This window comes from Anas acuta, chromosome 1 (assembly GCF_963932015.1).
Source record: "Anas acuta chromosome 1, bAnaAcu1.1, whole genome shotgun sequence".
In the NCBI taxonomy this organism is placed as follows: domain Eukaryota; kingdom Metazoa; phylum Chordata; class Aves; order Anseriformes; family Anatidae; genus Anas; species Anas acuta.
The window spans coordinates 151,383,907-151,439,301 of NC_088979.1; the positions used below are offsets into that span (position 1 = coordinate 151,383,907).

At 52.9% G+C, this 55,395-nt stretch overlaps 3 protein-coding genes and 1 long non-coding RNA gene across 11 annotated transcripts; 3 read left to right on the forward strand and 1 right to left on the reverse strand.

Annotated features, from left to right (window-relative positions):
* Positions 1 to 7,779: 7,779 nt before the first annotated feature.
* Positions 7,780 to 32,533, forward strand: MGAT3 (beta-1,4-mannosyl-glycoprotein 4-beta-N-acetylglucosaminyltransferase). 8 transcript variants are annotated; one of them, XM_068666608.1, is made up of 3 exons: positions 11,363 to 11,528; positions 18,025 to 18,091; positions 27,129 to 32,533. In XM_068666608.1, exon 3 carries the CDS (start codon positions 27,130 to 27,132, stop codon positions 28,633 to 28,635), a length of 1,506 nt encoding a protein of 501 aa, XP_068522709.1. In that variant the 5' UTR covers positions 11,363 to 11,528; positions 18,025 to 18,091; position 27,129; the 3' UTR covers positions 28,636 to 32,533. The 8 variants fall into 8 exon arrangements, with proteins under 8 accessions (XP_068522717.1, XP_068522709.1, XP_068522671.1 ...); XM_068666616.1 differs by lacking the exons at positions 11,363 to 11,528; positions 18,025 to 18,091 and adding an exon at positions 7,780 to 7,936; XM_068666570.1 differs by lacking the exon at positions 18,025 to 18,091 and having other exon boundaries at positions 11,367 to 11,528.
* A 2,196-nt stretch (positions 32,534 to 34,729) lies between these two features.
* Positions 34,730 to 41,078, reverse strand: LOC137847963 (uncharacterized). The gene is made up of 3 exons (XR_011091130.1): positions 40,887 to 41,078; positions 38,310 to 39,229; positions 34,730 to 37,725 (listed from the first exon to the last, which is right to left on the reverse strand). It is a non-coding gene; the product is annotated as an uncharacterized lncRNA (long non-coding RNA).
* MIURF (mitochondrial elongation factor 1 upstream open reading frame) lies at positions 40,200 to 40,536 on the forward strand. The gene has a single exon (XM_068666686.1). The coding sequence runs from the start codon at positions 40,311 to 40,313 to the stop codon at positions 40,521 to 40,523; it is 213 nt and encodes a 70-aa protein (XP_068522787.1). The 5' UTR covers positions 40,200 to 40,310; the 3' UTR covers positions 40,524 to 40,536.
* Positions 40,543 to 49,209, forward strand: MIEF1 (mitochondrial elongation factor 1). The gene is made up of 5 exons (XM_068666647.1): positions 40,543 to 40,681; positions 41,706 to 41,854; positions 41,969 to 42,149; positions 44,000 to 44,262; positions 45,320 to 49,209. The coding sequence occupies exons 2-5, from the start codon at positions 41,711 to 41,713 to the stop codon at positions 46,124 to 46,126; spliced, it is 1,395 nt and encodes a 464-aa protein (XP_068522748.1). The 5' UTR covers positions 40,543 to 40,681; positions 41,706 to 41,710; the 3' UTR covers positions 46,127 to 49,209.
* Positions 49,210 to 55,395: the final 6,186 nt, after the last annotated feature.

Genomic DNA, 55,395 nt, shown 5'->3' on the forward strand with positions numbered 1-55,395 from the left:
CACCGGGGATGGGTTAGGTATTTTAAATCCTCTCGTTCGCTCTGTGAGCGTAGGAATGCTATTCGGAGTATTCTGGCGAAAACTCAACGCGAGCGCTTATATTCTGCCAACTCCAATCCCCTCCTGGAGTTTCAAATGGATGCGATATTTATCTTCACTTCCCGGCTTAACTATTGTGTGTTGTTGCTGTAGGTTGCTAAACAACTGCTGTCTCATCGGGGGCTGTCTGTTGCTCGTGAATAAAGTGATCCCCATGCGCACCCGAACCGTAAAGCTACTTGGAGTCCTTGCATAAGAACCCCAAGGTACGTGTAAGCTGTTAATATTTATTACGTGGAGCTGAGAACAACGAGTGAAGATGGAGGGATTAGAGGAACCGAGAGCAGGCTGCCGAACGGGCAGGCGGGATGGAAGAGAAAACAGATGCCCGGGAGGAAGGAGCGCAGGAAGCGCGAGGGCTCCTGCACGCAGGATTAGACGCCAGCGGAGCATGGAAAGCAAAAGGCTGGGAAGGCTTCGGAGAGCCGGGGTGGGGAGGGCAGATGCAGCACTGCGGCTTCTTGCTCGGAGGTGAATTTCTCCCTCTCTGCTTCCCCCAAATCGAGCATCGGGTTAAGCGCAGGCTGGCTGGGCTGCCAGCAGCAGGAGCCCTGCGCGAGGGGACCTGGCCTCAGCAGCTTGGGCAAGGTGCTTCTGAGAGGCGTGATGCTCGGGTCCGTCCTCCTCTCTGCGAGGTGTTTGGAGAGCCTCCTAACCTGCTTTCTGCCTCATCTCCCAAGAACAGCGTGACCTAGAAACCCTGCGTTTCTTCTGCTGGTTTTGCTTGAGCTGGGCAAAGAGGTTTTTTTTGGAGCCTTGCAAAAGCCAAAGGGTGGTGGGGAGTGACACCAGCTCCTTTCTGCAGAGCAAGAAGCGGCTGCTTTGATTGCCACGATTTGACACGGGTCACCAAACACCTTTGGGACATGCTGGGTTTGACTGGTGTGAGTTGGGAGTGGGGCTGCCACCCCCACACATCTCCGTTTGGGAGCCGGGAAAGCGCTGCTGCAAGAAGCCCTGCTGGTTATTGTGGGGTTATTGTGGGGTTCAGGTGGCAAACAGCCACCCAAACATCTCGGATGGGCGCTGTGGTTGGTGTGGCCTTCTCCTGTCCTCCTCAGTGCCCGAGTCCTGTTCTGGCTCGGGGTGTGCTCAGAGAAATGGTAGAAAACTGGCACATTTGTCACCGCCAAGGCGAATTTATTGGCACCCCCTCCCAGTCCCACCAGATTCTGGAGCCAGCTCTGCTTTTCCTCCTTGCTCCCCTCATTAGCTCTCAGCTGCCGCAGAGAGAAATCTCCAAAATAACTTCACAAGGGACTTCTTGCAGATCTGAAGACTTGAAAAAAATATATATAAAAAAATAGACTGTATGGGAAATGGAAAAGGTGAAGAGAAAAAAACAACAGGCAGTCAATAAAAGCTTTCAGGGAAGAGATAAGAGCAACAAAACAGAATGGCTTAGTGCTAGCTAAAGGTGTGATGGGAATGAAAAGAGCTTCTGCAAATGTCTGGAGGGGAAAAGAAATTAGAAGAGAAGTGTATCCATTAGTAAATGAGTGTGCCAGTGTATTATTCATGGCTGCAAATATCCGAGCTGCAAAAGTGTGACGTTTTTTTACTCCTATCTGACTTTAGTGGCAAATTTAAGAATTTCGGATCGCAGGGAGGTAATTAGGACCTAATAAGGCAGCTTTTGGCTGCCTCTGCACCCGCTTGGCACGCGAGGGAGGTGGCGGCGCCCCTGCTGCAGCTCGCCCTAAGGTGGGCTTGGAGAAAGCCGGGCAGACACGGCACCCTGACCGGGCAAGGTGCAATATCAGGGATTTAGCTGAATTTTTAGCATCCCCAGGTGCCCTTCACTGGGGGTCACTGCTTCGCTTGTCTCTAATTAGAGCAATTTCTCCGTCAGGAGGGGACGGTGCCCGGCTCCGCAAAGGCCTTGCAGAAGAGCAGCCGCAGATAGAGCAGAGAAGAGAAGATGTTGTGACAAACTTCATCCGTGAGGTGGCCCGTGTTTATTGAACCACGGAGCGTGGCAGCTTGGATAGGGTATTTCAGCAGAGAGCATAACTATTTCGGTATTTCTGAAAAAAAAAAAAAAATTAAAATTGGCTCGGCTATAAATACTAGCACGCAAAAGCTGGAGAACCCAGCCTGCAATGATAAATGGCTGCTGAGTGCTATTTAGGGCACGGGGGCCTAAGTAAGTGTCAGGGAACTAAATATCTAGTTGAGCCTTGGCACCCGCACTGAGGAGTTCAAAGGGGGATGGCAAAGGGAGCTGCCGTGGGCTGCCTCGCTGCTGGGGCTGGTGAAGTCCCCGTGCTGCTCTGAGCCACACCATGGTCACCACAGCCTCCTTAGAAGATTTGGTCATTAAACCCCATCAAAAAGGACATGGATGTGGGCAGGAGATAGCACAAAAGCCATGTGGATGCGGTGGGGACAACCCAAAAGATGTTAGGAAAACGTAATGGGCATCGAAAACAGAGGGTTTGCTGGGACACCCCGCACTTAACAGCCTCTGTTGGGAAATCCCTGCTGAGCTGGGCTGTCCAAACAGCCTGGTCCCTGATCTCACCATGCCCAAGTCCATCTCCTCACTGAGGTGGCCGTGCTCTCTTCCCACCGCTGCTGCTGCCTGCAGGCAGGGCTGGCAGGAATACGGAGGAGCCAAAGGGACGCAGCAAAGCTCACGCTGCATTTACCAAGCACATCTAAAGCGCGAGGCCAAAGCGTTTATTTACGGTCTGGCTGACGTGCAAAACGTTGACCACGGTGAAGCAGCCTGGGGAGGGAGGCTGGCGCGGCGCCTCTGCTCGCCTCGTCCCTCCTGCACCCGCGCAGAGGCGGCTGCAGCCTTGCAGGAGTGGAGCTGCTGCACGAAAAAGCGCGGTGCAAAACCACAACGGGCGCTAGCATGAGAAAAAGGGAACCGTGCTTGAAGAAGACAAGCTTGCAGGAGCCCGAGCCCGTGCACGTGTCCTGCCCCAAAGCGTCGGGGCCACCCGAAACACTGCGCCGGGCCACCGCGTTAAGCAGGCACCTGGAGGGAAGCGGGGACGGTCTGCGTAAGGGGTATGTGGGTGCAATGAGGGGCCATAAATCCACCACCACCACAGATCTGGCTAATTTAGTTAAGCCCCTGTATTTATTCATCGCTCGGTAAGGCCTTGGTTAGAGATCGGCTGGGGCGACATTTGTTTTAGATTACGCGCAGCAAAGATCTCGTGCCTCTGAGAAGGCTCTGCTGTGTCTCACTCCCAGGTGTTCAAATACCATGAATCAGATCCCTCAGTATTCTCATCTCTGGCTTAAAACAAAAAGAAAATAACACCAGCTCCGTTTCCATTCGTGTTTGGCTCTTGCGGCCTCCGAGGCACCTCGCTGGCCACTCCAGGGGTCTCTTTGCAGACCCCATGGCCTGAAGCACCCTGAGAAGCAGGAAGGGCAGGGCAGGGGGGCTGCATGTCCCCCACTCACCCTCCTTCCCTGCTCTTGTTGGCGTTAAAGGCAACTCCATCAGGCCTGAGCTTGTTCTGTCCTTGAGGCATCCGTGGTATTTCGGACCCGCATTTGTCTCCACCAGCCACGGCTGTGGAAGCAGCAGCCAGCAAAGACTTTTTTTTTTTCCTACAGTCCGCTGGTCCCTCTTAAACCTGGAGGGAAGCCCTGCCACCATCCCTGCCTCCTTTCACCCACAAAGCTCGTTCACCACAGGAAAAACAGGTTTAAATAAGCAAAAAAAGGAAAATAAAGGAGCGCTCAGAAGGGAAATAGCTCTGCAAATTAAGACCCAAAGAATCCCGGAGGTATTTGATGCTTGAGCGGCTGAATGAGATGCCAGGCAAAGCATGCGGAGCCACTTATTTATTTAAATTGGCATGGGGACACTGCTCAAATGTGCAGCCTGCAGCTATCCGCCAGATCCAGCGGGATGACGTGGGCACGGCAGGCTGCGGGTGCACAGCCCCTCCTCGGGGTGCCCGTGCTATGGGGCTGCCCGCAGCCACCTGCCCCAAATAAATCTGGGGGGGGGAGAAGTAGCAGCAGCCAGGAGTGGTGGGTCAAAGCTGTCCCTCCTGAAAGCCCTACGGGGCTGTTTTTAGGGTTCTCCTCCAAATACCCCCTTGGAGGTCCCCCCCAGCCCCTCTCCTGCTCCACGACCAAACGCGAGCACTGCAGCACAAAGCTGTCGAGCACATGGGGCACGGAGCAGCAGGAAGCAGCGATCGATTGCACGAGGTTTGGTGGGTCTGCATACAACCAGACCACCTCGTTTTCAGCCGCCAGCCTCTTCCTGGCCTCCTGCAGCTCAGGATGTAGAGAGCAGCCCGGGGGTTGCTGCAGCCTGTTGGGACCGACCTGCAGAAAATTCAGGCAGCTACGGAAGCAAGAATTTTGTTTCCCTTCCCAAGCTGGGCTTGCGCTTAGCTGCGTTCAGAGTAGAGGTTTGTTGGCTCAAGGTGGAAATGAAGGTGATCTAAACCCAAGCCCAGCTTTGTTTAACTGTGTTATGCTCCTCTCTCTGGGGCTCTGCTGACACTGTACGCTGTTTTCCAGACTAGCACCCGGCATTTTGCATGGACACATTCCCAATGACTTTCCAGGCGAAGAGCTGTGACAAAAACCTAACCTGTTATGTTGTAGGGCACTTCCTCTTTGCCCTCGCCTGAGCAGAGAGCTGCATTTACTTGGGATATTTACGGCTGCAAGGAACGGTACCCGCGTCGTACGGCTCACCAAACAAAAAGGAAAACCCCACCATTAAAATGCAGCTAAAGACAACACGCGAAAACCAAGATGTGGAACAAATCCCAGCTTGAATCATCTGGCTCCAAGACCTGCGTGGAGCCCATTGAGCCTGAGCTAATATCTATTCACAACATGCAAGGAGCAAAGACAAATAGGAATGGCTTGGAGCTAAAGTTTTGCTGTGCCGCATCCGGAGACAACACCGACCCCTCTTCTGCTCTGGCACTGGTCGGGACAATGTTCCCTCCATGCCCTCCTTGTGCACCTCCAGGAAGGCCTCATCTCCTTTTTGCTCCTTTGCCTTGCATTTTGGGGCACACATACCCACTGAAGCCTTTTTTGCAAGGCTAATTAACCCCACAGGATGCGATCTGCTGCCAGCACAACATCAGCGCATCCTCCTGCTCCCCTGACCCGCAGGACTCTTGCAGGCAGCACGAGCTGGGCAAAGGAAACAGCCAAAGTTAAGCCAGCTCCCACGAGCAGAACAGGTGATGTATGGAGAGGATGTGCACGGCGCTGAGCCAGGTATTTTGGAAGTGCTCAGGAGGAGGCTGAAGCTGCTGGCGGGGAGCGTGGTGGCGACAGGTAGCTGGGCCAGGTTGCCTTTTAAATCTGCTCAGCTGCAGGCGGATAAGATGCGATCAGACCTTTAGGTGTCATTTCCTTTCCAGCTCTCTGTTTGCTTGCAGGGTGTTTTCCTAATTTCATGTTTCTGGGAATCCTTCCCAGCTCCAAAGATGGGTAAATCTTGGCGAGGGCTCTGTGCGCACCGCAGCTCCCCGGCAAGCTGCAGCCCCCCAGGAGCGCGCCCAGGCGCTGGGCAGGGCGAGCAGCTCGCCGCAGCGTAGCTGCATTGGCCCTGCAATAAGCTGTCACTCCGAGCAGGGTTTAATAGCTTCATTAGATTAATGAGCCTGGATGAACCGAGCCTGGGCAGTCCAGCCAGTGCAGCTGGAGCGAGCACCACGGTTAAGCTAAGGTAGCCAAATTTTGCCAAAGAAGAGGCTGAACGCTGATGGCTCTCCTGCTTGCCCCAGACACATCCCCAGGAAACCCAACCCGTGGCTGTGCTGCTGACGGTGATCCCACAAGTGCCTGTCACTGTCTGAAGTGTTATCTCTGGGGTGCTCTGATAAGCCTCCGCATCTCACGGGCACTTCAGAAAAGAGCAATAAAATAAGACGGCAAGCAGCTCGCCAGCACACTGCCCCAGTCCCAGGCTGCCACGGCCAGTCGCTGTTTCAAGGGATGGTTTTTGGGCACTGGAAGCGCTCTCTGGTACCGTAGCTATGAGAAAAGCCTGCCCGACATCGATAACTCCCCTCTGCAGTGTTATCAGAGGCCTTATCAACGCACGCAGCTGGTGCCGGCTGCAATGAAATTCATTTCAAGCCTGTTTTCTTTGCAATTCCTCAGCTGGACGTGCTTGTATCAGTCACAGGGGCCGAGGAAATCGATCCCACCCCAGTGGAAGTGCATCCGCTCGGCAGCATTTTAACTCATCGGGCTGAAAATCCCCCCTCCTGCCCCGCTGCCCACACAGGGCTGGCCTCGACAGCTGAGCTTTGGCCGTGCTGGTGAGCATTTGAAGCCCACCAAAGAGTTAAACCCCTTGGTGCCTCGCCGAGGCCACCGCGAGCTTGCTGACGTTTCTCCCTTCAGCGGTTTCTCACCCGCTTGCTGCAACCCTCCGAGAGCCGCCCGAGCGCGCTGCTGGTGTTGGGTTTGCAGCTGAAAGGCCCCGTGGTGGGCCCACGTGTGAGATCTGCCCCGTGGTGGGCCCACGTGTGAGATCTGCCCCAGGAACCTGTGCTTCACACCTTCCCGGGGAGGCCGTGCTGCAGCTCCAAGGTGGGCACCAGACCCTGGGGCTTCTCCCCCTCCGTGGGTGTTGGACCTGGCCAGCATCAGCAGCTCTTGGATGGCCCCAGAAGAGCCCAGTTGTCCTTCTCCTTCCCCCCCATGCCAGCACAGGGGATCTGAGCCACATCTCGGTGTCCCCAAGCACGCAGCTGCCACCAGGCTGGATGGGGAAGGAGGTGCTTCTCGCCCAGCTCAGACAGAAGGAGATGGGGCAAATCCCAGCGAGAAGACAACGTGGAAGCAGAGGAGCTGGCCCAAGCACACGCACTTGGGTTTTCCCCTTTTATGTTGTGATAAGGGGCTCCCACCACGGATGGGGTTATTTGTGCTGCCCGACGTGACCCGGTGGTGTGAGCCCATGCTGAAAATTGCCTTGCCTTTAAGATTGTCAGCTGAAAAACGAAACAAACAAACAAACAACAAAAAGCAAATGCATTTCAGGAAGTAATCCAGGGAGCAGGGCTGCCAGAAACCCCTAAGAGAGAGCAAACAGTCCTTATCTGGCAAAGTTTTGTGTTACTTAACAGCAGCGCAAGTTTAATGGCATTTTTGTTGTTGTTTCTGCTGCACACAAGGCATCATTTCTGGGCGGATCCTGTTATTAGCGTTGGTCCCCGACTATTTCTATCAGGGTGTTTGTTCATCTTCCCCTCGCCTCTGCTGTAGCCTGATTGCTAGGAATGGTGATTGCCAGCAACTGCAATTTCTTTAGATCTGAGGCCTCAGAGCACTCAAGGAAGAGATAAATATCCTTGTCTTAGCCTGCTGGCTTGGTGACCAACGCCAGAAATGTCACTTTCTTGTTTTCCTCCCCACCACCAGCAGTGCAAAGCGAACAAGGGCATCAGATTTCAGGAGCGCTTGGCTCAAAGGGGGACTTTGTTTGTGGAGGCGGGCTCGAAAGGGCGTTAAAAGGGCTGGCATCCCGAAGGGGGAAACTGAGATGACCTTCGGGTGATTTTCTGCCGAAAGGGCATCAGCGAAAGTTGGGCTCTGCGGCCATTACCCGGGCTCTGTAGCTCAGTGTGAGGGAGTTAACCAAATGTCAAAGTCCTTGCACGCAGGGAGCCCACGAACCACTTATCAGCAATGGCCACATGGTGGAAAAAGATCGCATAACGGCGGCGGAGACGGAAACATTTACGGTTAGTTCCCCTTCGCAAAGGGACACGCGGAGTCACCCACGCCTGTACCTGCAAGGAGCAGCCCCTCGGATGGGCACCAGGCATCCCGAGAAGTGATGGAGAAGCGCCTGCCCTCCTGCCGCTAGCTGGTACGTCCTAGGGGTAGACCCTGCAGGGTTTTAGCAGCGGGGCTGTGGGATTAAAGCCCAGCGCCCACCCGACACCCTGCCTGGAGGGGCTCGCCCACGCCTCCCACCTTTAGCACTGAAAGAAAACAGGCCCACGGAAATCTGAAAACACAGATGAAAAGGCTTTGCCTTCAAAGCCTTGCACCTGGCCAGGCTGGAGCACGGGGCTGGGGGAGGCACAAATATTTGCGGGGCTGACTGCATCGCTGAGGAGCGCGCGCTGCCTTCAGTCGCGAACGCACGAGTTTCTCGGGTAGCGAACGAGCTGGGCTGGGGCTCAGCTGTGGCTGGGCGGTGTTTTATCTCGCTTAACCCATCGGAATTCATTTGCATGCAGAGGTTTGGATTTTAGACCATTTAAGGTTAACTCATTGCAATATGGTAATCGGCTTCTTCCCCCAGGAGCAGCCGCCGGGGCTTAGGGAGCGCGAAGAGCAGAAGTTGCTCTGCGAGTGTGGGGCGAGAGGTTTCTGCCACCTTCGTGGCTGGGCTCGCTGCATCCCCGGGATGTCCCTGCAGAGAGCTCAGCTCCCTTCCCGGCCCCAAACATCGTGCCCAGAGCTCGATCCCTCTCTCCCCAGCAGGAGAGGGGCAGGAGGCGAGCGCACAGGGCACGCTCTGCGTTCTCGCCCTCTTCCCGCTTGCTGGAGAGCTCATCCGAGTCGCTCCGCTGAGAGATCCTCCTCGCTGCCAGGTTTGGTTGGACTTGGCCGGTGGATTCAAACCGTATTGTGGGCGGCTGATAGACAGGCAGATAGACAACGTGATCGTGAGAGCTTCGTTTCTGTACGAAATGGGGCTAAAAATGACTCCTCATCCCGAGGGAGCTTGTCCAGCATGTCTCAGTCTGAAGTATGCAAAGCAGAGAGAAAACACTACAGAGGCAGCAATGGGTAGGTTGCTAATTCAAGACCCACAGTCAAATTTCTCCCCTACCACAGACTCTCCGATTGGCCTCCAGCAAATCATATAATTTTTCTAATCCTCAGTTCCTTTTATGTAAAACAGAGCCAAAGGTTTGGGGTTTTTACCTTTTGGAGGTGGTAGGATGGCTACGTAAATTAAAAATGTTGAGGCGCTTGGATGCTACATCTAAGCCTACAGCCTCGGTCTGCTGCTGCCATCAAAGCACCTAAGATCATTAAAATAAAAAAAAATAATAATAATAAAAAATATGACTTCTGCAGCCTGGGTCCACAACCCCAGACCCACGTGGGTTTGGAAAGGAGATGCCGCTGGTGGTGGTGTTTCAGCCCACGCTGCACCACTTCTGCCTCGCTCTGGTCCAGGGTAAGAGTAGCAAACCCTTGTCTTTCCCCACACCAAGGCTGAAAGGCATGGATAAAATCCCCACCACCACAAATCCGTGTATGGGAGGTGCAGATGCCCCGGGGAGGCTGAGGGACCTGGCTGTGCAGTGAGGAGCGCTCGGTGTGGCAAACACTGTTTGTCACAGGACAGGGGAGCTGTGGTATTGCAGCTGCCTCTCTGCGCAGGGATGCTATTCTGGCTCCCATTTGTGGTCTGATGTTCCTGAATATTTGCAGTGGCTGGGTTAACCCTTTAGCTTTCTTTCTGTTTGACATGGAAAAAGTAGTGGCTGTCTTCAAACTGCTCAGGGAATAATACCTGAAGCAAGGGATAACTAAGGAGATCTGAAATTGCAATGCTTTCTTCCCATCAGTGTCCACCTCCCCCTCTGTGATGGGCGTTTGCTGGCTGGGGGAGAGGAATCGGAGCTTGCTGCCCATCCCTAATGGGATTTGTGCTCCCCGAGCTGAAATCACCCACGCAAGCAAGGCTAACGCCATCGCTTGCCAGCCCTCCCCCCAAAAAAAGCTGTCATGGACCCGACGCAAATTGAATCGTGGCTGCCAAATTCCCCTGGGGCTGCGGGAGCTGAGGGCTCCCTCCAAGCCCAGCTTTCTGCTGTCCTGGAGAGCATCCTCCCACGGATGAGAGACCTCATCCCAGTCCCGGAGATGGGGATGTTGTCGTCTTTGAGGTGTCTTCCCATCAGCATCATGGAGATGGAGCCTTTCAGGGTCCTCAGGGACTGGCATTGGTGTTCTGCCCCCAAATTATCGCTCTCATATGGCGAGAACTTCACTTGTTGTACCATTGTCTTCCCCCTCTGTCCTCATTCCTGTCCCCCAGTATTTCTGCAATGCTCCAGAGGCACTTTTGAAGCCAGGCCACCTCCGGGTGCCTGCAGCCCTCCTTCCAGCTGAGTTTGGGGAGGGGAAAATCCCCTATTGCTTCTGCAGTCTCTTTGTGCCAGCTCCGAGACCATCTCAACCTTGGCCTTAAAATTAGGATGGCCACTTCTCGGTTCTGACTGGGGAAGACGGTGAGGACGGGCAGAAGATGGGGCCGTGGGGCCTCTTCTTCCTTGGCAATCTCTTGCGGATCCCTGTCGGGATCCCCCGGGAGCCGCTTCCAGCTGCCAGGCAGCCCAGCTCGCCCATCTGATAACCGGCAGGTTGGAGAGGCGTTGGCACCGCCGCTTTGTTTTTGAGGCGCTGTTTTTCTAAATTTCCAGCAACTCGCGAGGAAGGGTGTTCTCTGGCACTGCTTCCTTTTGACCTTTCGTTAGCTCCCGGTCGCAGGGGGCAAGGTCCCACGCTCGCCTTTCGGAGGCTTCGCAGCCGTCTCGCCCGGCCGGGTTTGTTTTGGTTCTCCTTGCCTTTGTTTCCCTTTCCATGGATCGGCCCGACGAGAAAGAAAGCAGAGAAAAAAAAAAAAAAAAAGTTGAATTAAGACAAGGCAGCTTTTTTTTTTTTTTTGCTTTTTTTTTTTTTGCTTTTTTTTTTTTTTTTTTGCTTTTTTTTTTTTTTTTTTTTGCGGTTCGGGTGCAGGCGCAGGCTCTATTTCTGGCACCGCTGCAAACTTCCTGCACGTCGCCGGGCAAAGCAGCAGCTCGCACATCCCCACTTCTCCTTGCCTCCTGCATTAAAAAAAAAAAAAAAGAATAAATGAAAATAATAATAATAATAAAAATAAACAACAACAACAAGGAGGAGCGCTCCTGCCCTCCGCTCGCACCGGGAGGGATGCTGCCGCACCGCCGGCTTGGGCACGGGGGGGGGGGGACCGGCCTGAGGGGCTGCCCCACATCTCGGTGCGGGTCGGGGAAGCCCCCCCTGGGGTGAAAGCCCCCCCTGGGGGTCTCCTTTGTGCGGGGAAGGAGGCGGGGGGCGGCCTGGCCGCTGCCCCGGGGGAGGGGAGCGGGGGGCGGCGGCAGCCCGGGGGGGGCGGTCGGGCGCGCCGGGGGAGGAGACAGGCGGGGAGGGCGGCACAAAAGGGGCTGCTGCAGCCCGGCTCGGCTCGGCATCCCCGGCCCCAGCCGTTCCCCACGGTCGGAGGGGAGGAGGTAGAAGGAGGAGGAGGTGGTGCCGGGCCGCTCCTGCTCCGTTCCCTCCGAGGAGGAGGAGGAGGAGGAAGGCGGCGGGGGGGCTCCGAGCCATGCCGGGGGGCGGCGGAGGGGCCGGGGGCGAGCGGCAGCCTCGCCCCGCCGGGGGCCCGGCGGGCACCGCCGCTGCGCCGGCCGGGGGTGAGTGAGCGAGGGGCTGGGGGATAAGGGAGGGAGGGAAGGGAAAAAAAGGGGGGGTCGGGGGGCGAGCACCCTCCCCGCTGAAGTTGCCCCCGGGGCTGCGGGACCCCCCCCCCCCTTCCCCCGTGCTCCCCATTCCCCGCAGCCGCCACCTGCGAGTTGGGGCTGCGGCGTCATCCCCTGCGGGCATTCCTCCCCCCCCCCCCCCCCGCTTTCCTTCTCCTTATTTATTTATATGATCGCGTGTTTTTTATTTATTTATTTATTTTTGCTTTTTTTTTTTTTTTTTTTTTTATTTATCCCCTCCCTCCCCATAATCCCAGCATCCCCCGCTAGGGAGCAGCGGCGGCGGTGGGGAGGAGGGAGGCGATGCCGCCGGGTCCCCCCCCCCGCAGCCCTCCCCATGCCCGCAGCTGTGCCGGGGATGGAGGCAGCCCCCAGCCGGGGCACCCGCAGCCCAGGCCCGGCCTGTTTGGCTTGTGGGGGGGTCACACACACAGGCTGGGGCTTTGTGCCAAGCCTGCAGCAAGCGAGGAGTAACAGGAGTGCGTGCGTGGGAGGGAAAACACCCAGACAAATGCAGCGTGCGGGCAGCATCCAGCGGCCCTGCTCCATCTCCACATCTCCCCCTTGCTCTGTCTCTGCCCCAGACCCACTGCGAGCCCCCCAGGATGAGAGCTGGCTGCGAAAGGATGCGGGCACCCGAATCCTCCCAGCTCGCGTTGGGTTGTTTGTGGGCTGGGAAGAGCTGCGTGTCCCCGCTGGAGTGGCACGGGCTGGCGCAGCTCCGTCCTTGCGAGAGTTTCGCTCCCTGGGCGAGCGTGACAAGGGTGATGGGAAGCACGGCGGCTGCTGCGGCTCGGGACTTGCTCAGACAGCTCCGCGAGGGAGGGAGCGGGATGGAGAGAGGCACCTCTCCGTGCCTCATCCTGGGGTTTTCCTCCGGGGGTTTCCACAGGCTGTGTTTCCACGAGCTTCGCCGGGGAGCCCTGCTCCTTCCCAGCATCGAAGCTGGGGTCTTGCGCTTCTGCTCCACACCAGGACAGTGCTCAGGCCACGAGAAAAGCCCGCACAGGCAGCTCGGTGTGGGTGCCGAGCACCTCCCCTCCCAGAGAATGGCCCTCCAGTCAACGCCAAATCCCTCCCCGTGAGTGGGAAGTTCAAGCCCGTGAAAACACTCCGTGGCACGGCTGCTAACAAGTACGACTTGAGTCACCAGGAACCCCCCCCCCCCCAGCCCTGTGCAAACTGAATTTCAAATTCCCACCTACTCTTGTTCCTGCTTGCCCCATCCCAGCAGGATGTGAGTCAGCGGGGACTTTTCGGGGCCCCCTGCTGAAAGAGCAGCTACCCTGACCTGTAGGTCCCACCCTCAGAAGTGGTGTTCAAGTCCAGCTGGAGCCCGTGACTCGTTAGCCACTTCCAAGTCCTGGTTGCTGCCAGCTCCTCCAAGAAGAGCTGGAATCACACAGGACCTACCATTGCTTGACCCTTGGACTGCAAAGAGCTGTCCTGGAGGGGATGGAAAACCAAGGAGCTTCCCACCCTCCAGCACACCTCTGGTTTCCAAAGCTCCCTGAGCACAGCCATAGCACCTGCGCTGCATTTTCAGCCTCAGTAGTAGTGCTGGGAACATCATCCGAGTGAGAAGCAGCCCCGTGAGCTATTCCTGGGGAGCCTATAGAGATATAAAGCAGGCTTTGAACGAAAGCCATCGCCAGCTGCCCAACAGGAGCGAAGCTGGGAGTCCGCCACCGTGTTGTCATCGAAGTCCCGCCTAGATTTATGGCCCTTCTACGCCCTCAGGTGATTTTGCAGCAGTGGTAAGCAATCCACTGCGAGGTATAACATTCCCTCCCCGTGAGGACTCTCAGTTGTACCTGCACGGCTTGTTTATTAATGCTTTGGATACAGCAATTATATCCTTAGGAGAGGGGAGGGGTTTGGATTTGCTGCAGGTGCGCTTTCTTGCCTCGCTCCAAGTGCAGTTGCCCAGCTGCTGCCTCACCCGCCTGCACACCTTGGCTCTGAGGTGCCCAGAGCATGAGGAGCTTGAACCAGATGGGGTTTGGGGGCTGAGCCACGGTGTCCCTCTGTCCTTCCCCGCAAGTGTCGGTAAGGTTGGGGAAAGAACGAGCTGGCTGCGCGGCACGCAAGGATCGTCTCAGTGAGGTGGTGAAGGAGAGGAGGTGGAAAATAGTGGGTGTATTTGCACTTCAGGAGATGGCCACGACTGCGATCGTCTATCGAGAGCACTCGTGCCCAACAGGGGACGGGAATAGCTGCTCTGGGGGCTGCTGCGCTGTTGCAGCGGGTGCTGTCGCTGGCGAGCTCGCTTGGGGAGCGTCCGTGTGAAGTTTGTGTGCGTGCGCACTTCCCGTGCTCCTGGTGTTTATCCTTCCCCTGCCGTTCCCACGCACAAGTGGTTGCATACAGCAGTGACTTCGTGGCCTGCCAGATGGCTGTCACATGCCTATTGCATGTCTTCGAGGGCCGCTTGCGTGACGGGCTCGGGTGGGTGTTCGCTGGGTGCATGCGGGAACGCACACGAGCCCTGCCGGGTGTGCTTACAGGAGAGCGCTTACCCTTTGGTGGGGTTTATGGCTGCAATAAATTTGGCACGTATAAGCAGCCGCCGGGTGCAGGAGTTGGGAGTTGGTCGGGACAGCAGGTTTGGGTGTTATTGTGCGTGTTCATTGCATGAAGGACACCTTTGCTCAGGCAAGTTCCCTCCCTTGCTTTGTGCTGTCAGCGAGCAGAGATAAGCTCTCTCTCCTGGCGGGGTGGACAGCTGAGTTTTCAGGGTGTTGTGTCTGAGCCTCCTCCTGTTTGGAGAGCAGCATCTTTAAGGTGCACCTGCTATCAAAAAATTGATTTTATTATTTTTTTTCCCCCTCCCCTTGTGCACTGGGTTGTGAATGTGGAGGAAGGAAGCACGGGAATTTGGTGATGGATGGATGGGGCGAGCCGGGCCAGCCTTCATTTCTAAAGGCTGCTTAGGTTTTAGGTGGGGTTACTTGCTCTAAAATGAGCCCTTTGTACATTGTTGGAAGCCGTGACCCAATCAGTGGGACGTAGCTGGAGGAGGTGGTGCTAACGAAGGCTGGTACAGCTGACAATAACTCCGGCAGAGAGGGCGGCAGGGGGGGGCACTGGCTGGCACAAGAGGCCTCTTCACATGGTTAGGTCAACGTAAGGTGCTGGGAAGGGCTGGTTTGAGTTCTCAGCCCTGACTGGAGAGGTAAGAGTGTGTGGCTGGTTGGCACCACCTGCTTTTCCCCACTGTCACCCGTCAGTCATGCGACAAAGCCAGGCCCCGCTGCATTTCTCCCGATGACAGGATGGCATCTCGTGGTACTCCACCAAACCTTAACAGCGGGGAGTGAAAGGGGAAGGTGTGCACAGTGCGGCGCAGGGGGACACGGGGTGCATCCTAGGAATGCCGAGTGTTTCCACCCGGGATGCTCCTGGGGAGGTGGTGGCACATCTGCAGCGCACATGTGGGCTGTGCTGTCAGGTCGGTGCTGCAGGCTGGCCTTGAGGAGCCTGAGCCTGGGTTGTAGGCGGTTCTGGGTCAGGTTTTGGGGTGCTTGGACAGTTTGGGGAGCAGGAGCGGTGCTAGTAGCAGCCTGCACCGCCGCTCTGACATGCAGCAAGAGCACCCCGTGCCTGTATCCCTCTGAAATGGACTCTGGCTGCAGCCCTCGGGAAGACAGAAGCGCGATTTCTTCACCTTCCTTTTCTGATCTTTGTCCCCCCTGCAGTGCAAACCCTATACTTTCCCCAAGCTGCTCCTGAGCACAACAGGTACCTCCAAATGCCTGGATTGGGGTGGATATATTTTTGTGTTCAGAAACTTGCCTGGTGTAGAGCTGACCGGTGAAAGGGAGTGCAGCTCTGAGCTCTCACCAAGCGGGCTGCAGGAAGAAAAAGCACGAAGGGATCTGGCTGCCTTACAAAAAAACAAGGGCTTGTTCTTGAGCCGTGATTTAGGAAGTGATTATTCTCGGCTTGAGGATAGCAGCAGTCACCTGAGCTGCTTGCTGTGGGGGCCTCAGCCTTTCATACCACGATAACACCCCCCTGCAGTTGAATAGGCAGCTTGATGAGCTCGGTTAACATTTCCTGTTTCCCCAGCGAAGGGAGCGCCCGGGCCACTGTCTAAATAGGCTTTTTGCAAAAAAATCCTCCATGGCTGTGGTGTCTGAGCAAACTGAGCTCTGCCAGAAGTCTCTAAAGCAACATCTGCAAGCGGTGGGAGAGGTGGATGTGACCCTGCAGAGAGGGGGAGAGGCAGCGGGGGCAGCTCCTCTTGCTGATGAGCCGGTGCAGTGCCTTTTATTAAAAAGGTTTCCTTCCAAGAGCCTCAAAGCAACCTGTTAAGCTTCTCTTAATTAAGCAAGCCCGTTAGCTGGAGGTAGAAAAGCTTCGCTCCCGTTTCCCAACCGGGGAAACTGAGGCAAGGAGCAAAGCTGGGACGTGCCCAGAGCAGCATAGGCAGGGGCTGAGCACGAGGGCGATGACCCAAGCGTGGCACTTCTTGTCCTCGCTTTGCTGCCGGCCATCTCAGAAATCCTGAGGGATACCCGCGGGCTGGGTGCGGGTCCTGAGGGGTTATTGCTAGCTTGTAGTCACTGCTTGCACCCTGCTGTCCTCATCACAGCTATCGCCTCCTTGATCGCCTCCCTGCCATTTTTCCTTGGCGTGCAAATCCTTGCGGATTGGGCCAGGGTCAGTGAGCGTAAGCAGACTTTGTCATCCCTGTGAGGGTTTGGGCTCGTATTTGTCCCGGGGTGTTGCCTTGTGTGTGTTTTGCATGCTAGCAAAGCCTCAGTGAGCGGGTTGGAAGCACGTTGAGAGACCTGATGCAAATGAAACCCACCGCATAACGTCTTTGGCAACTGTGAAACCTGTGATCTAAGCGCAGGTATCTGCCGCGCTGACTTTATCTGCGTTAGGATCCCCTGTTTCGACATTCAGATACTGGAACCGCGCTGAGAGCGAGCGCGACAGCGTGGCAAACAGGCAGGGGAGGGAGTCTCTGTCTCCTAGATGCTGAGCCCTTTAAGAGAGAAGGGGAAGGTAAGCCAGAGCCCTGAGATTTTAAGCGGGTTGTGCTGAGGCTGAAGAGAGGGCTATGGCAGCGCTTTCGGTTCCTCCTCTGCCAGAAGGAAGGCTCCTAGCTGGGCGCCAGGGAGAAGGAGGAGGACAGAGGCCCGTGCAGACTGAGCATGTTGGGCACGGACGCATCTCGGAGCCTGCGGGAGCTGGAAGAGGTAGGGGCTTTGGAGGGGCTCGCCCGCGGAGGGGCTGGAGGTGGATGGTGCTGCTCAGGGGGTCCTGAGCTCAGGGAGCTGGCTGCGTGGGGTAAATCAGGAGAGCGGTGACCAGCACGTGGTTATCAATGACCCCACTGCTGAGGGGAAACCTCAGCAGCCCTGATTTTTATTTTTTTTATTTTTTTTTAGGGAGGCAGCATCTCCCTCGGGCAAAAAGAGCGGGGCAGAAAAGCGGGGAGGGGATTCTATCTTTCAGCTCAGCCTTCCCCGCGCGTTATTTGTGCTAGCAAAACTGTTTCCTCCTTGCTGCCTCCGGAGCATGTTCAGTTCCCTTTTCACCTGCCACGGCAGCCCCTCTCTCCTTTCTGCCTTGCGTGCAAGCAAGTGGCACCGCGCAGCCTGCCCTGGAGGGGCCACGAGCTGCTGCTTTTCCCCTGGTGCCGTGCGAGGTCTCTGGAGAAGAGGTGGCTCAAAGGAATTGCTTTTTTCCCCCTCGGTGCAGTGTCCCCAAATACCTCCTGTGGTGCTGTTTGGCGCAGGCCTGACCGTAAGCGAGCGGCCGTGGCGTTCTGGTAGATGTGCTGCTGGCACGGAGCCTCGGTGGCCTTGAAATCCCTGTGCAGCAGCAACTTTAGGAGCAAGGGTTGACCACACCTGCGTTCAGCCTGGCCGGGGGGGACGACGGGATTGCTTCTGCATAATTTAGTAGTCTCTTGAATTATTTATAGTGCAGTTGGGCTCTGGAACAGAGCCTCCTTGCTTCCCATGAGCGCTGGGGGTAGGGGGGGGCAGGGAAGGGGAGTTTGTCAGGCATCCAGGTTCGCTCACTTCGCGATGAGGAAGTGCTGTGGGTTTCCTTTCTGCCCGTGTTTGCCTGCCTTTGCGCAGCCGAACCGCATTGTAGATGTTTCTGCTGAAAACAACAGGAAAAAAAAATAAAAATGCAGTTTTGGTTTCTGCGCCCTTCAGGTGTGGGGTTCTGCCGAGCATCTCTGTGGCTTCCTGAGTTCAGAGTGCTGCCTCTGCAGCAAGGAGGTGATGTCAAGCTGGAGACGGCGAATCTAGTCCTTGGATTTGGTCCCTGACTCAATAACAGGGCTGTGCCATGGATCTAGGGCAGGGATCATCAGCACTGCTCTCTGAAATATTCAGAGGCTTGAGAGCTTTTAGTTTTTGAAGGCCCGTGTTGTCCTGCCAAAGTGTTTTTTTTTTTTAAGCTTTGGCATGACACGGCACATCGGATTTTACAAGAGAACATCAGGACCCGTGGACTTGAAAGACAAGGTGATCGAGCAGCAGCCTGTACAAACAGCCCAGCTGAAATTCCCATCATTTCTCAGTGACTAAACCCTAAAGAGCACCCAGTTGAGGGCAGAGGGGGGTTGGGGTGGCTTTTTTTATTTATTTTTTTACAGGCTCTTGCAGCGGAGGAGCATCACGAAGATGAATTGCTGCACGTACTGCATGCGCTTCATCCCCGTTGGCCCTCTGCCTCGTGGTGGCAGGTCGCTGTGCCGTGCAGATGGGATAATCCTGCTCCTGCTTAGGTGGTCCTGGTCCCTGGGACGTGGCCGTGGGCTGCTCTGCATTGCGTGTCCTTTCTTTACCACTGACTCTCACAGGGGTTTATACACTAGCTTTTAGTGCCTTCCTCTTCTCCTTCACTTCTGGCCCAGCCGGGCAGCTGATTTTGTCAGAAGCAGAGTTCAAGATAAATGTTTGTGTTATTGAAGACCTGAAAGGGGAGGGAAAGGGAAAGGAACTTGGCCTGTAATCAAGAGGTGGTGGCAGTAAACCGCACGCTCTGTCCTTCCGTTGAGCAGAAATGCTTGGCTTCCCTGTTTTTGTCCACATGCTGTCGGTTTGTGGCTTCTACATTCGGGAGAAGCCGGACATGTAATCACCAGAGGTCCCTCAGCCAAGCTGTGCTCTCCCACCTGACCATGGCCTGCAGCAAACCCCTTTCTTTCATTACACAGCTTTACCTCCTGTTGGGGAAGCTGGCAGCTGGCTAAATGCAAAAATTCCTCCTCATCTTTCCCCGAGAAGTAAGGTGATGTTAGGGAAGAAGAGAAGTGGTATCGAGGTCTGTGTGATGCCCAGGGTGACCTGCGCTCAGTCCTGGGCGCTCAGCTTAATCTGGAGATCAGGGTAGTGCTCTGCCTAGTGAAAGGGGATGTTTGCACAGAAGAAGTAAACATATTGTTGAGACCCAGGCCTGCTGCAGTGCCTGTAAACGAGATCCAGCCATCTGCGGGAGGCAGAAGAGAGATTGATGTGACCCCGAGCTAAGTGCATTAGGAGGCTTTTGATTTCATTCTGGGAAACGGCCCCTTTTCGTGGTGCCATATGCCTGCTACCGACACAGAGCCGCTACCGGAGATTTGATTCGCGTGGGTTTAATCCGAGGGGCTGCGATGCTGCAATCAGGAGGATTACACGAGCAGGGGGCCGTGTCTGCACAACCGGAGCCCGGGGTGCTCTGCGGAGCCCCGTGCCCTCTGCCTGCTCCAGAGGTGGGTGCCTGGGTTGGTTCGCTTCTGCCTTGGGGGAAGGCGTTGGAGAGCTCCCCGCCTATCGGCGCTTTCCTTCCGAAAATAATAACCAAGCGAAGCGGCAGCGGGGGATCCAGGCGGCACTGTGTCGAGGTCTTGCCTAAGTCTTGAAAGAGGAAATGAAGAACAAAGGCAGAAGAGACAAATAAATAAGGGTCTGTTCTTGGTCCAAGAAAAATTCCCAGGGGTGGGTGTAACGTTCTCGGGAAGATGCAACGCTCCCAGGGCTGGGGCTGGGTTTTGTGAAATAAAATGAAAGGGGAAAGAAGGGGGGGGATCAGGGGTGGGAAGGGGAGAGAGAGACACCTTAGGGAAACCTCTCAGCATGGAGCCAGGTTTCTCCATCTGTTCCTGGTGAAGAGGGGTTAATGCTTTTTGCATGGGGTTGGCTGGTCACCAGGCATTCAGAGAAGAGGGGGGACCCGGGGGCTGCCAAGCAGGACCCCTGTGGCCTGAAAGAAGGGGAGGAGGGGAAGGAGGAGTCTGGGAATGCTCTTCCAAGCAGTAATAGATGGGCTACTGTGGGAAAATGAGCACACTGCCAAACCCCAAGTGGTTGGTGATGGATGGGGGAGGAAAGAGGGCGGGGATGGAGGGCCAGCTCTTCGCTGTGGCCGCCAGGATCTCGCTGCTGCACCATGGCCTCTCTTTATTTATTGTCTTTCTGGGGTTTAATTATTCCCCTCCTCGACCGAACTTGGAGAGCTTTTATCCCGGGGATGCACAAACAACTGCCACCCATTCCAAAATAGCTGGAGGCAACGTGGTTTCTGTCTGGGTCTGTGTGCTTTGCCCGTCGCTGTGGCATCAAGTGCTTCTTGCTTCATTCCTTCCTTAGCTGCCTCTCTCCAGCCTGCAGGAGATCAAAATCGCCCTGCTCTTGTCTGCTCAACCTGCACCTCCCAGTTCCTCGGGCTGTCACCCAGTCCCCGGGAGCTCTCCTGCTTTTCTTTGCTCGCTTGCATGGTCTGGTGCGCGTCTGCTGTGTGCCCTCATCCTCAGCTCCGAGTTTAATCTTGGCTGCTCATTTTGGTGCTGTTCTCAGGATTCTTGACTTGTATCCTGCTTGCTTGACATATGTGGACTGCCTGCCAGGGTCTGCTTTGAAAGCAGTTGTCTGCTGCTTCTTCCAGATCCCTCTTTGAGATGTTCTTCTTTCCTGATGCTGCCAGGAGACGTTATCAAGCTCACGGCAGTTGAACGGGAGCCTCAGTGGAGGCTTGGTTAGATGAACCGTGCTTAAAAATTGTCCCAATTCTCTAAGCATCTGAGGATGTAACTATATGAGGATGTGACTATGAGAGTTTTGGTGAGAAGTGAACTGCTGAAATCATTTAGGAAGTTTCTGCTGGTCAACTGCTTGTTCCCATCCCTAGGCACTTCTCGAAATTTATTTACTTTTAACTGAGATTGGCTGCTGATTCGGGCTTACAGTGCAAACTTTGATATGATTGTACTGACATTGGAATGGTAGTGAGCTGTGATGGTGGTGAGTGAGGGAAGAGAAGCTATGAAGCCACGGCCTGTGTTTCCACACGCATCACTTAGTCTGTGAAAGCACGATTTTCCTTTATCCTCTGATGAAATGTTTGTTTGTTTGAGGAGGCAGTAAGCAGGGCTGAGGAAGAGTCCTTCCAGGATATCAGGTGTAAGTGAAGGAGAGAAGAAGGTAGAAGTGCTGTTTTTCCTTTAGTGGATAGTTCTTAGCCTAGTGGTGCTAAGGAATTAAGATTGTGGCTTCTGAGAGCATCTGGAGGATCTGGATGTACCGAGGCATCTCGAGAACGATGGGAATCCCTATGGTGGGACTGGCCTTGGATGGGGAGAGAAGATTAGTTACAAGGGAGCCTGGTACAGCTGAAGGACACTAAGAAGAATATTTGTTAGATTCCAGTGGAGTTAGAAATCCAGCTTGAAGGTTCCTTTAGCACGCAGTGCTATACCCTTGTGATGTCCAAGTACTTGGATAAAATTAAATTGTGTCTCATAGGCCCTTCTTGGATTTCAGTAGAGTTTTCTAGTCTTCTCTGAGCAGATCTTCTTTTAAACCGGGGGCTGGAGAATTCTATAATTATGCTGCTATTAGTATTATGGTAGTTACTGTAAGAACAATCTGTTCAAGTGGAGGGATTTATAATGGACTCTGAAGGTGTTCAGATGTTGGTTTATTCTGGTGACTTCTGGAAGATCAGTCTTGAGACAGAACACCATCAACAAAGATCACTTCATTGCCAGGTCCCATCTCTATACTGAAGGTTAAGAGCCATGTACCTATCTTGCTGTGGTTGGGGATGTGGCATCTAAGATAACAAAGTCTTAGTGTCTGGGCCAGCTCTTCAGTAGACTTTTTGAGAACAGTCAAAACACTGAAAGCTCCTGGAAGGTGTGGAATCCAAAGGTATCGTGCCTCTAGGAGGTGAAGAGGTGGGCAGCCATGGTACTTAAAATAAATAAGTAAATAAAAGGCAAAAAAGCTGAGGCATCTCCACTGCATCCGTCTTAGTTTCAGTATTTAGCAGACCATAGCTTTTGGCTTGTAGCCCTTCAGTTTCCTACAGAAGTGCATAGGAAAGGAGACACCTTTTTTTCTCTTTGAGCACAGATGATGGTGGTCGGCTGAGGCATTGCTAGGCCTTGGACACAAACCTGGTGCTTGGAGTTGACATGATGTATGCCATGTGTCCCCCTTCAGTGGGAAGGGGAAGGCGATGATTTGGTTTCTCAGTTGTGCTCTGGCCAGTTGTGCATGGCCTTGTGTAGATTCACCCTTTAGTTGTTTATTTTTTCATCCAGCTTTCTTCCTGGTTTGATGACACCCATTGGTGAGCAGATGGTGTCTCTGGAAGCCAACTAGATGCTATGGCCATACCTGGTTGAGAGCAGTCACCTTATGTCTCCCCTTGCCTCCTTGTTGAAAGGGAGAGAAGATGCTTAAGACAGAGCCTGGTTCTCCCTTTGCCTGACCTTACTTGAAGGGTAATTGTACTGGATGTCTTGCTCCAGCTGATTGTGCTGGCAGTGAGTCAGTGGCACCTTGTGGTCGATTGCCTCAAAGCTGCAAAGGAAATGCATAGCATGAAGTATTGCTGTTTTGCATTGGTGCTGCGGGCAGTAACTCTTAATGAAGGTGGTGGAAAAAATAATACGTTCCCTTCCTGAACCTTGCTGAAATTTGGATGGAAGTGGATGCGGACCTGCCTGTGTTCTAACCACCTTGTGCTGTGACCCTCCCAGAATTTCCTGCTAACATCCTCATAGCTCGCAGTCTCTGAAAATCCTTCACGTGAGAGAAATGCTGAGCACTACCAATGTTCTGGTACATCCTGCTTCTCTCCACTTTCCCTGCTGCTCAGCTTTGTAGGATAACTTTCTCTTCTTATCCTTAAGCACAGTCAAGTTCTGCTGTCCTTGAGCTAATTACATTTAATTTGTAAACAAATAGTAGTTTAAATATTTTTCTTACTTTTGTGGGTGTTTGCAGATCAAAAGTAATTAGAGATTCTGGTGTGCTTTGAGATACTGTGACCTTGATGTATGATGTGACTCCTGTGCCCCATGAATGGATGGTAGACCTGTCACTAAAAAAAAAAAGTGAAGGATCTGTTCATGTTTGTCAGTAGCTAGAGCAGAGAGACAGTTTGGCCCTCACTGTGAGGTGGAGGATGGAGATCATGCTGGATTTTATTTTGCTGTGTGGTAGTGATTCTGATTTGAATCATTGCATTGTGTTGAAGTGTCTGAGTGATGGGCAAATATGACACCGAGTGGGTCTTAAGGGATAACTCCAGGCAGAGGAGATGGGCATTTCTGTTCTGGGGAGTGGGAACTAAAAGCTTCTGTTGTGGCTTGTCCTCAAGCGGCTTTTTCCCCTGTCACTACAGGAGAGGTCCAGAGAGTCTTGAGTCCTGTGCCCTAGCATGCCAGAGGCTGGGGTGTTGTGCATCCAGCAGCCTGTTGCATGGCCTCTTGCCAGTGTCCTCCAGAAGAGAACATTAAGATGGGTGGCTTGCCAGCTCTTAGCTGTGCATATCTTTCTCTCCTGCTCCTTGAAATCAGGATATGATTTCAGGATGGTATAAATTAACAGGTCACTTGATATAATGGCAAAGTAAAACTGTAACAGGTGCCTGGGAATAACTCATGTGCACTACTCTGAGCTATCTTCTTTGAAAGCCGTTCCCCTGCATGGCAGAGACATACCTTCTTCAAGCAAGGAAATATCAAGGGTGGTCCCTTACAAAAAGAAGCTTTCGGCTTCTCTTGCTGAGGCTGAACGTTGCTGAAGTTGTTTATAATTGTATGTTCCCTAAAGAGCTTTGTCTTAAAGGAGCTGACTGTCCATGCTCCTCCTGACTTTTTCTTCTACTTAAACATAAAACCAACAGGGGGGAGGAAAAAAAAAAAAAGCTTTAAACCTGACAGCAACTTGATCTCTCTCCCTGAGATCAACTTTACTCTTTTTCTCTCCTCATTCAAAATTGTCATAAGGGAAATCTCTTCTTGCTGTTTTCTGTGTTCCTGGTAACTGATGGCTGCTTTGTGACAGAGCAGCTGGGGTTTCTTATGACAAGCTGAGATGTCTCCCTGACTGGTACCTCCTTTCTCATTTCAGCCACATATAAATGTTCTGGATGGGGAAGGTGGGTAATAACATTTTCCTCCCCTGCTGGCCTTTGTCTCCAATTAGCCACCACTCAAAGACACATCTTTCTCTGCAGTGCTGATCAGAGGACATGGGAAGGGATACGTGACTGATTTTTAGCATCTCAGCCCACCCAAGGGTGGATGAGCTCTCTCTCCACTCCCTGTCAGAGGAATCCCTGGCATGTGAGAATGGAGTGGGTCCCAGGGAAGGGGTTTTGAAGAGGATGCAGCTTCCTTGCTTCCCTCCTTTTAGGAGGGGGGGGATAGGAAGCGGGTTCATGTTCCCGCTCCCTAACAAAGGCAACCGAGCAGTGCAAATTGCCTCCTGGGAAATGTCGGCAGCAAAACAGCAGAGGGTACTGCAGGGCCAGCTTGCTTTGGCAGAGCTGCAGGGGAGGGCTGTGCGCACCAGCCCGGCTCTCCCAGACGCAGGCTGCAGTAGCAGGGAGGCAACGCAGCCGAGCACGGGCTGAGTTTTGCTCGTGGGTGAAGAGCTGCAGAGCCGTGAGCTGAGCCTGACAGATAGTGGTGTATGCAAATGTCAAGTGAGGAAAACATGCTTTACTTCCTAAAAACGTGCATCCTGCTATGTTGACACGGCACACGGGATCCCAGAAAGCGAAGCAGTTTGTTAAATGCCAGGAGTTAGAACCTCTGTCTGGGATTTCCTGTGGCATGTGGAGCATCGCAGCCATCTGGGAAGAAGATGGAGCCCTGCCGTGTGTGATTCCTTCAGCACTCGTCCTCTGTGCTGGTCCAGCCCAGAGGATGCTGGCTGCCGTGTATTTGTGTGTCCCTTAGGAGCTGGAGTGAAGCCAGCACTAGCTGGCAGCCATTGGGATTGCCTTAAGGGAGCAGGCCAGCTCTTCTTGCCTGAGCCTCAGCAACCTGATGTCTTGAGGTAATGCCTCAGAGCAAGCGCTGGACACCCCATCGGACAGAACTGCACTAGTGTACCAGCAAGGGGTGTCTTCTCCTAGCAGCCTCTGCTCGCTTTGTCTTTTCAGCTTCTTCCCAAGCCCTCCATGGCACGGCCACCACGGAGGTGGCCGCCCAGGAGCTGGGCTGTGGTGGGTGTGGGAGGTGGTGGGGGTTTGCATGGTGGACCCCGTGAGTAGAGGCACCATTTCTTCTTGGCACCATTTCCTCCTCCTGCCCCAGGCCTGACAAGATGGCTTCCCGGGGTGCACCAAGCCAGGATCTTGCCCTTGACCCATGCTGTGCTGTGTCGAAATCTCTCAGAAGCCATAATGAACATTAAGAAATAGCAAAGCTGTAAGTTTTGTGCTGGCTTCAGGCTTGCAGTCCCCCTTTTCACGCTGAAACAACCCCGTTAACATGGGAGTCCTTGTGCCACTGCCGAAGCACAGGGGGCAGCGCCAGTGAATGGCCTTTTCTCACAAAAAAAAAAGCAACTGTGAAGTATCTAGAAATGCTTGCTGCTGAGCTGAAAGGCATCAATATGGACAACCACTCTATCAAAGTCCATGTTGGAGCCCTCAGTTGGGAGCCCAGATAAGTTTTTCCTTTGGGCAGTTGCCATCTGCCTAATTTATGGCTTTTCACTTCAGCATTAAATTCTCCCCAGGTTAATCAGTAAACGTGCCTTGCCGTGTTTCACTCGCTCCCCTCGTGTGCAGCAGGAGCGGGCCAGGCACTGCTCCCCGCCATTCCCACCCAGGACGCACGTGGGCTGTGGGGAGTCCCAGAGGGGACAAGGGGAGCGCCCTGGCTTAGGGCCGGGTGCTTGGTCTGCCTCGGGGTGCCACGTGGGGTTTATAGGCGACGGCACGGAGCGTGGCGTGCGGACCTTTGGCCTGGGAAAGGAGGTGCTGAGGCGTACGTGTGGGCACAGGACTGTGGTGGGGATCTGCTGTAGAGGAGCACGTCACGTTGAGGAAGAACTGGTGGGTTTCTTGGGTGTGGAGGGAGCTCTGCCTGCCTCCACGTGGGGAGTTTCGTGCTTTTGAGGGGAGAGGCAGCCTCTGCTTCACGTAGGGCATTTAGGTCACCTTGTTCCCCTGCCTGTCTTCGTCCCAGCCTTCCCTAAACAGTGGAATGCAAATGCCTTTCCTTGATCTCCGTGGTGAAGTATTGACTGAGGTTGTGTTTTTTTTTCTTTCTTTCGTCATTTTTCTGGATTGTGGTATTCAGTCATTTTTCTGCCTGACAGCAGCTCCATGCTCCCGGCATGGGCTGGAGAAAGGGAGGTGGTGGAGGGAGAGGATGAAGGTTGTATTTCTTGTTGTTCAAAGGGCTGAGCACCACTGGCTTCGTGCTGGCTTGACATGGATCAATCACAATGGCACTGCATTACCAGCGGAGACAGCGAGGTGGTTTTTTATAGCCTCCTTGATCCAGATGCAGAAAACCTCACCATCTGGTCCAAAGAAAATTAAAAGCAAAGGGAGACATCTGGAGACGTAGTGGACTTGAGAAAGAGGGGAGGAGAGTAAAAGCAATAATCTTTTTTCTTTTATTTCTTCCCCTCTCTGTTCCCTATATGGACTCAGCTAGCATTTCCTAGGAACAAGGATTTTTTAGGGTGTGTGTTGTGAGCAAACATTGGAGAGATCTGGGGAGCGTAGGTGTTTTCCTGATCTTGGCAGCCTGGCTAATGATCTTAGTCCCTTAAGACTGCCTCTCTTACGCTGGTTGAGTTTCAACTGCGTTACCCTCTACTCCCTCTCATCCCCCCTGCTCTCTGCTCTCTCTTTATCTTCCCCTGACCTCCTGGTGATCCAAGGCCTGAGGAGGCCTGCGTTTGTTTCTGTCAATGGATGAGGACAAATCAGCCAAGTGTGGTGAGTTCACTAGATTGTGAAGTCTTGTTTTTCTGGATTTCCTGTCTCTCTACCCCACCAGCAGCACCTTTCCTGTCTTTATGAGATTATAAGACTGTAGCTGATCTAGAAGAGATTCGGCTTGGCATAACCCAGCCAAGGCAAGAGGCCCGCTGAAGTTGGCAGAGGGTGGGGGGAGATGTTTTGGATTCAAGTCTTGAAAGATGCATGCTGAATTTGGACTTTCTGGCATCCCCAACTTGTCTTCCTACCAACGATAAACTTTTTGCACCCCGGTAACTACTGACCATGACTTTCCTTTTGGTGGCTTTTCCACAGGATGAAGATGAGACGCCATAAGCTCTTTCTGACTCTCTGCATGGCTGGTCTCTGCCTCATCTCCTTCTTGCACTTCCTGAAGGCCCTTTCCTATGTCACCTTCCCCCGGGACCTGGCTTCACTTAGTCCCAACCTTGTCTCCAGCTTCTTCTGGAACAATGCCCCCGTCACGCCGCAGGTTAGCCCTGAGCCGGGGGGCGCAGAGCTGCTCCGCACACCCCTGTACTCCCACTCGCCCTTGCTGCAGCCCCTGCCTCCCAGCAGAGCCAGCGAAGAGCTGCACAAAGCCAACTTTGTGCTGCCGGAAGACACGACGGAATATTTCGTCCGCACCAAAGCCGGTGGCATCTGCTTTAAACCAGGCACCAAGGTGTTGGAGAAGCCACCCACGGGAGGGCGGCCGGAGGAGCGAGCGGATGGTGCGGCCTCGGGGCGGCCCGCTCGCAAGCCACTAAGCTCCCAGACCAAGCGGCGCAAGTGGGTTGAGTGTATGTGCTTGCCGGGCTGGCACGGCCCCAGCTGCGGCGTTCCCACCGTGGTCCAGTACTCCAACCTGCCCACCAAGGACCGCCTGGTGCCGCGGGAGACCCCCCGGCGGGTCATCAACGCCATCAACATCAACCATGAGTTTGACCTGCTGGACGTCCGCTTCCACGAGCTGGGAGACGTGGTGGACGTCTTCGTGGTGTGCGAGTCGAACTTCACGGCCTACGGAGAGCCGCGGCCCCTCAAGTTCCGCGAGATGCTCCTCAACGGCTCCTACGACTACATCCGCCACAAGGTGCTCTACGTCTTCCTGGACCACTTCCCTGCCGGCGGCCGCCAGGACGGCTGGATCGCTGACGATTACCTGCGCACCTTTCTCACCCGGGATGGCGTCTCTCGCCTCCGCAACCTGCGTCCGGACGATGTCTTCATCATTGACGATGCCGATGAGATCCCGGCCCGCGACGGCGTCCTCTTCCTCAAGCTCTACGATGGCTGGACGGAGCCCTTTGCCTTTCACATGCGCAAGTCGCTCTATGGCTTCTTCTGGAAGCAACCAGGCACCTTGGAGGTGGTCTCGGGCTGCACTATGGGGATGCTGCAGGCTGTCTACGCTACTGACGGCATCCGTCTGCGGCGCCGCGAGTACTACACCATGCCTGGCTTTCGGCAGTATGAGAACAGTACAGGACACATCCTGGTGCAGTGGTCGCTGGGCAGCCCCCTCCACTTTGCTGGCTGGCACTGCTCCTGGTGTTTCACCCCGGAGGGGATCTACTTCAAACTGGTGTCAGCCCAGAATGGGGACTTCCCCCGCTGGGGGGACTACGAGGATAAAAGAGACCTCAATTATATCCGGGAGCTGATCCGGACTGGTGGGTGGTTTGATGGTACTACGCAGGAGTATCCCCCTGCTGACCCCAAGGAGCACATGTATGCTCCCAAATATCTGCTCAAGAACTACCAGCGATTCCACTACTTGTTGGAGAACCCGTACCGAAAAGCGGAGGGGGCTGGGTGAGACCACTGGGACTCGTGTGGGAAATCAGAACTTTTGCAACAAAGGGAAAGAGTCGGGTGTGTTTTGTCTGTTTCTTTTTTTTTTTTTTTTCGATTCCAGGTGGGGTGTGCCATTTCTCCATGGTCTCTGCTCTCCCTTCCTCCCTTCTCTTCTTCCCGGGGTAATGCCTGGGGACACAAATTCCTCGGTCAGCTGAAGGGAGGCCTGGGCAGGAGGAGGGGAGAGGTGCAGGACCTAGCCTGGTGGTAGCATAAAGACTTCCCTGCGTCTCCTGGACCCTTCCCGCTGGCTGGGGAGAATCTCTCTGCATCCAGCTGGTGGGTTTTCCTCCAGGGGAGGCTGGGAAGGTCTGCTGGGGAGAGAGGGCAGCTGTTCCCATCCATCCTCGTTCGTTGTGGATCGGAGCAAGCACAGATGTGAGTTTGGGCTACTCAGTGAGCGTGTGAGTCAGCAGGCACAGACTGATGTGAGTGGTCACGTGTGTAGATGTGTGTCACAGGCATTTTTCTGGATGAGTGAATGTGCAAAAGCATCTCAATATGCATTTATTTTTTTATATACCTCTCTATTCAAAGTACTTGGGGGGGAGGTAAAGCCTTCGCTTCCAAGGTGTTCTCCCCAGTACACAGCCTCCTCCCACAAACTTAATGCATCTGTCCTGGGCTGCGTCTTTGGCCTGATGCTTTACCAGTCCTGGAGCAAGCAGATGGGAAGCAGAGGAGAAAGCTGACCCTTTTTTTTTTTTTTTTAACTCCTTTTTTTCACCCCTGCCCACTCAACGCTGCACTGGCTTGGCCCACAGGAGCTGAAGCATCTTCCCTGCCGTGTGTGCTTCTCTCGGGGCGGGGATAAGCTGCAGGGGGATTAAATCAGATGGTGGGAGTGTATGTTTACAAGTGCATGGTTTCCTATGTGCATGAGTGCTAACATGCATGGTTTTGGGATGCACGTGGGTGTTTGTTACCAGTAGTGGGAGGGAAGGGGGCATAGGCTGGGCTTGGGTGTGTATGTTGTCAGGAAACGGTGAGATCCATAAGCTGTGATCTGTCTTGGCATGGATGACGTTTTGGGGAATGCATAGGAGAGGTTCAGGGAAAGCATCGTCTCCGCTTAGCAGTGTGACATGCAGACCTGTGTGCCTCTTCAGCTGCCTCTGTAGCCTGTTGCAGGGCTGCTGTTTACACGTGCTGGCCATCCCTTCTCACCATGGGGGAAAGGAGAGGGGAAGGGCAAAGCTGAGTCAGCGATGGGTGTCGTGGGGAAGCACAAAGCATGTCAAAGCATGGGACCCACCTGCCTGCTCTTAAGGTGTGAGGGAACTCACGGAGAAAGGGGCCATGGGAAAACTCCCCTTGGGGCCAAAAACCTCTTCTGGGATGATCACGTAATCCAGAGAGCATGTGCAGCCCACGCTTTTCCAGGCTGGGGATGTAGGATGATGTTACTTGCAGCTGGTGGGCCGCTGTCCACACGGAGCTTGCCACCGAGGGCTCTGGCCTGTCGCTGTGTTGGATTTATTCAGCCCATTGAGCAGGCAGGCTGGCGTCTCCACCCTTACGACCCTTCCTTAGCAGATGGCTTGACGTGGTGCCCAGAGCCTGCTCTGTGGTACCAAGAGGGTGAAAAACACGAACGTGCTCTGTTAGCCGTACAGTGGAAATATTGGCTCAGCTTCCAAGCAAAGAAGCGAGGGTGGTGTGGAGGAGGAGAGTGTTGTCATAAGGACGAGTGACCCTGACATCAGGACAGCTGTGCAGAAGCAGGAGGGTTTCCATTGCCATTAATTCACTCCATCAGGGCTCTGTTTTCTTGTTGGCCGGCCTGTTCCGTCCCTTGTGCTTAAATCCTGTCGTTGCATCTCTCTCTTCTCTCCTATTCCCTTCTCTATAGAAGGGAAAAGCATGTACAGAAATATCTTGATTCCCTAAGAAGGCTGAGGTTAGAACAGCGAGATGATGAGCATCTTTCTCTGATCAAACTGAGTTCATCTTAGTTCCTTCCCCATCTCATGTGCCATGATGCCTCTTTAGAAGAGCTGAGGGCCCCTCTTTTTCTATGCTTAAGTCTCATTTCCATCGATGGGGTAAGGCCCTCGTCTCTTAGCAGCATCAGATGAGGCCACAGCTGCGATATCTGGATCTTCTATTCCCAAAGTACTGCCTGTTCCCCTCCTTCCCCTCTCCTCCACTATTTGTTCCATCGTTCCCCTTCTGGGGGAGGAGGAGGTCCTGCTGGAGCGGGGTGAGAGCGGCGCTGAGGCTCTTCTGTGTGACTCTGGCCCTGTCCACCCCCTGGTCTTTCTTCACTTCCTTATTCTTAGGAAATTAAATTTAAAACAGGCTTCTGTTGTGGAGGGAGGAAGGGACTTTACAGCTGAGATGCATTCTTTTTTTTTTTTTTTTCCTCCTCTTTCTCAAGAATTGTTTAAACATTTCTTGATTGAAGGCCAGCCCAGTTACTGTTCCTGTTGTTCCTGCAAACTCCATGTTTATTCCCCGTGGGGAGTTAAAGTGCTTGGGATTAAAAGTCCTCCGTCGCCTCCCTTGAGGGATGGGGACTGGCGAGCTGACTTTTGCACAGCGATTTCCCGAGGTGGTGGCTTGCCCTCTGCGCAGCTTCGCCTGACCCAGACACTGAAGTTGGAGAAGGGAAGGACTAAAAAATCCCTGCCTCGGAGCTGCTTGTTGTATCCAGCACCCAGCCAGGGACGGGCAGGAGAAACCAGGTGGTTTTGTGCCTGGAGGAAGGGTAGACGTGCTCAAGTCCAGTCTCGCTGTTGCTTTTTCTGCTCCCTGTGTCCTGCTGAGGTGTTTGCTGTTCTGTGGCCTGTTCTTTTGCGCCTCTGTGGCAGATAAACAAAGGGGACCTGGTGGCCTCCAGGTAATGCATGAGTCAGGCTGGGGGAAGAGTTGGTGCAGAACGGGTATTGGTTCCCCCAGCGCCTCTTTTTGGTGTCCCCGTGGGCTGGCGGTGTCTTCTCCCCTCCCGAATGCCCCCCGGGCTCTGTCCCTGTCCCCCTGCTCCTGCCAGCAACCTCCGTGGCTGCTGCGCCTCTGCACTGTGAAGCCCCGTGTCTGGAGTTTCTCCTGCTCCTGGTAGCGGTCACTGGAGGTGAAGAGGAGAGTAAAAGCTCGTCCTGCCTGACCTCAAGCCTTGGTGGAAAAAAAAAAAAGGAAAAAAAAAAAAGAGGGAAGTGAGGGGTAGAATGGATCCCGAATCCCTCCGTTGTTGTGTTTACCCCACCTACCAAAAAAAAAACACATTTATATCGCTTCTGATTTCTGAGGCATGGGACAAACTTGCTCTTTCTACGGAAAGAGAGGGGGAGCTGGAGGTAAGGGGGTTTCAGGAGGGGCTCGAATCCAGCACCGAGGAAGGAGAGCTGTTTCTGATGCAATACACTGACATTGAAGGCTTCGGGGACTGCAGATAATGGTTTAAAAAGGGAACTGAAATACTCTGAAACCGAGAATTCAAACCACTGTTGCTTTTTTTTTTTTTCCTTCCTGTGAGAAGGATGATGCCGTGTCATCCCGGAGGTGGCCCAGCAGCACCCCCGAGGCTGGGGTCCACCTGGACCTACTGGTGGTGTTGCCACTGGGGTGGTGGCCCCAGAACACCCTGTTTTGGCAAAAGGACGTGTGGACTTGCCAAAAAAAAAAAAAAAGAAAAAAGAAAATTAAAAAAGAAAGAGCATCTGCAAAGCTCCTTTCCACTCTGTAATTTATAAACAGCAAGTAATAATGAACTTTTTGTAAGGATAAATCAAATGTACATTCTGAAATCATTTTCTCTGTAAATGGTTGGATTTCATTTCACCCTTAAAGGGATGCTTAAAAGGAGGACAAAATAAAAATTAAAAAACAAAAAAAAAAGGCAAAGTACGAAAGGAAACCAAGGCGTGTGCGTGTGGCAGCTTTTATTTCTGATTACCTGGCAGAGGAGGGGGGGGGGATGCTGGAAAATGGAGCGAGAGAGTTTGCTCCTCGACTTGTGTGCCCAAATCGGACCTATTCTTCTGCAGGCCGGGTGAGTATGAGCACACACAGCGATGCGAGGGGGGGAGCAGCATCTGCCCGGCGCTTTTTGGGAGAGCTGGTGGCTGTGGGAGCCAGCATCGCTCACAAATGGTCCCTCACCACCATCTCTTCCCCGTTGCATCCTCTCTTCCAAATCCAGCTGTGGAAATCCTGGCGCCCCAACCGAACCCTCCCCGCTGCGGAGATGTTTCTCTGGCGGCTGGCTTTCTGCACGGTGTGTGAAAGAACGTGACCTCCTTGTTTTAGCTTATTTTTAAACCCACCTCATGTAATTTTGGCTGTTCCCATTACTCCCTATCGAAGCCCGGTCCTGCCCTGAATCCTCCCGAGCACCTGGCCTCAGCGGTATCTCTGGCGAGGGCCATTCACCAGCTCACGTGCAGCCTACAGTACGTCATTTTTGTGTGTTTTTAAGTGCCTTGTGCTTCGGGTTCATTCCTGGTCCCATTCAGAAACAGCACCAATAAACATTACAGGTTATAAGCATTATAGGTCAGTTTCCTTACAATCCTTAGGCTGAGCCCATTCCCTCATCTTTTTCTCTTCCACGGCACTGTGATGCTTTCGATGTCTCCCTTTTCTGGGAGGCTTTCCATCAAAGTCCAGTTTTGTTGTCCACAGGCACTGCCTTTCTGCTGCTTCTGCCCCCCTCTCTGCGGCACAGAGCCTGAAACGAGCGCGGCACTCAAAATTGACAATTAAAATTTCCTAGGAAGAATTTATAGCGTTCTTACTGATTGCCTTATTTGTGCACTCGAATAGGGCACAATCTAAAAATAGACGATCCCTGAAATGTCTGTGAACTTGCAGTTTTTCAGAAGATAAGTCTGCAAGCCTGGGCCAGCGGCTGTGCAGCGAGACAGTTTAAGAAATGAGGGCTGACTTGGTCAAAGGTTCGCGCTCGTCCTCTTCTTGCCTCCAGTACCAAATCTCCTACTGACATTTATATTATTTTAAGAAGCGATGTAAATGACATTCCTCCGGTTTCCTACAAGGTTTTAAAGGAAGGCATTGACAGAAATCAAGACCTTTCTCCCCAGAAAGCACCGGTTTCTGCCGCGTGAGCTGGAAGAGCCTCCCTGAGCGAGGCATTAACTCTTCCATGAACCAGCCCTCGTTTTTCAGGAGCAGTGCTGACAATCGGCTGGGCACAGGGACACGTGGCTCCCCCACAAGCCTTGTACACCCTCCTAGAGAATCATCCCCCTGCATCCCTCAGGACACGTGGAAACGGGGTGGCCCTGGTTATGGACACGCAGCCTGAAGTGCCGTATAGAACCAGGAACGTGCAGCGTGTCCTGCAGGATTTCAGTGCCCTGACAGATATTGTACGGGGAGAGAAACACACCATGAAGGGGCTCTGGTGTACCCTGCCTGGAAATGAGCTGCTCCCCAAATTCTCAGGGATGCCCAGCGCCTACAGCGGGCGCCCTGCAGAGCTGCTCGGCGGGGAGGCGTGCTGCGGCAGCCCCTCCGTCTGGCTGGCTCCCGATCGATGCCTGCAGCAGAGGTTTGCTGATCGGGGGGACAGACAAGCTGTTTCTAAACACCAGGGTGCTTGGAAACAAAATGACTTCAATATAAACTTACAGCATCATTGAAAGAGCTGGAAAGGGGATACCAATGCCTGGCTCGCTGGCTGTTTGTTTTTGTTGCTTGGATACATTTGTTCCCTGTGTAAGGGCAAAGCTTAATACGCTGTTTAACAGGGACAGTTAATTTTTAATTATTGGTCTGCCCTTTTTTTTTTTTTTTCCTTTTTTTCTTTTTTTTCTCTAAGCCTCGCTGCTTTAGCAGCTGAGCTGGGGCCACAGCCGGGTCTCATCAGCCAGCCTTCAGCCGGGAGCAAGCTTTGCAGGGCTTTGCTCTCTCCCTGCAAACAGCCTCCAGGGAGCTGAGCAAAACTGTCCCGTCCAGGGAAAGGGCTCCGGGTCCCTGAAGCAAGAGGCTGACATGAAGGCTGTAAGGCGCTGGTGCTGGGGAGAGGAGAGGAGAGGAGCTGGGCTGCAGGCCAGGCTGCCACGGGCTTCGCCTTTGAGGCATCTGCAGGGAGAAGCACAGCAGTGAGAGGGGAAAAGGATCAGCCCCTTCCAGCAAATGTTTGGGCCATTACTGTAAGCATCTCGGAGAAGTCCAAACACAGACGTTTACTTGGAATTGAGGAAAATTGGGAATCTTGACATTTTTAACATTTTTTTTTAAGCAAAGTGAAGAGAGAGAAATTTGTCCTTAGTGTTGTTTGAAACACATCATAGTTACATAAAAAAAAACGCAAATCTTTCAAGGCCATATCACTCCTCGCCCTGCCAAATGAAATAAAAAATAAAAACCCATTGTTTTACTTCTGCTTATGTTTCCTGTGCCTTATGGCTTGAACCATGAATCCCTTGGCTGAAATCCATTCCAGTAACAATTTAATTTGGGAGCCACGCTTCACCTTTCTAAAAATAAGGAAAACTGAGAAGAGCAACTAAGCTGTGACGAATAAAGAGATAAAATAATATTCTCCAGGATCTCAATTTAAAGAAACTACGTTGCTCGGAGAATGCATAAAATCAAACATTATGAGCCTGCCTCGATGCAGCAAGCTCTTTCCTGGCACTTTAGCCCTCTTCTACAGTCTGGACCTTTTCCAAAGAGAGAGCAACAAATCATCAGTCATATCTTTTTTTCCCCAGACACTTACTAAGAACCAGGCACACATGCAAAAATAAAGGAATGTAGAAAACATCCACCCACTTCTGTTTGATTGTCAGTGTTTTTAAAGCATTTGGCTCAAACCCTTGCCCAGAACTGGACGTCAAACTGCTGCAAAGCCCAAACCAGATAAACGTCCCTAAAAGGGACAGAAGTAAATCTAAGAACCTGGGAGTTAATGGGACAAAATATATGGTAGGTGCCTGAAATGAAAGGAAGGAGAGAAGCAGCGTGGAACAGCAGCGTTGCCCTTCTCAGGCTGTGCACGCATGTGGCAGTCCAGGGCAGCCCAGGCTCCCCTTAGATGAGCCCAAACCCCAGAATTGTGCTGGGAGGACCTCACCACAGCATGCATCGGGTCGAAGGGTGCAGAAAGGTTGGGGTCAGTGTGTGCAACCCCACTTAGGGGCCAATGCCAGCAGCTGCAAGATCGCCAGAAAGCCCACAAGGCCATCAGATTAATGCAAAATTGTACAGCTTACAGCGCTCACAAAAGCAGGATCTCCGAACAGCTCCGGAAACCTGCTGCGGCACACAGCTGGTGCATGGCAAAATAATTGGGAGAGAAATCCTACTAGCCAGGGAATTAATAATAATAATAAAAAAAAAAAGGCCCCAGCAAAGCCAGCCGCGGGGAAACGCGGCTGAAGGAACACAAGTCGTGCTGAGCTTAGAACAAAGGTATGCACGGACCAATTGTAAAAATACTCCAGCAGCATTTTTAACTTGTTAAAAACGGGGGTTAAAGCCGAGCCATTGGCACAGACCTCGGAGCGGTGGCAGCTCGGTGGCTGCTTGCGTGTCCCCTCCCCAGGCTGTGGGGCTGGAGGTTGAGAACCTGAAAAGCTCCACTTCGGAAGCAGCTGGGCTGTGAACTTTTCCTGCCATCCTCCTGGCAAAAACATACCCCCGGGGTTCCTCCCCGGAGCAGCCAGTTGCCCTGCCAAGCTGTGGCTAAAGCCTGGGTCTGGGCTGCGCATCAGGAACGTCCCTCGGGAAGTGACTGCGGCGTCCTGGCCGCCTCTCCTCCCTCAGCACCTGGTTCCTCCTTGGTGTGTTTGTTCAGCATCAAAGCTGCTGGGTTCGGAGGAAAGAAGCTATCAGCGACAGCCCCAGCCATCCTCCGCTCCTGGCATACCACAGGAGCGGGAGTGAGATATTATTTCTGCTCTCTTATCAACAGGTTCCCATTTTTTTGCCTTTTTTTTTTTTTTTAGGGCCTGATCTGGCACAAACGCTGTTATTGCGTGCAATTGCTCAAGTAACGAACTAGGGTCACAATAAAAGCGAGAACTGTTGAACTGTTCCAAGGCCTCTTTACGAGCCGATATGAAGGATATTAAGCCCAAGCTCAGATGGCCTTGGCAAGTCGCTACCCATCTTCCCGCTTGTATTTAGGGATTGCTTTCTGGCTCGTATCAGAGGCCAGCCTTCTGTTGCCACGTGCAGGCTTTCTGGGGAGAAAAACCCACGCTGCAGCCCCGCTCGAGGACATTATTTGCCGCTCCACAGGTGCCGCTGTCACGGCGTGAGCAGCAGGACCTGTTGCAAGCATGAGAAGAGGCTCCCGGGGGAGGCCGGGGGGGGATATCTGTGTTTTACACCTAGGTAACAACACAGGTTATTGTGCCCCGTAGCCCATGCTGGCTCTGATACATCACAAGCTCACTTAGTCATCTGGGAAAACAAAGGTCATGATTGTTCTCTGGGCGTACGGCGAAGGTGTGCTCCCTGCTCTCGGCCCACACCACAGGGAGTAAATCCTCATTGCAGGGATGCAGGCTCGGAGGTGAAGGGGCCCCCAGCCCGCCGTGGGGCACCCCACATTCCCCACAGCTCCATGAGGGGAGAAGAAGGGCAGAAAGGGCACCTCGGGCAGTCCCTGTGTGGGTTTGCAGGCAGCGGGAGGATTCAGGGGCCTGCACGTCCCGTCAGGGCAGCACAAATCCACCCACACCACGGTGCCGCGGGGGGAGCGAGCGGTGGGGTCAGCGGAGGAGCCGTCCGGGTTGGGAAGCACCGCGGGGGATGTTGCTTCACCGTCTGCAGGCAGAGTTCAAGTTCACAACCCCGGCACCTCGCCAGCGGGCCAGCGCTCGCGTGGGTGAAGGGAAAGCGACGGCCGGGGGTGGCTCTGCCTCTCCCCTTCGCCAGGCCGGAGGGGCACGGTGAATGCGATGGGGGCACGGGGAGCACTCTGTGGGATGTGGGTGCTGCTTGCAGCGAGGTGCCGGAGGGCACGGCGAGCCCCGGGGTGCTGGGGAGGCCGGAGGCAGGCTGAGCAGCGCGGCCGGAGGAGTCCGCAATGCACGCACGCAGCTGCTGGCGAGGAGCCCGGGAGCTGGCGAGCGGCCTGGGGGGAAAAAAAAAATGAACAAAACACTAAAACAGGCGCAACCGAAGGGGGCCAGGATGGGGAGGGGCGCTTATGGAGGCCCCAAGTCCTCAGCTCCTGTGTCGGGAAGGCACGGGGAGCCCCCAAAATTGAGTGTTTTGCACACCCCAAGCAACTCAAAGCAAGGAGCTGGCACCTCGGGGGGAGGAGGTCTTACTCCCGTGTGCCACGGTCACCCTTTTGCTTTCACGTTTATCCTTCACAGCAGATGCAGGTGGCTCTCAGAGGAAGCACAGCTTGAAATCTTCCCTGGGGAATCCTCCCCGTGTGCTGGCACAGGGCCTGAGCACAGCCGGGCCCACGCACGGCCCCGGCATGGGTCAGGATGCCCCGGGGGAGTGTGAGGTGGGTGAAGGATCGGGGAGCAGGGCTCGGATCGGCCGTGTGGTGACACTCAGAGCATCAGGAGCACCAAAGCTCACCCCGCTGCTCACCTTCACACAGCCCAATCCCGTCTGTAACCCATCCGGGGGCTGCTGCACGCAGCTGTGGATGTTTCCATCCAGACTTTGGAGTTTCAAGGACTGGGTTTATCAGAGCACCTGTGCAGGGGCTACCGAGCCCTGCTGCGAGAAGCAGAGCTTTTCTGTGGATCAACAACCCAAGGGGGAGACGGGAAGGGTTCAAAGATCGGTTTTCATTCTGGCAAAAGGTTAAGGGTAGGGAATATGGACGCTGCCTCCGAGGTCCCGGATAGCTCGGCGTAGGAACGGCTAATCTGGAAAGAAAGATGAGCAATATGCTAAAAAATTTTTAAGAGATGACTCAAAGCTATAGACTCTTGAGGAGATCAGAAAGGACTGTAAATAAAATGCAAATGTGGTAAACGGGCAACAACATGCATTTGCCAAGGTTTGCCTTGGTGCATGCCAAGGAAGAAAAGCCCGAAAAGGCTGCAACACAAAATTTACAAAGCTCCAGATTGTATCTAGCAACTGGGGAGAGGGTCTGAATATCCCACAAACCCTGGCTCTGGGAGTGGATGCAGGTTAAAAAAATGATAATAATAAAATAAAAAAGTAAAAAAAAAAAAAGAATAAAATCAAATTTTAGCAGGCAGAGAAAGAAGAAGGGGAGAATAGCATTCAAAATATGATAATGCTGTTATGTAAATCAGCAGTGTGGCCTCTCTGGGAATACTGTCTGCAGTTCAAGCAAGCCTTTCTCGGAAAGGGCTGATTAGGGGTATGGCGAACCTGCTCGCAAAGAGAGCTCGAAAGCGATTCGGGGCTGTTTATCTCGGGAAGGAAATGAACAAGGGGAGATTGGCACGGAGCGAGGCGGTCCGGGGCTTCTGCTTTTCTTCCCGTCGAATTCAATCGCTGTCATATCTGGTGTCACCGGGATGGTGCGGGGTGATGCGGCTCTCCTCTGTCACACGCAGCTTGATCTTTCTCTCCCCTTCTGCCCCGGGGGAGGCAAGGCGTTATGGAGCTACATCCCGTGTTTCTGTTTCACTGGGCTGCAGGGAGAAGGTGGCCGAGGAGGCAGAATTAATCCCCAGAGTAGGTTTGGAGTGGAGAAAGGAAGGATGGGAAAGGGGGATTAGCACCCAGAAAAGGGGGATTTGCCTCTGAAAAGGGGGGATTTGCACCCAGAAAAGGGGGATTTGTGTCTGGAAAAGGAGGATTTGCACCCAGAAAGGGGGAGATTTGCCCCTGGAACAGAGGGATTTGCACCCAGAAAAGGGGGATTAGCACCCAGGAAAGGGGAATTTGCACCCAGAAAAGGGGGATTTGCCCCCGGAAAAGAGGGATTTGCACTCAGAAAAGGGGGATTTGTGCCTGGAAAATGGGGGTTAGCCCCCAGAAGAGGGGGGTTTTGCCCCTGGAAAGGGGGATTTGTGCCTTGAAAAGGGGGATTAGTCCCACAAAATGGGGATTTACCCCTGGAAAAGGGGGATTTGCAAATGGAAAAGGGGGACTTGCACCCAGAAAGGATGGGTTTGCACCCAGAAAAGAGGGATTCGCCCTGGAAAAGGGGGGATTGCACACGGAAAAGGGGGGATTAGCACCCAGGAAAGGGGGATTTGCACCCAAAAAAGGGGGATTTGCCTCTGGAAAAGGGGGATTTGCACCCAGACAGGGGTCCTGCTCTGGGGACTCTCCCCCCACCTCCCCAGGAGCCCGGCAGGTGCTGCCGCCCTGCGTAATTCAAACACCTAGAGCGCGCCGCGGCGTTGAATACCAACAAAACCACAGAGCCTGAATTTGATGATTTATTCTATAAATCTTCTGTCAGACTGAGCCCCGGCGGGTGGCGCTGCGTGCGCTTCCTCCTCCCGGCCAGCAGGCGGCGCTGTGGGGGCGCCGCCGCCCCCTTCCCTCTCACCACCCCCTCCCCGCCTCCGGTCCGCCAGGGGGCGCCATCTTCGGGGGGCCGCTCCCTCCCCTCTCTATGGTACCGGAAGCGCCGCCATGTTGCCGTCCCCCCCCCGGTGCTGAGGCAGGAGGGAGGCGGCGCGGCCGCGCTGAGGCCCCCGCCGGGAGGAGCCGGCCCCGAGCCCCCCGCCCCGGCCCCGCGGCTCCCCTCAGGCCCTCCCCATGGCCGCGTGGTCGCGGGAGGCCGTCCTCAGCCTCTACCGGGCCCTGCTGCGGCGGGGCCGGGCGCTGCGCTACACCGACCGCGATCTGTACCGGGCCGCCGTCCGCGCCGAGTTCCGCCGCCACCGCGGGCTGCAGCGGCCGGAGGACAGGGAGCGGCAGCTGGACAAGGGGCAGGCTTTCCTGCGGAGCGGGCTGGGGGGGCTGCGCTAAGCCTCCCGGACGCTCCCGAGGCTCCTCCTGCCCCCCCACGGCCTTTAATTGCCAAATTGGGCCCCGTTGGTTAATGCGTCCTGCCCGCCGCCGCCCTCACGGAGCCCCGAAGGTCCCGCCAGGACTCCTGTGCCCTGTGCAAATGCTGTAGGTCACAGGTAGGCCGCTCCAGCCCTAGGTTTTGTGTTAATAATACACTGAGCTTCGTGCACGCCTCTGGTTTTGTGCCCTGGGATGAAGACTGATCGCATTCCTCGCCCGTTGAGGCAGGAACAGTCTCTCTCCCACTGTAACTTGCTCCTAGACTAACACAAAGGTGGCTTTAAACCACCCAGGCTCTGAAGCGTTGGCTTAGAAACCTACCTTGAGTCAACACTGGAAGAGTTTTCTGTCATCTTCCTTCAATTTCAGTAAATATCCACCTAGCATAGCGTGTTTTACACGTGGAGACAGCCACGGAAACTCTCCGCATTTAAAAATCAAGGTCAGAGGTTAAATAGGAACCAAAGGAAACCAACGTGCATACGTAGGGAGGCGTTAATGTTCGTGTTATGCATAGTTTGCATGGAAATCAACCCCGCCAGGCTTGAGGGCAGGAATAAACGTCAGGGAAGTGAGGAAGTTGTTCCCGTCGCGGTGCGCTGTGGTTTCTGATGCTGACTCTTGGGTGACTTTGGAATATCTGGGAGCAGCCTTTGTCCAAAAACGATCTCTTGGGAAGATCCTGGTCCCTACGTCGCCACGTTTGAGTGCAAAGTTAAAGCGTTGGGTAGAGAATGAGAAAATAAACAGGTGTAAAAATGCCATGGTTCGGCTGGGATGCTCCAATTGAAAGGAAAAGATGTAAGTGGTCGTAGAGCTCGACAAAATATACGGGATTTCGTTGCAAAGCTGAAGTAAATGTTGCTTTCTTAAAAAAGCATTAGGTGAAGGCATAATTAAATCTGCTGAAAGGATGAGAGGCCACATCAAATTTGGGTTGTTTCTCTTTGGGTCATAAGCAGCACTGAAAGCCATGAAACGCTGCTGTCGTGGTGTGTCTGGGGGGGAAGATAAGGGCTGGAGGGGATGCAGGGTTAGGGGATCGCATCCTCTGGCTCCCTACAAAAACCGTAAGACCAACAGATGTGGGTGTTTTTTTTGGGTTTTCCTGTTTCGACCCGTTTTTTTGACGTCTTCCAGGTGAGATGGCAGGCGCTGGGCAGCGCAAAGGCAAGAAGGACGACAATGGCATCGGCACGGCCATCGACTTTGTGCTGTCCAACGCCCGCCTCGTGCTGGGCGTGGGGGGAGCGGCGATGCTGGGCATCGCCACGCTGGCCGTCAAACGGGTGAGTGTGCCGGAAAGGAGGAGTGGGAAACCAAAATGCACAGGGTGTTGGCACTAGGAGGGGGTGAAACGCAGACCTTAGCGGCTGAAATTGTGCCTTGTGGTGGTGTTTCAGATGTACGACCGGGCAATCAGCGCTCCCAGCAGCCCCACGCGCTTGAGCCAGTCGGGGAAGAGGAGCTGGGAAGAGCCCAACTGGCTGGGGTCCTCCTCGCGCCTGCTGACCCAGGACATGAAGACCAACCTCAGCCGCTCCCTGCAGACCCTTCCCACCGACCATTCGGCCGTGGACACAGGTATGGAGCAGTGAGGCACTCCCGCCTTGCAGAATCATCCCTAAAACCCTGTTATTCATTCAAAACAGCACGGGAGAAGAGAATTTAATCTCTAGCTCAGGATTTTGATATTTTAAGACAGTCTATTGATAGCTTCAACTATTAGAGTCAGTCTGGGAACTGGTGAACCACAGCCATCTGTTGGCGCTCCTCGTTTCTCTCATGATTTCATGGATTTAAGTTTTACCGTCCCTCAGATATCCTCTTTCAAGCTGAATACTTACCTGTGCCATCTTTCCTCATAAAAACCCATTCCTTGAAGCTCTTTCTTGCTTTTCTTTGGACCGTTCCAGTATGTCTGCTTCTTTTTAAAGAGGGGAGTATTCAGATGGTGAATAACTAGCAATTTATAGCCGTATTCCCTATATCATTTCTATCATTTTCCTAATAATTCTTGTAACACTTTGCCTTTTTAGGACTGCTAATGAAGCAGTACTGCTCACCAAGCATTCCTCAGGCTAAAGAGAGGGACTTGTGGTTGTCTTTCAGAGAGTGATAATAAGTTATTTAGAGTCCATCAGCATTTTTTATATAAGTTTGTGGTGTTTGTTTTTTTCTTGATGGTTTTATTTTCCACCCCCTGGTCATTCAGAGAGATTCACACTTGGAGAATTAAAGGATTGAGGCATAAAATGTTTGATAATACTGTTTTGTGTTCTTGGCTTGAAAATAAGTTAAAATTCAAGACAGAAAAATATGTCGTTTCATGAACAGCCAGTAAAACCTGGTTCCTTATAGTTTGTTGGCTGTTTGCTTTTCACACAAAGCTTGAAACCTGACCAAAAGACCCCAGTGGGATGAGAAACAGCAGCTGCAGAGCCTGGGTGAGACGGATCCGTGTGCTGCTCGCTCAGGCATCCTGCACGTGCTGCGTGGTGGCCGCGTGCCTGTTGCTGAACAAATGCACGACAGCTGCCTTAACACCACTGGTCCGGGGGTGTCTCCCACACCCGTCAAGTTCCACAGGCCTTCCGAGGACTTAGGGTCTTGTATATCTGTAATTCTTCCTTAATTCTTGTTAATAACTTCTGAATTTCTAGGTCCATGTTAAGAGAAGCTTGATAGGAAGCCCTGGCTCATTTCTGTAGGAAACCAGCCTGGAAAAGAGGGCGTTGGAGATGCTGCAGGTTAGCTTGGTAATGCACACAGCAGCATAAAGCACTGTGTTGCTGTTCTACGTGTAAATGTGCTCTCTGCTGTATGCTCAGTTAAAGTTTGAGGCAGGTTTTCATTAGGGCTGTGATTGCCGGAGCTGTGCTGGCCCCAAGATCCATCATCCTGCCATCCTGCCACGTGCTGATTGAGGTCCTGACAACTATTTTATTTCCAGATGGCGTGATCGTCTCAAATCTCTTACCCTACTTAGAACCAGGTTTCGTTGATAATTTGTACAAAGCCATCGTAATGTGCAGAACTTAATGAGGTAGGGATGGCTGTTTAAGGCTGTTCTACTGGTCTGCTGGTCTGGCATCATGTTAAAAGCAGCTGAATTTTTGATGAAATGGAGCTGAGGAACTGCCCACGTAGCCATTAACGTTACTTCGTTGTACACGATGCGAGCGTTAGTCTCATTCTGGCTAAATTTCAAACCTAATAACTTGTTTTCATCCCACCTGATTCTCATAGTAGCTTTTTTCAACGATTTTCAACGTCCCCCTTTTGACTGATAACCACGTAAAGCTTGCAAAATGCCTGCTGGAAGCTTTTTGAGACCTCAGAGGCCACGCTTCTGCACTGTAAGACTTTTTTTTTTTGCGTGTCACGCTGAAACACCGCGGTGAAACAATCCACGCTTCCCTTCTGCCTTGCAGACTTTTTCCGACCCGCCAAGCCCAAGCCATCTGCCAAGAGGAGCCAAGTGGAGCTGAAAAAATCCCGCCTTCGCTTGTCTCTGCAAGAAAAACTCTTCGCCTATTACCGGAGGAAGGTGGCGATCCCGGCAGAGGAGCAGGCCCGGGCCAAGCAAGCAGCCGTGGACATCTGCGCCGAGCTGCGCAGCTTCCTCCGCGCCAAGCTGCCGGACATGCCCCTGCGTGACATGTACCTCAGCGGCAGCCTGTATGACGACCTGCAGGTAATTCCTGGGGCCTCGTGACGAGGCGTTATTCAGCCGGCTGGCGAGGCGGGGGCATTTTGGGCGTCCCTGCTGGCGCTGCTGCCTCAGCACAGCATTCCTCTGGAATGAGGCTCTCGGTGGTGCAGAACCGGGTGTTGGTTTCTGCAGTGCTGTTCGAGCAGACCTGACCAGGATGTCTGGATTTGTCTGCCAAGCATTTGCTTTTTGCTGGCTTGTTTCTCCGAGTTATCTTCCTCCTTTCCTTCTCCATCTTCTCTTCCTTTACCTGTGTTTCTCCTACCACTTTTCCACCTGTTTTCTTTGTCCCTTCTGTCTCTTTCCAAATACGCGATACTCCCTTAGAACTCCTGCCTATTCACGTAGGTCTTCCCTACTCTTTTTTTAACACATGACAGACCAGATAGGGCAGCAGTGCCTGCTGCATATCTCCCTGAGGGAAAGATGCCTGTGGCTACAGGGAGTGATTCAGAGGCACGCTTTTTTGCTTTGAGTCACAGCTCTGGAATGGAGCGTGGAGCGCCGAGTGAAACTGAGATCTGGGGTCTTAATCACCTTAGTGAAAAGGGATCTTTAACGACCTTTTTCTGAGCAGTGTGGCAGACCAGGTGAGGGCAGTACCTGGTTGTAGAATGGGATAATTAAACCGTGGCAACTTAGGCTTGTCTGGAAACCTCATGCTCTGCCTCCAGTTTTAAAATATCGCATGGTGTTGCTGTGTCCTGGGCCAGCTCCATCTCAGAACTTAGAGTGATAAGAGGCAAAATGATTCTGCATGCAGTCCGTGGCAGGTCCTGAAGTGTTCAAAGGTCTCAAAATAGCAATGTAAGCGTTAGCTGGTGTTGTGCCTTGGCCTTATCCCACTGCTGATGGAAAGCAGTCCTTCAGAAACGCTTTTTGTCAACGGGAGGCTGTGAATCCCGTGCAGAGAGGAGAGAGAGGCAGCTGAATCCCTATTCCAAGTTCCTTTGAGCAGAAGGCTGTCTAAAAGGCGGTGAGTGGAGCTGAGTGCAGCGAGGGCAGGCTTGTTCTTACCGACTTTTCTCTTTTGTGAAAGGTAGTGACAGCTGACCACATCCAGCTCATCGTCCCTCTCATGCTGGAGCAGAACCTGTGGTCGTGCATCCCCGGGGAGGACACGATCATGAACATTCCTGGCTTCTACCTGGTGCGTCGGGAAAACCCGGAGTACTTTCCCCGTGGGAGCAGCTACTGGGACCGCTGTGTGGTGGGAGGTTACCTCTCCCCCAAAGCTGTGGCGGAGACTTTTGAGAAAGTCGTAGCTGGCTCCATCAACTGGCCGGCCATCGGGACGCTCTTGGACTACGTCATCCGTCCGGCGGCTCCCCCGGCGGATTTGACTCTGGAAGTCCAGTACGACCCCGAGCGGCACCTTTTTATCGACTTCCTTCCCTCCCTGACGCTGGGGGACATCACCCTCGTGGCCAAACCCCATCGGCTGGCCCGCAACGACAACCTGTGGCGACTGAGCCTGCGGCCGGCCGAAACGGCTCGCCTGCGGGCCTTGGACCAGCGCGATTCGGGCTGCCGCTGCTTGTGCCTGAAGATCTTCAAAGCGGTCTGCAAGTCGAACCCGGCCCTGGCTCACCTCACCGCCAGCCAGCTCACCAACGTCATCCTGCACCTGGCCCAGGAGGAGCCCGACTGGTCGCAGGACGTGCTGGCCGACCGCTTCCTGCAGGCGCTGAAGGGGCTGATCCGCTACCTGGAGGCGGGCGTCCTCCCCAGCGCCCTGAACCCCAAGGTGAACTTGTTTTCCGAGCTCACCCCGGAAGAAGTGGATGAATTGGGCTACACCCTCTACAGCTCGCTCTCCGAGCCAGAGGTCTTGCTGCAGACGTAACGGGGGGCCTTACCCGGGGAAACGCTGCTAGGGGTTTAGCCGAGGTGGACTTGGATGACTGCGAAATGTGTCTCCTCCACTTCTCTCTCTCTTTCTCTCTCTCTCTCTGTCTCCTTTTGGTTCGTTATGATTTCCTGCTGTGGAGTTGGTGCTCCCGCTGGATTTCTTGGTGCTACCGGTCCATTTCCACCGTCTCTGCCCCGACAGGTACCCATTGGCTAGGGAAAAGAGGCTGAAACTGCAGCCCTAAGATCTCTGCATAAATTCTGCTGACACTCGAGTATCTACAAAAACAAAAAAACACATTAACTATGCACCTCTTTCTCCTGTAGTGTGCTCACTGCAGCGAGTCCATTCTGGTCTGAAGAAGGTGGAAGTGGGCTGGTGAATCCAGTGACAACTTCAGCAGACTTGCACTGAGGTCCTTTCCTTTCCTCCAGCCTGATTTTTGTCCTCACGTTTCTTTCTCTCGGCTGTACCACTCTGTCTCACTTTCCTCCTTTTTTTCTTTTCTTTTGTTTTTTGGTCACTTTGACCCAGTCACGCAGGGCAGACTGAATGAGATGTTCCGGATAGGGCTGCGTGTTGTGTTTCTGACTGAAATAACGATTACACTGACAGGATTTAGTGCTGTAGCACTTGGAAGAGGGCAATGCCCGTGGCTCCTGCCCCTACAAAACCTCATCCCTTGTGATCTGGGTGCAGGAGTAAGGCCCGGGGCTTGTCCAATCTGCTGCAACAACCACCAGTGGGGGCACTTCTCACTGATGCTGTCGCAGGGGAGGGAGAAGCTTTTGTGGTCTGGCTGTTCGAGGAAGCTGAGGGAGCAGGGCTTGCTGTTCCTGCTCAGCCAGACCTGCTGGGCGCTGCTGCTGGGAATGGCCCTGTGGGAAGGGAAAACTGCTCCTCAGGTGTCCTAAAGGAAGAGAGGCTCCTCAGGGGGAGGGCTGGGGGAGGCAGGTGGGAGCAGGGGCTTCTCCTCTTTTCCCTGAGGTTGTTCTGGTTTCTAGGAGGTGGAAGCAGCATGCCTCACACGGTTTTCTAAGGAGCACGCGTCAGCCAGGGTCCGTAGGTCAGTCAAGCTGGCATGAGGCTGCCTTCCCCATTCCTCATTCCCTGTGGGCATCCCAAATGGTGCTCTCAGCCTTGGGTACAGAAACACAGCTGCTTTTACCTGCTTTTCCCCAGCTTCAGCAGCTTTTTCCTCTCGCTGTCCAGCTTCCCTAGCCAAGAGAGGCCAAGTTTGGAGGGAGCAAGTACCTTTTTCTCTTCCATTCCTCTCAGGACTCACTCCCCTTTGCCAGGGAGCTTTCAAGGTGAGTTTCAGGAGTGGAAGCACAGAGGGGAGTCTTCAGCCATCATTTTCTTTCCAGAGGCAGTGCTGGTGAGGTGAGGGGGGGAGCATCTTTCCCGGACAATCCGTCCATTTTAGCCGACGTGTCAGGTGGTTACGTTTTAAATTATTTAATCCTCAGCGTACCGGTACCTTCTAGACTGCCAGGTGCGTACTTCAAAGCGTGTGTGTGTGTGTATATACAGTCCGTAGTGTATAAAAGGTTAACAGGAATTCCGTTTGTATGATTTTGTGTTCTGTAAGTTTGGCAGCAGTCACTGTTGGTCAGTTGTTGATTGCTCTTCACTCTGGTTCCCCTATTTTTCCTCCCTCCTCCTTTCCCTGCCCTCCGCTGCCTTTCTGATGTCAGCCTTCCTACCCTAAAAGCAGACAGATGAGACTTGGGGCCCGCGGGCCACTTGGGGAAATTCCCCTTTCTCCTAATTACTTGAAGGTCAACGAAAATATTAAAATCTCGGGGTTGTCAGGAGTTCCCCTTAGGTTCACTTCCTCGGTGTGATCTCACCCCTCACTTGGTGCTGACTCCAGTGCTGTGGTCTTCATGCAGGGTTGAGTAGCAGCATGGTTCGGAATGATCAAAACTGTAGATAAAAAAAAGAGAGAAATAAGCAGGAGGAAGCCACTGTCTTGAGCTGGCTTAAGCACAGTTGCCACAAACATATCTGTTGATCAATTTTTTTACACGAACGCTTTTACTTCTTCCTGGCAACCTAATGAATTAATATTTTATGGCCATTTCTTGCTGCTATCGAGCTCAATTTGTGTATCAAATGGAGACTGAAGCTGCCTTTTTGCCTTTTCTGTAGACTTTGCTCCATTTCACTTGAATCACTTCTTCCCTTTTGGGTTTTTCCCCGCTCTGAGCTAGCCACAAGCCCGTTGTTCTGGGGAGGGGAACGCTCCCTTCCTGCAGGCAGCCGCCGCAGGGGGCAACAGCTGCTGTGGCAGCCTCAGCAAAGGCCAAAGACGTCTGGGGTCACAGGGACACTGCAACCAGGAGCGTTGCCAGAGCAGGGGCAGGCACGAGGAGGCAGGGAGGAAGGAGCAGGGCGGCTATGCAAGAAATTCACACTCGTGCTGCACCCAGCTTGTGCAGGGACGTTGTGGAGCCTTTGGAACTGGCACCTTTCAGTATTAAATGCAGTACGGAGGTCGGCACGGAGCCACGAGGGCTGGCTTAGGGGTGGCTTCCTGCCTCGTCGCAGCTGCAGCACGGAGCAGGAGGACCTGAAGATGAATGTGAGAAGGGCAGCTCCCGGCCACCTTCCTGGCCGAGCAGCTCGGAGACAAATTGATTGTAAGAGGCCCAGGGCGTGCGTTGCCTGCTCGCTGCCCGGGCTCCGGGAATGCTGTGGTGTGTTCTGGTGTAACTTGACTCACATGAGCTTTCCACGAAACCATCCTCTTGTTCCCTGTAACCGCAGGGCGAGGACCAACTCGCTCGGCAGTGGGTTTTCGCTGCTGCCGAGCTCCACCACTAATCCTTTTGACTCGGACTGATTTCTTTTCAAGTGTTCAAAAGCAATGATGGCACCAAGAGGCTGCTCTCTGCCTCCTGGCACGCCGCCCTCGCTCCAAGCGTGTGGGTACCCGCAGTGTGAAGTGAAGAGATGATGCCCCGTCTCTCCCAGGCCAGCAGGCTGTGGATCTGTAAAAGGGGAAAGTCTCAAGTGCATGGTCTGTGACACGAGTGCGTGAAATTCGGAAATAAAATGACTTTCCACGGTAACCCGCTTGTCCCTGGTGTTTATGAGCAGCGCGGTGCCTCTCTGCTTTGCTCTGGGTGCAGGGGAGGGGCAGCACCTTGCTGCTGACACAATCCTGCACCACGTGGGTGCTCGGGGGCCCTTCACTGATTCACTGCTTCCCCTCTGCAGCTCGGGGCGCTCGGCAGCGTTCGTACCGGTCACAAGACGAGGCGTAATTACGGTGCTCTGCCTCCCCTCCTTTCCCTGACAGCTTTCCCTCACACGCCCGGGCAGGCACCCACTCTTGGTGCGGCTCCCCAGACTTCACAGGCTTCCGCGCCTCTTTTGATACCGACTTTCCTGCGCAGGCTGCCCCCGCCCTTGCTCCCTGGCACCTCTGTTCCTACATGCCAAATGAGTTCTTGTCTCATCCTGGCATCGGCCTCGAGGCGCTGAGGAAGCTGCTGTGCTGCGGTCTGGCGTGCTCGCAGCAAAACCCAGTTGTGTGTGCTTTTGGGGAAGCATCCGACACGAAGAAAAGCACCAAGCGCTGGATCCCAGCTCCTTAATTCTCAGAAGACTTGCTAAAGTCAAGGCATCCCGTGAGACTCGTTTTAACGAGGACTCAGCAATTAACATTTAACTAGCGTGGAGGGTATATTATGTTAGAAAGGGAGTCTCTCCGTCTCTAACATTACTTTTCCTGATGCCTCCTCGTATTTTCTTTACCTTTAATCAGTTCTGTGCTAGAAACACAGGTGAGATGGAGCTTATTTCACATTGTAAGGACACTTATGGGAACGGCTAAAACAAGCAGCCCTGTGGAAGCTGTGCCAGGCATGACACCGCTCGCACTAATGCCCCTGGAAAGCTTGGAGCTTGCAACACATGCTTAAGGGATGTAGCAGTTTGCACCTTTGCATAAAAGCTGTCCTGGCATGAAGAGCGAGGAAAGATCAAAAGGTAGGGGGTTGTTTCATGGAGAGAAGAAATAATTGCGAGGAGTCATGATCATTATTTCACGTATGCAACTGGCTGCTGCTGCGAAGAGCAGCAGAAATGGTTCTCCAGGCTGCAAAGACTCCGCTTCCCTTTTGTTCTTAGCCTAAGGAACAAACAGTGCAGGAGAGGGAATTTCGGAAAAAGCACAATGTTTTGGGCGCTTCGTTATATAACCACAGTCCTGTCCTGGAAATGCATGTAGCCAAATTTACATTTCACCTTTTTTTTAATCTCTTCATTTAAAAAAATAAAAATAAAAAATTCCAGCCTGCCTGTTCTGTAACAAATCTTAAACTGGGTGGGGGTAGAGAGGGCAACCATACCTCAAGTGTTGAACTGTGTGATGAATGCTGTCCTCCCCATAGCCCCTCTCCCCCCCCGGTCACTTCTGTGTTTTTTTTAGGGTTTATTTTAATATTCCAAACTCCCGAAAAGTTTTAAACAGCTGCTGCTTTTTTGAATTAGCTTCATGGAAAAAAAAAAAGGGGAGCCTCTTCCAAAGGAGGAGTCTCTCTTCCAAGTCAGCTGAAATCTCTTGGCCCACTGCCCGCGCTAGGTATGACCGAATGGCTCCAGCATGGCTCGCTCCATCTGGGGCTGGATCTAGAGATGTGGGAGCTTTGCGCACAGATGCAGAGCAAGCAGGAGAAGGGAGAGTCTCCCTCCCACCAGTGAAATCTGGCTTTGGCTTCCAGCCCTCACAGGACTGCTGCAGTCTAGACGTTTGGGGAACTGTTTGAGGTATCTGGATTTCTTCTTCTTCGCCCTTGTCAGGCCAAGTTTTGTGATCCGAGGGATTCGAGAAATGTTCCCCCTCCCTTTTTCTTTTTTTTTTTTCCCTTTTATATTTTTATTTTTAAAGATTCAAAACCATCTTAAAATAGCTCTCATCTAACGAGTGTGCCCTCTACACCATCAGGGATTGCATGGTGTGGAGGTTTTATTAGCGTGCTCCGAGAAGGACAGCATTATTCACAAGTCACTGAGCCAGAAATGCGGCGGGGAGCAGGCTAATAATATCCTTACAGTATGTGATCCTGGGGAATAACCTTGCGAGTGGGAAGACTAAAGAGGGTAGTCGGACCAAAGGGTAAGGACGGGAAGATCTGAAATCAGTCCATCTGTAGAAAGCATTCTTGTCATGTTACAGAGAGCAGGAGACGGAGTTTGGCGTGTGGAACTCAAAACTTTTCATCATCTTAAGCTTTACAAAGTACTCACGCAGAAGTCAGTCCTGAACAAAATCACTTTGAGCACACTAAAAGCCACGATTGATTTTTATTTTGCTGCCCTGGTTCAATTTCCCCGGCTCCAGTGGCTAAGTAGCTCTTTGATCTGTCTATTAACACTCAGTGCTAAGCTTCTCGGGGGAAGAATATATATATATATATATGTATAAAATCTATCCATATTCTTCACGAAAAGCCTTCTCTCTACAAATAATGGGAAAAAGCCACTTGCTCGAGTTCTCTGGGGTTTGTTTTTGCTTTTCTTTTTTTTTTTTTAAGGCAATGGTTCCCTCAGCTTCAACATCCTTCATTGTAGAATCGCTGCTGTTGCACAGAAGCCAAGGCAGCGGTGATATACTGCCCCATTAAACGTCCCACTCTAATGATCCCGGTCCTATAAGACTTTCTGTCTCATTCTGCTCGGCGTTGCAAATGACAGAGGTGTGACAGGCGACAGACAGAAGGGCATAGATGGCAGATGATGGAGTGTGCTGGCTCTTTACCCGTCCCGCGACAGACATTGCTTCAAAACTTGTAGTGCTCTAGCAGGCTCCTTCCCTCCATCCTCGTCCATCCCCTTTATTTTTATTGTTTTACAATTTGTCATTGCATTCTCACATCAGTCTCACTGACACTGCTATCCCAGCCACACTGACATCTAATATTTTCTCTCTCCTCTCCTATAAACAAATGTATCTATTGAAACAGATTAAAGTTTGTTGCTTAATTCCAGCCACCAAGCAGCTGCTGCCTACAAGCAGTGGAAAAATATTGCTAAATAATATCTGCAAGCGTTCCCTGTGGAGCTGGGGAGCTACAGCCTCAACACTGATTTATCCCCAGATGAGTTTCAGAGCTTCACCTGCTCTACCTGGTTTGTCGGGGCTCCTGCTCAAGCTACCTGAGAGCTTCAGAGACAAAGAGACCTCACACGCACACGAGGCATCCCCAGGATCCTGTTTTATCTCATTTATAAGGTACATCCACTTACAGCCTCTCTTCCTGGCCTTTCAAGACCCTCTGAAGTCACCCAAAGTTGAAAACAAATCCCCAGACCGAGCACACAGAACACGGTGTGGCATTACCAGCCTTTCATCATGCAGCCTCCCTGCTGAGCAGAGAGGCCGGTGTAACTCCAGCTCAGGGAACTTTTCCACAAGCTTCAGGAAGCTGCTGGTTTAGGTGCGGGCTTCAGGAGAGCCAGGTAATTGCTGTGGGGCTGATGCAGCCAGGAGTCCTCACTGTGACGAGTTTAAGGGACACTGAGACGGAGAAAGCCGAACCCGCTGAAGCGGTGTTGGGCTGTGAGCTCACCCACAGGCGTCTGTGGCTGTCTGAGATGCTGCAGCCTCATCATCTCTACCGGATTTTCAGGCCTCGGCTCCTGCTAACTTTGCACTGCTAGGAAAAAAAAAAATATATAATAATAATAATTTGCATTGCCACTCTCCTTTTCATCCTTTTGCACAGGACACCAGGCACACGTGTGGCTTCAGCAGACGCTAGCGATGGACAGCAGGCACCTTCACTTTGAGGGGCACTGAGTGCACGCACATCTGCTCCAGGTCTGCAGGAACCACGGCCCTGTGAAGAACAAGGGTTGTCAGGAGATATGTTTCTGGTCTTTTATTGTTTGGACAACTGGAAGGCTTTCGTTTGTGTGCTAAACTGCTCCCATATGTGCTAATACACACGAGGGATTATTCTTCACCCCCGAATCCTTTCATCGTAATAAAACACGTCTGGAAGATGAGAAAACCAAAAAATCCCCCGATGGTCTGAACAAAAGGCAGCTCCCTCCCCCCGCCACACATATTTTTCGCTAAACATCATTTTCAACCAGTTGTAGCTTCGCTCAGGAAATTCATGCTCGGGCAAGTTACAAGTTAAAACTTACCTCCCTCTTAGCAGGATTTGCACAATGTTTTTGCTTGTGGCAGCTGGCCACAGCCTGGCTGATTCCGAGTAGCTCAGCCTCTGGAGAGCCATATTTTGCGAGCTATCAGCATGTGCTTGGCATGCCCACGTTTGCTCGGTAAGAAAAATGTAGGTGGACAACCAGGATTGTTTCCATATCCGTCTAAAATAATTGAACTGTAAGTTGCAAATGTAACTTGCAGATTTAATCCTTTTTTTTTTTTTATTAGTCTCATTTCAAACGTCAGTGATATTTACATAACAGGATGGAAACATACGGAAAGCGAGGAGGTGGCTGAGCAATGAATGATTTATTAGTGGTTCCATTTGGTGCTCTGGTCCAAAACAAACGAGGCACGGCATATGGCTAACTTATTTCTTGTTTGTATGTAATAAAAGATGGACACTAATACCTCCCAGCTTGATCTTTAATCACATATATTTGCTTCTCAATCTAGTCTTAAAGTGGAACATCTATAAAGTGATCCCTGAAGAGCTTACAATGGGAATCCAGCAGAAACGATCCTTCAGATATCTCTTTGTGCCATGTGAGGAGGGAAGCAACGAAGCACTGTGAATTAGCCCGAGCTGTAGAGATTGTAGGTAATTCTCCCTTGAAATCTCACAGAATTTCTAGGCGCTTTGCCTCGTTCCTCCCTTGTGTTTCCCTCAGCACTTCTGTCTCCTGTAAAAATCCCTGCTGGCCTCTGGAAACTCTGCTTTTTGAAGTGCAGAGTAAGGTTGCAAGCCCCGGTTTTGCTTCCTGTTGTCCTGCCCATCTGATGGACACTTCAAAGGCCAGAAATTATCACAAGAATCCCCTCCGGGACTTGCCCTCACACTCATCCTCCTGGGAAGCAGGCAACACCCCCTCCTCCCCAGCCACCCCAGCAGGGCCCAGGGCCAGCCCAAAGCTCATCTGCCCATTCCCTGGGGTGTGAGACCCAAAGCCACCCGCCCAGTGCCCCCATGGGGTCGTGCACCCTCCTGGTGCGGTGTCTGCAAGCCCTTCTGGCTGTCCCAGTGCTCCAGGAAGGAGCAAACACCTCCATCTCCATTATTTTTGCTGGCTGCCTCCGTGGCCTGGTAATTCATGTCCCCTGTGCCCCCCCTGCCTTGCTTCCCTGCGATGCTGTGCCGGGAGTGCGTCCCTGAGCATCGTATACAGATGGGCGAGACTGTGCGAGGAGATGTCACTATGGAAACATTTACGTCTGCCCTGCCTTCTGCGTGCTTAACAGCTGAGCGTTCGGCATGTTTAGCTCCTGAATATCTGCTGATAGAAGAAAACCTCTTTTCCTTTGCAATATTAGCTCAGAAAGAAAGAAACGAAAAGAAATGAAAGAGAGAAAGAAAGAGAGAGACAGAGACAGAGAGAGAGAGAAAGAAAAGAAAAGAAAAAAGAAAAGAAAAGAAAAGAAAAGAAAAGAAAAGAAAAGAAAAGAAAGAAAGAAAGAAAGAAAGAAAGAAAGAAAGAAAGAAAGAAAGAAAGAAAGAAAGAAAGAAAGAAAGAAAGAAAGAAAGAAAGAGAAAGAAAGAAAGAAAGACCCCATATATTATCTTTACATTTGAAAGAAGGAGCAGCATGAGTGGAGGAGTATCAGTTTCCCACCTCCTGGTGCTTTCTGCAATGCTGCATTTATCTGGGCATTTCATCACTCCCCAGCAAGGTCACTTTGGCCTCTACCCTGCTGTGAGCTCTGCGTGAGCATCTCCTTTTGCCTGCGGCTGTCCCCTCGCTTCTGGATAAGGATGGTTCTGACTTATTGCAGGAGCTCTCTTTGCTGAGATATGGTACCCAGGGCAGGAAAATAACATCAACGATGCTAAAGCTGTTAACATGTCATCAGGAGTTTATCGACCATACTCATAAATTAATCTTCATTCAGAAGCCCTGTTTTTGTGCTGTAAATTCAATTTTCTTCAGAGCTATCAGACTTCTCTCCACAATGTCTGAGCTATAAATCTACTCTGCAATACTGGAAAGGGATATATGATTTAGTGGGTAGCTAGTAGTTCTCTGCTTAGAAAATATTTTCTTTGTACAAAAATTCCCAAGGAATTGTTAATTGGGCTTAA

Bases quoted from the DNA above. Each gene is read 5' to 3' on its own strand.
- MIEF1 (XM_068666647.1), top strand. From the start codon at position 41,711: ATGGCAGGCGCTGGGCAGCGCAAAGGCAAGAAGGACGACAATGGCATC. The intron at 41,855-41,968 runs GTGAGTGTGCCG...GTGGTGTTTCAG, and splicing joins CCACGCTGGCCGTCAAACGG to ATGTACGACCGGGCAATCAG. The intron at 42,150-43,999 runs GTATGGAGCAGT...TCTGCCTTGCAG, and splicing joins CCATTCGGCCGTGGACACAG to ACTTTTTCCGACCCGCCAAG.
- MIURF (XM_068666686.1), top strand. From the start codon at position 40,311: ATGGCCGCGTGGTCGCGGGAGGCCGTCCTCAGCCTCTACCGGGCCCTG.
- MGAT3 (XM_068666616.1), top strand. From the start codon at position 27,130: ATGAAGATGAGACGCCATAAGCTCTTTCTGACTCTCTGCATGGCTGGT.